At 48.2% G+C, this 60,948-nt stretch overlaps 2 protein-coding genes and 1 long non-coding RNA gene across 4 annotated transcripts; 2 read left to right on the top strand and 1 right to left on the bottom strand.

The window, feature by feature from the left end:
- Window positions 1–5,855: 5,855 nt before the first annotated feature.
- On the top strand, window positions 5,856–19,173 carry TUBAL3 (tubulin alpha like 3). The gene is made up of 4 exons (XM_083573004.1): window positions 5,856–6,080; window positions 11,882–12,125; window positions 15,584–15,732; window positions 17,779–19,173. Exons 1-4 carry the CDS (start codon window positions 6,078–6,080, stop codon window positions 18,757–18,759), a joined length of 1,377 nt encoding a protein of 458 aa, XP_083429130.1. The 5' UTR covers window positions 5,856–6,077; the 3' UTR covers window positions 18,760–19,173.
- A 5,854-nt stretch (window positions 19,174–25,027) lies between these two features.
- COPG2 (COPI coat complex subunit gamma 2) lies at window positions 25,028–58,133 on the top strand. Of its 2 annotated transcripts, none has more exons than XM_083572641.1 (24): window positions 25,028–25,286; window positions 28,494–28,546; window positions 29,702–29,782; window positions 30,648–30,719; window positions 31,530–31,609; window positions 32,263–32,338; window positions 33,214–33,306; window positions 36,117–36,203; window positions 36,792–36,949; window positions 37,223–37,356; window positions 37,904–37,971; window positions 38,945–39,133; window positions 39,766–39,861; window positions 41,398–41,641; window positions 45,044–45,119; window positions 46,719–46,822; window positions 47,093–47,218; window positions 49,758–49,820; window positions 49,971–50,110; window positions 52,509–52,680; window positions 52,862–52,959; window positions 54,752–54,890; window positions 56,313–56,411; window positions 57,575–58,133. In XM_083572641.1, exons 1-24 carry the CDS (start codon window positions 25,250–25,252, stop codon window positions 57,703–57,705), a joined length of 2,616 nt encoding a protein of 871 aa, XP_083428767.1. In that variant the 5' UTR covers window positions 25,028–25,249; the 3' UTR covers window positions 57,706–58,133. The 2 variants fall into 2 exon arrangements, with proteins under 2 accessions (XP_083428767.1, XP_083428766.1); XM_083572640.1 differs by lacking the exon at window positions 25,028–25,286 and adding an exon at window positions 25,453–25,656.
- Window positions 58,011–60,678, bottom strand: LOC310743138. Its single transcript, XR_014538800.1, has 2 exons — window positions 59,210–60,678; window positions 58,011–58,736 (listed from the first exon to the last, which is right to left on the bottom strand). It is a non-coding gene; the product is annotated as an uncharacterized lncRNA (long non-coding RNA).
- Between the last annotated feature and the right edge of the window lie 270 nt (window positions 60,679–60,948).

Genomic DNA, 60,948 nt, shown 5'->3' on the forward strand with positions numbered 1-60,948 from the left:
AAGGCTTGACATATCTCGCTTTGCATGTCATGAGTCTATCTCATATATTAGTTTCACCTTTTAAGTTGAATTACTGAAATAAATGAACTTTTCCACAATGTTCTAATTTTCCGAGTTTCACCTGTATCTATCTATCTAGCCATTGAGGCTAGTACCCCATTACTCTTCAGCATTCCTTGGATGAAAATAGGGACATTTCTCACTCCCTGCAACTGACCCTCCTCAATCCCCCATTTTTTGTGCCCCCCCCCAGAGCATTTCCTATCAGAAGAAGGTCAAGTGCCACCGCCGTGACACCAATGGGACACAGCAGCCACTACAAGCTGCCCAAGGGAGGAGGCTTGCAGCGAAGTCCATGGAGAGGCAATGGGATGGCTCCATTGCAGATGCCACAACCACCGTCACTCGGGACAAGTGCCAGCTCCTCCTTCTCCTTCTGGGATCAAATTAGAATCTGGGATGGCTTTTGTAATTCCAGGGCTGTCCCTGGGGAAAAGGGACACTTGGAGGGTACGGTATGCATTCATAGCCTTTGGAGCCTCCATAAATTTCTCTAGCCCTATGCGGCCTAGGACCCTCGTACCTACGGGACCGCCTCTCCTGGTATGCCATGCAGAGGACCTTAAGGTCCACAAAGGACAACACTTTGGAGGTCCCAAGTCGCAAGGTGGTTAGATTGGTCTCAACTAGGGCCAGGGCCTTTTCAGTACTGGCCCCGACTTGGTGGAACGCTCTGTCCCAAGAGACTAGGGCCCTGCGGGACTTGACATCTTTCCGCAGGGCCTGCAAGACGGAGCTGTTCCACCAGACCTTTGGTTTGGACTCAGTCTGACCCTTATGTTTCCCTCCCCTTATGGTTTTGATCTATGGGCTATTATTAAAATGAGGCTGTATTTTAAATTGTATTTTTAACCTGTATTTTAAATTTTTCCCCCTTCACCTATTATGTTTTTATTGTAATTTTACTGGTGTTAGCCACCCTGAGCCCGGCTCTGGCCGGGGAGAATGGGGTATAAATAAATATTATTATTATTCCTTTTAGAGCTCTCCAAGTTGGTGGCCACTGCTAGCTCTTCAAACTGTTTGAGATGCTTACATCGGATGGGAGTCAGCCCCGAATCTTGCAGGGTGGGGCTGCCCAACCTTTTTCAATAAGCAGCTTTCTTACTTCTCAGCTGCCTACATTTGAAGCACACTGAAAGCTCATATACCCAACGGCGGAAGCAATGTGCTTTTAAATGTATTCGGTATATGCAGCCCTTATTGTATTCAAGAGTCAGCTGTTCCTTGCCATACGGTTCGTGGTAATCACCTGGGAATGTTCTTCTAGAATCTCCTTTCTTGTCATTTGAACCTGTTGGTTTGGCTCCCACCCTCTAGAGCAGTAGAAAAACAAGCTTGCTCCATCTTCCATGTGACAACCCTTCAGATATTAGAAGATGGCTATCGCTTTTGAATTCTGGTGCTGGAGGAGACTCTTGAGAGTCCCGTGGACTGCAAGAAGATCAAACCTCTCCATTCTGAAGGAAATCAGCCCTGAGTGCTCACTGGAAGGACAGATCCTGAAGCTGAGGCTCCAATACTTTGGCCACCTCGTGAGAAGAGAAGACTCCCTGGAAAAGACCCTGATGCTGGGAAAGATGGAGGGCACAAGGAGAAGGGGACGACAGAGGATAAGATGGTTGGACAGTGTTCTCGAAGAGACCAACATGAGTTTGACCAAACTGCGGGAGGCAGTGGAAGACGGGAGTGCCTGGCGTGCTCTGGTCCATGGGGTCACAAAGAGTCGGACACGACTAAACAACTAAACAACAACAATCATATCATCTGTCTCCTGTTCTCTGGGTTAAATACCCAACTCCCTCAACTGTTCCTCATGCAGCTTGGTCTCCAGACTCTTGATCTGCAAGGATCAATATCCTTCTTAAACTGTGGTGCACAGGACTCTAGGTGGGATCAGACAAGAGCAATACATGTTTTTATACTGCTGTTCTTTTTTTATGTGTAAAATAATTTAATTTTATTTTTAATTCCCCCCCTTTCCTTTATTTTATTATTAAATTCATATTACACGTTAGTTACTGTACAATTTCAGCACTGTACATAACATAGGTAAAGGTAAAGGGACCCCTGACCGTTAGGTCCAGTCGCGGACGACTCTGGGGTTGCAGCGCTCATCTCGCTCTATAGGCCGAGGGAGCTGGCGTACAGCTTCCGGGTCATGTGGCCAGCATGACTAAGCCGCTTCTGGAGAACCAGAGCAGCGCACGGAAACGCCGTTCACCTTCCCGCCGGAGTGGTACCTATTTATCTACTTGCACTTTGACGTGCTTTCAAACTGCTATGTTGGCAGGAGCAGGGACCGAGCAACGGGAGCTCACCCCATCACGGGGATTCGAGCCAACAACCTTCTGATCGGCAAGCCCTAGGCTCAGGGGTTTAACGCACAGCACCACCCGCGTCCCTTGTACATATCACATGAAATATACGGATTCCCCACATCTAACCCTATACCCTATTCACCATTTACCCAAATACACGTGACTTCCCTCTCCCACGTCCATGATGTCCTTCTTGCTACATTAAAACTCTATCATATCACTGTGCTTGTTTTTATTCATCACATTAATCAATCCTCTATTCCAGAATCATTGCATCTTAGCTTAATGAACTCAATCAGTACTTACCCAAAGATTTCCATTGAACTAATATTGTACCATATATTCTTGAACACACTTCCATTCCTTTCTTAATTCTTGTTTAGATTGCATTCTAATTAGAATTTATACTACTGTTCTATTGGTTCTGGTCTATATTTATATTTTAAGGATATATTTTGTCTTTTATATGGCACACCACTTAGACTATAAGAGCAGCTTGACAGTGGAATGGTAGTGGATTCTCCCTCAATGGAGCTTTTTAAGCAGAGGTTGGATGGTGTCCTAGACTGGCTGGATGCAGTTAATATTTAAATCTTAGAATAGCTTTGGAAGTGGATATAGCCTGTAGGGTTAGAAGCAGAAGATAGTGTATTTTAAAACAGTATTATTTGTAAGTGATAAAATGTGAAGTTTTCTATGGTTAAAGTGTGATTTTAAAAAATGGTTAGAAATTATGATATATGTAAACTGCTAAAGATGAAGTACAGTGGTACCTCGGGTTAAGTACTTAATTTGTTCTGGAGGTCCGTTCTTAACCTGAAACTGTTATTAACCTGAAGCATCACTTTAGCTAATGGGGCCTCCTGCTGCTGCCGCGCCGCCGGAGCACGATTTCTGTTCTCATCCTGAAGCAAAGTTCTTAACCTGAAGCACTATTTCTGGGTTAGCGGAGTCTGTAACCTGAAGCGTATGTAACCTGAAGCATATATAACCTGAGGTACCGCTGTAAAATGAAAATCAGATAGGTGGGACGTGGGGAAGCCCACCTAACAATGTTTAGAAAAATAAAGATAAGACAAGAATCTGTTGGTATTGTTTTTTCTTCTGTTTGTGTTCTTTATTTGTGTTATAAAATGAATAAAAAAAATTGGAAAAAAATTAATAGACCGGCTGGATGCAGAGGAATGGCGGGAGGCAGCGACTGAGGAAGAAGGTTCAGAGCCTGGGGATTGGTGGTGGGGCGACGATGAGTGGTCAGAGGGAGCAGACTGAGAGGAGGAGAAGGAGGTGTCAGAAGCTGAAGAGGTAACAGGGTTTAGTGCGCAGGAAGAGACTGTGGCAGAAAAGTCCAGAATCGGAGGCAGAGGTAGAGAATGGAGAGGACTGAGGGAATCCAGAGGCAGAGATGAGGCAGGTTGGTGAAGAAGCCAGGGTGTCTCCCCCTCCTGCTGCAACCAGCTCCCCTCTCTTCTGCTCTGCCGGAACCAGAAGAGAGATGAAGAGAGAGGAGCAAAGGCAGGCATGCTGGCGTAGTCTCAAATTGCTTGGGAACAACCCAGAGGAGGAGGAGACTTAGACAACTGTTGGAAGGTGGGGAACTTCAGTCCCTACAACTGCCTCATCATCATCATCATCATCATCATCATTTTATTTGTAGGCCGCCTTTCCATATGCTCAAAGCGGCTTACAGCACGACAAGATTTACAGTCACACCTTGGGTTACAGCTGCTTCAGGTTGCGTTTTTTCGGGTTGCGGACTGCCGAAACCCGGAAGTACCAGAACGGGTTACTTCCGGGTTTTGCACATGCGCAGATGCGCTAAATCACACTTTATACAGGACTGAGGCATGTGGAGCCTCTATTCGCAGCTCTAGCCGTGAGCAGAGGATCCCGGCGCTGGCGGCAAACCGCTATGTACAGTGTATGTGCACCGTCGCATGCATGCGCTGTATGTAGCGATGCGCACATGCGCTGTACATAGCGGTTTTCCGCCACGCCGCTCGAGCACCGTACAGATGGCAGTGGGATCCCTCTATCGCTGCTACAGCCGCATGTAGAGGATCCGCCGTTCGCGGCTGCAGCTGCAAGCAGAGGATCCCTGCACCGTTCGTACGGTACTGGAGCGCCGGCAAACAGTGCATGTGCGGCATTTCTACGTATGGTGCATGCGTCGTGTGTAGCGATGCCCCGTCCTGGGTGTCACGACGCCTTCGTTCACCCCTGGTGTTCCGTGTTCACGATCTGCTGCTATAGTCCAACAATTGGGGGAGGCAAGCGTCTTGTTTGTGGGAGGGTTCTTGCCCCCCAGCCCCCAATCTGGGGCAAACCATAGCTGCAGCTTCCAAACCAAGGGCACAGAGAGCATTGCAGTAACCCAGTCTCATGGTAGCCAACACCTGCATAGCATACTGCAGCTGAGCTAAGAGCAAGAAGGCAGGAAGTGCAATATGTTCCTAGCTGTAAAAGAAACAAAAAGTTTTCCCTGTCCTGACAAGACAGAAGTACTGTTTTGGGGGGACAGGGGGCGGGCAGGTGAGGAGGACTCCCTGGCGCTGAATGGGGTAGCTGTGCCCCTGAAGGACCAGGTGTGCAGCCTGGGAGTCATTTTGGACTCACAGCTGTCCATGGAGGCGCAGGTCAATTCTGTGTCCAGGGCAGCTGTCTACCAGCTCAATCTGGTATGCAGGATGAAACCCTCCCTGCCCATGGACTGTCTGGCCAGAGTGGTGCATGCTCTATTTATCTCCCGCTTGGACTACTGCAATGCGCTCTGCATGGGGCTACCTTTGAAGGTGACCCAGAAACTACAGCTAATCCAGAATGCGGCAGCTAGACTGGTGACTGGGAGTGGCCGCCAAGACCACATAACACCGGTCTTAAAAGACCTACATTGGCTCCCGGTACGTTTCCGAGCACAATTCAAAGTGTTGGTGCTGACCTTGAAAGCCCTAAATGGCCTCAGCCCCATCGTTCTGCCCGGACACTGGGGTCCAGCGCCGAGGGCCTTCTGGCGGTTCCCTCCCTGCAAGAAGTAAGGTTACAGGGAACCAGGCAGAGGGCCTTCTCAGCAGTGGCGCCCGCCCTCTGGAACAACCTCCCATCAGATGTCAAGGCAATAAACAACTATTTTACTTTTAAAAGACATCTGAAGGCAGTCCTGTTTAGGGAAGTTTTTAATGTCTGATGCTGTATTGTTTTTAATATTCAGTTGGAAGCCGCCCAGAGTTGCTGGGGAAACCCAGCCAAATGGATGGGGTATAAATATATTATTATTATTATTATTATTATTATTATTATTATTATTATTTCACCACATTGGCCATATTGGAAAACCGACACCTGTGGGTTCCCCACCACCACCAAAAGTGTGATCCTTCCTGGGGGGGGTCGGGACATAGTAGTCATTCCTTCCCCTGTTTTCTGAGGGATGCTCTCGGAAAGGATGTGAGGATTTCTCAGCAGCCGTCTAACTCCGAACCTGACAGCAAGCAGAGGCATAAGCCAGCAGCAAACTATTGCAGCCAATTCCAGCCTTTTCCTGGCATTTTTTGAAAAAGCGCCTCTGTTGCTTTAAATGAGGAGAGGACTTCATCTTCAGGTGGAGTCAGTTCTTGCTGGGTTATAAATTTGCTGGGAGCCGAGAAAGCAGCTGGTTGTTGTTTTTTGCTGGAATCTTAGCAAGCGTATAAAACCATTATGGTAAGCTGATGGGATTGTAGTTTCTCGTTTGGATTTGAAACTGTCGCTTGAGTCCTGCATGTATTGATTTTATCTGGGCTGTGGATCTTTTTTGATAACTTTCAGTTAACTTTTCTGGAAGGGTTATTGATGAATACTTTTAAGCTCATTTGGGCTGGTGTTTGCTCCTTATAAGGTAAAAGCTAGGCTGTAGCAAAAGGGAAGTTTAGAGGGAGGGGGGTCTTTTCCGCACACCCCTCCCCTTAGTTTTTCTCTGTTCAGGGGCTTAGCTGATCTTCTTGCAAAGTTGTGGGTCTCCTTTCTGACAGCTGAGATCTCTTTTCCCTCTGGATCTTTAGAGGCATAAAATGTGTTATTCTGCTGTATAAAGTCCCGCTCTCGTTTTTCCACCTCCCCTTTCCTCCTGCCCTTTCCCCTACATTATTTCACACTTCAGTTATGAGCATGGTTTAGGTAGGAGATTACTGTACTTTTGCAGATTTCTTCCCCTTATTCCCCTCCCCTGTATAAGAGGAAACTGCCATATTGCCTTTGTCTACTGTAATCCCAAGGGCTGATATGCTAAAAGAATAGAGCTGTTCCCCCTTTCCAGAAAAAGAAAAATTATATATATTATTTGTGAATGTTTCAAAACTATAGACTCTAAGACAACCTCAAAAAAAGTTTAACTAAACTTCTGGGAAGCTCTTCCAAAGGACTGCTGCTTGCATTTCATTTATTTATGCTAATCTTAATGGATTTTAATTAAGATAGCTACTTAGGGGGTGTGGGGGGGGAGTCCAAAAATCTAGAGTGCTTTATCCCAAAAAGGAGATCCATTGTTGGTCTTTACTCGTGAGTAGGCCCAGGTTCATTGACAGGGCAGTTCTGGAAGTCTATATTGCATGAGCTGAATTTCTGAGCTGTGACTTCACTCCTTATCCTAGCAAAATTTTGGATTCAAAGACCTATTGTTCTCTTGTTATCAAGTTGCCCAGTTGAGTATTTGCATGGAAGTTTAACTAGGAAAACCTGCCAGTCCAACAGTGTTCACTTGGAATTCCTGGAGGGGGAAGAAAAAAAAACCCTGTGCAATTTTGATCTTGTATGGTCCTGGAGCAGAAATGGATTAAGCTTTTTTTATTATTTTAATTTTTTTAAGTTGGGGGGTGGTATGCTTTAACAGTTGCACGTGGAAGCCAAGAGACGGCTGTCTCCGGCTGAGGATATCTCCTGCAATTCCAGACTGGCTTTCTTGCACTGTGGTTGCATCCGGAGCAGGTGCTACCACTTGGCAAACTGTTGAGAGAGAGGAAAAAAGGGAGTGGAGACTTCTCTTCTTTGCTGGCCGCAAGGAATGTCCCCTGAGTGACTCCAGCAAATTGGGACAGAAGAGCTACAATTAGAACTCCCATCATAGATAGATGGACGGGGACTGTGGCATGTTGCGGAGGGCGGCGTGAAAAGCAGCTGTCAGATCTGATGAGCAGAAGCTGGTGTGGTCACCTCGCGTTTTGATCGCCTGTAGGCTTCCCGGGGCTGACCGTTGTAGGATGCGGGAGGGAGGGAGCGAAGGACTGGGTGAACTCTCCTCTGATCCTTCGCGTTGTGTTCTTGACACATGACTCATAATCTCGCCGCAGTTGGAAGAACGCGGATCAGGCTGTGGCTGACCGTAGTCATCTCACTGGGATAAAGCTTTTTCTTTTTTTTAAAATAATTCTTCTTCTTCTGCTTTATTTCTCCGCCCCAAAAGCACGCATGTGTCATGGTCGTGGCATCTCAAATATGCTGAACAGATTTCGCCGGGTTTTACACCTGTTATTGAGGCGCTCTTGTCTCTCGGGCCATTTCTGGGCTCTGAACCAAAGTCTTGCCACAACTCTCTCTTTAAAAAAAAAAAACAAAAAGGGAAGGTGCTATGTGGAGTCATCGCAAGTAACTGCGGGAGTTCAGGACAGCTGAATGGAAGCGATACTGCATTTATGGTCAACCAGGATGATCGGCCTGCTTCCATCAGTTTGGGGAGCTTCCAGGATGTTCCTAGTCTGGGGTAGGATTCCATTGCATTGCGGCCAATCCAGGTGGCGCAATGATAGTCGATCGAGAGCTGCTTGGCCAAAAGCTTGGGCTTTTTTGCCAGAAGGAAAATGTCAGGAAGATGTGCTTGCTTTGATGCAACATCATCTCGCCTCTCCCTGCAAACAACCCAGGACAAATGCACACCCTACTAGCCAATGTTATCCAATCTCCTTGCAAACGAATCGGGATGAATGCTCAGTATAACAGAGACGTCTGTAAGTGAAGTGCCCTTGGTTTGAAAAACACAGAGCTCTTCAGCCAAATGTTTATTATCTGCCCTTCACCCTGAGATACCAAGGGTGGGTTGTTGTTGTTGTTTAGTCGTTTAGTTGTGTCTGACTCTTCATGACCCCCTGGACCAGAGCACACCAGGCACTCCTGTCTTCCACTGCATCCCGCAGTTTGGTCAAACTCATGTTGGTCTCTTCGAGAACACTGTCCAACCATCTCGTCCTCTGTCGTCCCCTTCTCCTTGTGCCCATTTCTTTCCCAACATCAGGGTCTTTTCCAGGGAGTCTTCTCTTCTCATGAGGTGGCCAAAGTCTTGGAGCCTCAGCTTCAGGATCTGTCCTTCCAGTGAGCACTCAGGCCTGATTTCCTTCAGAATGGATAGGTTTGATCTTCTTGCAATCCATGGGTCTCTCAAGAGTCTCCTCCAGCACCAGAATGCAAAAGCATCCATTCTTCGGCGATCAGCCTTCTTTATGGTCCAGCTCTTACTTCCATACATCTCTACTGGGAAAACCATAGCTTGAACTAGACGGACCTTTGTTGGCAAGGTGATGTCTCTGCTTTTTTAGATGCTGTCTAGGGTGGGTTACAACAATTTACAATTACAACCCGGGGTGGGTTACAACAATTTAAAACACATCTTTTAACAATGATTTAAAGCAATTGGTTAATGTTGCTGGCTATGAAGTGACCCAGACCCTGCAATCCCCTGAGGCCCTTCTTTGTGTGGCTCCTCTTTGAGGTGTCTGGAAGGTGGCAACACGAGAACGGGGCCTTTTCAATGGTGGCTCCCCGGTTGTGGAATGCTCTCCCCAGCCAGGCTTGTCTGGCGCCTTCCTTAAATATCTTTAGGCACCAGGCAAAAATGTTTCTCTATAACAGCTGTTTTCAACCTGTGGGTCCCCAGATGCTGTTGGACTACAACTCCCATCATCCTTGAGCTCTGGCCTTGCTAGCTAGGGGTGATGGGAGTTGTAGTTCAACAACATCTGGGGACCCACAGGTTGAGAAAGGCTGCTCTATAACCAAGCTTTTTGGCTGATTAACATTCTATGGCATCCATCTGTATCGGGAGACAATACAATGTACCTCTGCGGACTGAAGTCAAGATGTAGGAAGGTTGCAGCACCTGTTGTGGCTGCGGAGACGGATGTGGGAGAGATTACTGGTTTGTTTTATTACGTATTTTGTGTCCTCGTTTTGTATTTTTCTGTCATGAGCCACCCTATGATCTTTGGATGAAGGGCAGTATACAGATTTAATAAATACCATACTTTTCCATATATAAGACTGTTTTTTTCTGTAAAAAATCATGCTAAAAAGTGGGGGTCGTCTTATGCATAGGTAGTGCATAGGGTGGACGTTTGATTGGTTGCTGCCGAGGCTGTCAGTGGCTATTGTGCATGTTATTGGTTGCTGCGTCAATGGGTGGTGTTGATTGGCTGATGCTTCGGCAGTTGGGCGTGCGATTGGCAGCTTCTGCTGGCGATGGGACAGACGGGAGTCGGATTTAACGGCACATGTGGGTGAGCGGTTTTCAGCAGTCCCCCCTAAAAAAGCTCAACAACTCTGGGTAATTCCCCCTAAAAAGCTCAACAGTTCTGTGGCATCTTCCCCCATTTTCTTAAATTTGAGTTCCCAAAGATAGGGGGCGTCTTATAGACAGAAAAGTACGGTAATATTTGGTATGTAAACCTGAATTTTGCTCAGCTACGCCTGATTCCACATGTGTGTATGTGTGTTTCTGTCTGTGTCTCTCCCTCTGGCAATCGTCTCTCCTCCTCTGGATTATGTTGTCTTTTGGACGCATTAGTCCTCCTCACCATCACCACAAAATACAACTCATCTTTGGCCTTCTGCCCCAGACTCCTGCCTCCTCCTCTCTTAGACTCTCTGATTTGAGCAGCGCAGGCAACAGTAGTTAAGTTTCTCCCAGGGACGGGGGATAAATTTGATTCCGTTCACATTTAAAGGCAGGCTTACTGAATCTGGATTTGCTTTGCAAAAATGCGAACAGTAGGCAAAATTGCATCGGAAAATGTGTATAGTAGGAGAAAGACACACGAAACGCTGACAAATTTTCCCGAAGAATTAAAAAAAATATATTCACAAACTGGTGTAGAAATGAAGATTAGGAAAAATGAAAAGCCAAGGTAGCAAAACACACACATTTTCCAATCCCTGTCTCTCCTGGCTGCCCTGTCCCTCTGTGACATCACAGAAGCTCATCCAATCCAGGCCAGAGGCTCCTCCCACAAAGCGTCTCTGGCACAGCACATTGCAGCATGGATTTTTATTGCAGTTAAGGTCTATTATTGATCGCTGGCCACAAAAGATAAGGATGGAATCTCTTTAGGAATAAAGGGGTTGTTTTAAACACGTGGCTATCATAAGACCAAAGGTTTATCAGCCGAGCTGGGGGAGGGGAATCACATCTGGCAACCAATGTGCCCCTTTGGTTTCAGATAGTACAAAGGTAGACGAGTCTAAAAAGCCTGGGATACAAATTTTCATGGCCCTCTAGCGACTATGGTGGCTCATTTACCAGGACGAAGGTATTTAGCATTAACAATGGAAGTTTGCACACTATTCTGACCAAACGAAGCCTCCTGGTGTATCTTTTGCTCTAGGATACACCTGAATATAAGGACGCGGGTGGCGCTGTGGTCTAAACCACAGAGCCTAGGACTTGCCGATGAGAAGGTCGGCAGTTCGAATCCCTGTGACGGGGCGAGCTCCCGTTGCTCGGTCCCTGCTCCTGCCAACCTAGCAGTTCGAAAGCACGTCAAAGTGCAAGTAGATAAATAGGTACCGCTCCGGCGGGAAGGTAAACAGCGTTTGTATGTGCAGCTCTGGTTCACCAGAAGCGGCTTAGTCATGCTGGCCACATGACCCAGAAGCTGTACGCTGGCTCCCTCGGCCAGTAAAGCAAGATGAGCACCGCAATTTCTGTTCTCATCCTGAAGCAAAGTGCTTAACCTGAAGCACTATTTCTGGGTTAGTGGAGTCTGTAACCTGAAGCATATGTAACCTGAAGCATATGTAACCCGAGGTACCACTGTATTAAATAAGAGAGAATCTGTGTTCTGCCAAGAATTCACCCCAAGGTTATGCTCAGTCCAGCCTCGGTCCAGTATACCTGAAGGAGCGTCTCCACCCCCATCGTTCTGCCCGGACACTGAGGTCCAGCGCCGAGGGCCTTCTGGCGGTTCCCTCACTGTGAGAAGCCAAGTTACAGGGAACCAGGCAGAGGGCCTTCTTGGTGGTGGCGTCCACCAGATGTCAAAGAAAAAAATAACTACCAGACTTTTAGAAGACATCTGAAGGCAGCCCTGTTCAGGGAAGCTTTTAACATTTGATGCATTACTGTATTTTAATATTTTGTTGAAAGCCGCCTAGAGTGGCTGGGGAAATCCAGCCAGATGGGCGGGGTATAAATAATAAATTATTATTATTATTGCTGGTGAAGCGTGTTAAAGCATCTTTCTCTCTGTCCCCTTCCATTCCAGAGGGAGTGCCTGTCGATCCACATTGGCCAAGCTGGAGTTCAAATGGGCAATGCCTGCTGGGAGCTCTACTGCCTGGAACATGGGATTCAGACAGACGGCACCATCGCCGGGAACCAGGCAGCTCCCAAAATCCTGCCAGAGACGGAGCAGGTGGACGCTTCTTTCGAGACGTTCTTCTGCGAGACTGCGTCCGGGAAGCACGTGCCCAGGGCAGTCTTCATTGACTTGGAACCGACTGTCATAGGTAATATCATCTGCAGAGATCCATTGGGATGAAAACGACTCCTGGGACGTTTTGTCAATGTCCAGTAGTGAGTGCTGCCAACTCACCCAGGCGCAAGATACAAGAGAGCTGCCTTGGGGCTCACCCAAACTTTTGTTTCCAAGAACAGGTCTGCGCTTTAAAGCACTGCGTCCAAGCACTCCCTGGGGAAACACACTCTCTACCATAGCAAATGGAGCGAACAGCAATCCACAGAAAACCCAAATGGCTGTTTCTTCCACTTCAGAGTTAAAGAGCGGGTTTTCAGGCAGGAGTATTTTCCAGTTCTACCAATACATGCAGAGGCTAGATCCAGGAACCTTTTGCATGGGAAGTACCGTATTTTTCGCTCTATACGATGCACCGGACCATAGGAGGGGGAGAACAGGGGAAAAAAATTCTCCCTCTCTCTGCTCAGTGGAGCCCCTTCCATTTCTCCTCCCACTTCGCTGAAGGGGTGCTGCGCAGAGAGGGAAAACTGTGCAGTGCCTCTCCAGCAAAGCGAAGCCTGGAGAGCAGGAGTGATCAGTGTGCACCGACCCCTCTCGCTCTCCAGGCTTCAGGCGGCTATCTGCAAGCCTTCGGAGCGCGGCGGGAACTCCTGCTGCGCTCCGAAGGCTTGCGGATAGCTGCCTGAAGCCCCCGGAGCGCAGCGGGAGTTCCCTGCGCTCCAGGGGCTTCAGCGAAAGCAACGCGAAGCCTCCGGAGCGCGGGGGGAGCTCTCCCTCTGCGCTTCGGAGGCTTTGCGTTGCTATCGCTGAAGCCAAGGAGCCTGCATTCGCTCCATAGGACGCACACACATTTCCCCTTCATTTTTGGACGGGGGAAACTGCGTCCTATAGAGCGAAAAATACGTTATGTACAGGGCCACTAGGCTACTACAGTCATACTTCATGTTACATTTGCTTCAGGTTGCGCATTTTCAGGTTGCGTCCCACGGTGACCCGGCAGTACCGGAAAGGGTTACTTCCGGGTTTCGCCGCTCGCACATGCACAGACGCGCAAAATGACATCACGCGCATGCGAAGACACAGAGAATCGCGACTCATGCACATGCAGACGCGGGTTGCGTTCTTTTCAGGTTGCGACTGGGCCTACGGAATGGATCCCGTTCGCAACCAGAGGTGCCACTGTACCGTCCTTGCCACTTTTGCTGGCAAGGCTGCTGTGCCTTTAAAATCTGTATTATTGGTGGGAATGTCAGTTGTCCAGCTATTTTTATGTTTGGAGACTTCAAGTACAGTTGTGCCTTGGATCCTGAACACCTTGGTACTAGGATGTTTTGGCTCCCGAACGCTGCAAACCCAGTTTGTTCCAGTTTGCGAATGTTCTTTCGAACCTGAATGTCCGATGGGGACAATCCACGGCTTCCAATTGGCTGCAGGAGCTTCTTGCAGCCAATCAGAAGCCTCACTTTGGTTTCTGAATGCTTAGGAAGTTGAATGAACTTCTGAAACAGATTCCATTCGACTTCCAAGGTACGACTGTAAACTACTTTCCTTGCATTGTGTTCTCTTGCTATGATTTGACAACGTCACAGCATATGATTAAATAAAGCAGTGCCATAGCTACAGGGAGGCTGTTTGAATTTTTTGCCCCGGGGGGGCGGGGTGGGAAGCTTCCAGAGGTGTGCTATTGAGGCTCCCAGCTTTTATGTGTGTACCCAAATGCGCGTGGGGGGTGGTGAGTGCCAAACTGGGTCTTTGACCCGGCTGAAGTAAAGTCTAGGTTTGCCCCTGAAAAAATGGGTTGCAATTCCGGGGGTGAGTCTAATGTACAGTGGTACCTCTGGATACGAACGGAATCCATTCCGGAGCCCTGTTCGCATCCTGAAGTAAACATAGGACATGACAGCGCGTTTGCGTGTGCGCGTGTCGCCGCTTCCGCGCATGCGCGTGACATCATTTTCAGCGTCTGCGCCTGCGTGAGTAGCGAGACCCAGAAGTAACGTGCTCCGTTATTTCCGGGTCGCCGCAGAGCACAACCCGAAAATACATAACTTGAAGCTACTTCAACCCGAGGTATGACTGTAGAAGCAAACTACATCACTTCTTTTGGATTTTTGTGAAAGCAGGCAAACTGTTAGGAGCAGGACAAACATGGTGCCCGAGGACTCAAACACCCAGCAACCCCACCCAACAGGGCCAATGGCAGGGGATGTTGGAGGGTACTCCATATTAGAGTAACAAAGGGCATTTTCCTATTTATTGTGCCTGTGGACTCCCTCTTATCCATGGGTCGGCAAACTAAGGCCCAGGGGCCGGATCTGGCCCAATTGCCTTCTGGATCCGGTCCGTGGACGGTCCGGGAATTGCCGCATGGATGGGCGTGGGGATTCTGATCATTCGGGCTGCAACATTCGCCCAACACACACCGCAGTGACGCCTCCTCCCTCCCTCCCTCCCTCCCTCCTTCTGGCTTCTTCCTGCCCTGCCTAGAGGAGGAAGGGGGCTGGGCTTTGTTGAGCCATGATTGGCTGAGCACCAAGCAGCCCCTCTCCAGAGCCAGCCCTTTCGCACTGCTCATCGTCCCTCCGCCACCCCCCCCCAGCCACTGCTACTTGCAAGGTACAGGAGCTGCGGTTGGCTGAGCGCTATTTAAAGCAGAGCAGCGCCTCTCTGCAGCCAACCCTTTCATGCCGCAATGCACTCTATGTGGGGCTACCTTTGAAGGCGACCCGGAAACTGCAATTAATCCGGAATGCGGCAGCCAGACTGGTGACTGGGAGTGGCCGCCGAGACCACATAACACCGGTTCTGAGAGGATCTGCATTGGCTCCCAGGACGTTTCCGAGCACAATTCAAAGTGTTGGTGCTGACCTTTAAAGCCCTAAACAGCCTCGGTCCAGTATACCTGAAGGAGCGTCTCCACCCCCATCGTTCAGCCCGGACACTGAGGTCCAGCGCGGAGGGCCTTCTGGCGGTTCCCTCATTGCGAGAAGAGAGGTTGCAGGGAACCAGACAGAGGGCCTTCTCGGTGGTGGCCCCCGCCCTGTGGAATGCCCTCCCATCAGATGTGAAGGAAATAAGCAGTTATCTTTAAAAGACATCTGAAGGCAGCCTTGTTTAGGGAAGTTTTTAATATTTAATGCTATATTGTTTTTAACACTCGGTTGGGAATCGCCCAGAGTGGCTAGGGAAACTCAGCCAGACGGGCAGGGAATAAATAATAAATTATTATTATTATTATTATTATTATTATTATTATTATTATTATTATTATTAATTATCCCGTCGCCACCAACACCAGCCCCTGTTGCTCGCAAGGCACACGTAAGCAGCCACCGGGGCTCGTCTAGTGCTGTGGAGAAGGGAGGGGAGAGTCAGTGGGGAAATTTCCCCCCCCCATATAGTCCGGCCCCCCACAAGGTCTGAGGGACAGTGGACCGGCCCCCTGTGGAAAAACTTTGCTGACCCCTGCTCTTATCTCTCTCCCCACAGATGAAATCCGCACAGGGCCTTATCACTCCCTCTTCCATCCCGAACAGCTGATCAGCGGCAAGGAAGATGCGGCCAACAACTACGCCCGAGGCCACTACACCATCGGGAAGGAGATCATTGACACAGTCCTGGGCAGGATTCGCAAAATGGTTAAGTTTCCTTTGCACACACACACACACGCTAACGCCACAGGATGGCGTAAAAGCTTAATTCACAAATGTTCATAGCCAGGCTGGAGCCAAACTGGAGACACACGGGATGGGTTTTTGTGCACAGTGTTGTGAACTGGTCTGATGGGGAAAGTGGCAAGGCTGGTCCAAACATGCTGGAGCACAGGCAGCTCCAACTGAGCAGATAGGGGCTGTTTCCGAGCACAATTCAAAGTGTTGGTGCTGACCTTTAAAGCCCTAAACGGCCTCGGCCCAGTATATATGAAGGAGCATCTCCACCTACATCGTTCTGCCCAGACACTGAGGTCCAGCTCCGAGGGCCTTCTGGCAGTTCCCTCCCTGCGAGAAGCCAAGTTACAGGGAACCAGGCAGAGGGCCTTCTCGGTGGTGGCACCCGCCCTGTGGAACACCCTTCCACCAGATGACAAAGAGAACAACAACTACCAGACTTTTAGAAGACACCTGAAGGCAGCCCTGTTTAGGGAAGATTTTAATGTTTGATGCATTACGGTATTTTAATATTTTGTTGGAAGCCGCCCAGAGTGGCTGGGGAAGCGCAGCCAGATGGGCGGGGTCTTATTTACTTACTTACTTACTTACTTACTTACTTACTTACTTACTTACTTACTTATGCCTGCCTGCCTGCCTCTGTATCCAGGCTCCTCCCCCTTGAGAGAGCTTCAGAGCCTTAAAGAGTCAACCTCTGGCCTGAAGGTGGTGGCCACTCGTTCAGCATGCCACAACCTCCCTCCTAATGAGCTGCTGGACTGGTGATGAGCGCTGCAAGACATCCAGGCTCTGGCTCAAGAGGCCTTGGTGGTCTGGGAAGTTCCAGTGGAAGTTCTTTTTTCAAAAACTATATATAATTTCCAAAAACCATATAACACACTTTCTTATCTTATACAATGTTTTGGACTTCCATCAACTGCATCTGAAGATTTTCCCGTCTTTATCACTTAATCTGCATTTCATTATTTTCAGTATTACATTTAATACTCCTTCACTAATAATTCCTATCATAGTTTTCTTTGCAATGTTTCACATAGTCCTCCTTACAAACATATTGCAATCCTACTGGCATAATCTGTTGATTACAATTGCTTTTCAAGTAGTTCATATATTTACTCCAGTCCTCTCAGAGATTCTCAATCTCTGATCCCGCAGGTTTTGAATCCTTCCTGTCACCTTATCCAATTCTGCACAGTCCATTAATTTCGTCTGCTATTCTTTTGTCGGTAGTTCTTCTTGTTTCCATTTCTGTACCAACAATACTCTTGCTGCTGTTGTTGCATATAAAAACAGTTTATTGTCCTGTCTATTAATGTCCTCACTTACAATGCCAAGTAAAAATGCTTCTGGTTTTTTTTTAATATATATAAATGTATATTTCTACATCTTTTTCATCTCATTATATATCATTTCCACTGGAAGTTCTTGTCCAGCTGCCTCACGTGCAATGGCCTCCCTATCTTCAGCAGTCAGCTCTGGGTCCTGACCCCAAACCCTGCTCCACATCTTGTGCCCTGCGGCCTCCGACTCTGTGTCCAGGTCTGCTTTGCATTGCACCTCTCTGGGCTCCTTCCAACGTCCAGAAGATCAGTGCTTATGTACCTAGAGGATTCCGGTGTTTCTAACATCTCAAATGGTTTGCTTTTAGGAGTAATGGTTAAATGGAGCTCTGACTTAGAAGAGGTACTCCTTGACTCTTGGGATCACTGAGTGTTTTCTCTCAAATCCCCTACTGCTTTAAGGTGGGCTACGTTCAGGTACCACAAACCCAGTCCTTCAAACCACAGTTTGGCAACTTGGGAATATGCCGTGGGTTCCCTCCTCCTCCACTTCCTGGTTTTTTCCCATCAGTTTGCTGTGATACCCCAATCGGGCAAACCATGGTTAGCACCTAAACCTGGTCCCACTTTGTGCATATGTACATGATCACATAGCTGTTGAGCAACGTTCTTACTAATCGAGCTGTTATATTGCCAACAGCCATCTCTAATAACCAAATTTCTCTTCCTGATGCAGGCTGACCAATGCAGCGGCCTCCAAGGTTTCTTGGTCTTCCACAGCTTCGGCGGAGGAACAGGGTCAGGCTTCACTTCGCTTCTGATGGAGCGCCTCTCGGTGGAGTACAGCAAGAAGTCAAAACTGGAGTTCTCTGTGTATCCTGCCCCACAGGTCTCCACGGCCGTCGTGGAGCCCTACAACTCCATCCTGACCACCCACACCACCCTGGAGCATTCCGACTGCTCGTTCATGGTGGACAACGAAGCCATCTATGACATCTGCAACCGCAACCTTGACATCGAACGCCCCACCTACACCAACCTCAACAGGTTGATCGGGCAGATCGTCTCGTCTGTGACGGCTTCCTTGAGGTTCAACGGCGCCTTGAACGTCGACCTGATAGAATTCCAGACCAACCTGGTGCCTTACCCTAGGATCCACTTCCCCTTGACCACCTACGCCCCCATCATCTCAGCCGAGAAGGCCTACCACGAGCAGCTCTCCGTGCCGGAGATCACCAACGCCTGCTTCGAGTTCTCCAACCAGATGGTGAAGTGTGACCCACGCCGGGGCAAGTACATGGCTTGCTGCCTCCTGTACCGGGGGGACGTGGTGCCCAAGGATGTCAACGCGGCCATCGCGGCCATCAAGACCAGGAGGTCCATCCAGTTTGTGGACTGGTGTCCCACCGGCTTCAAGGTGGGCATCAACTACCAGCCGCCCACGGTGGTGCCCGGGGGAGACCTGGCAAAGGTGCAGCGGGCTGTCTGTATGCTGAGCAACACCACCGCCATCGCGGAGGCCTGGGCCCGGCTGGACCACAAGTTCGACCTGATGTACGCCAAGAGGGCCTTTGTCCACTGGTACGTTGGGGAGGGCATGGAAGAGGGGGAGTTCTCCGAAGCCCGGGAGGACCTGGCTGCCCTGGAGAAGGATTACGAGGAAGTCGGGAGGGATTCTGCGGACGGGGAGGAAGAGGATGCTGAGGAAGAATATTAAACCCAAGGCCATGTGTCTGTATGGGCCAATCCTGCATGCAACTGGGCTAAGATGGGGAGGTGAACCAAACCTGTTGCCTCTTTCTTTAAAAATAAAAAAACCAACACCCCATAATAAGCATTACTGTATCTCTTACAAGACTTGTGTAGCGTAAGGACTCTTTAACACATTGTACTTTGTTTAGAAGGCACTTCCTTGTAGCTTTTTGAATCTTTACTTCCTATCTTAGAATTATGTGAAATTAACTCTTTCGAGTGCAGATTTTTGGAGGGGGCGGGTGCAGGAGAGGCTTGGCTGTCCTGTATCACTTCTGCGCACTCGAGAATGGGTATGGGGGGGGAGTACCCTTTATTATTAGAAGACGCTGTGATCTGCTTCTTTGTACTTTAATAATAAAAAAGTGGAACGACTCTAGTATGGGAGCTTCCTTTCCGATGCAAATAATAATAATAATAATAATAATAATAATAATAATTTTTATTTATACCCCGCCCTCCCCAGCCAAGGCCTGGCTCAGGGCCACTAACAAGCAATAATAAAAGCAAGTTGAATGAATACAACTTAAGAACAAGATTAAAATACAACAATTAAAATATTGAAACATTAAAATATTAAAATGCAGCCTCATCACAGGAGGAGAAAGGAAAAAGAAAGAGGGGGAGGGAATCAAATTGGCTCCAAGCCAAAGGCCAGGGGGAACAACTCTGTCTTACAGGCCGTGCAGAAAGAAATCAGATCCTGCAGGGCCCGGGTCTCATGAGACAGAGCGTTCCACCAGGCCGGGGCCAGTGTTGAAAAGGCCCTGGCTCTGGTTGAGGCTAATCTGACTTCCTTAGGGCCCGGGACCTCTAGGGTGTTGCTATTTATGGACCTTGAGGCTCTCTGTGGGGCATACCAGGAGATAAGCAGGCATGAGGACCTAATCTGGTTTGGGATCACACCAGCAGTGTGGGGAGGGGGAGTGTTTAAACCCCTTAACCCACCCCCTCCGCAACGCCTGGGTCCAAATTGAGGCTGCTGTGCTTGATTTTTTTAAAAACTAAGTTGTGCTGTTGTGTCTAGTTTGGCCCTGATATTCAGTGTTTCCCAAACATACAGTAATTGCACATTCTTTTTGAGAGTTTAGTCTTACTAGCATACTGGTGATTTGGGAGTAGTTCTAATAATACTATTTTGAAATTGAAATACTTTATTGTCACTTGTGCAACTTGCATACAGTGAGATTACACGAGCACCCCCCACGCAGCTCTCTTAGTCTTAATTCCCCTTGTTTACTGACGCACACCCACCAAACCCGAAAGTCAGTTGCCCTGTTGTTATCTTTTCATTCAGCAGCCTAACAGCCCATGGATAGAAGCTGTTCTTTACCCTGTTGGTGCGACTAATCCTGCTTCTATATCTTCTGCCCGAGGGCAGGAGACCAAGAAAGTGCCGGCCAGGGTGTGAATCATCCCTGAGAATTTTCCTCACTCTCCTGAGGCAACGTTCTTCCGCTGTTTCATCCAGCGGATTCACGGGACAGCCCATAATATCTTGTGCTGTATTCACCACCCTCTGTGGGTGCTTCCTATAAGTTGATGTCAAACCAGCGTACCACACTGTGATGCAGTATGAAAGGACACTTTCATGGTGGACTGGTAGAAAGAGATCATCAGATGTTGATTGACATCGTTCTTCCGCAATGCTTTGTCTCGACTAGTTCAAATACAATCTCTCTCTCTCTCTCTCTCTCTCTCTCTCACACACACACACACACACACACTATAAGTTACGTTATGATAAAGAAATTCTGCCATGTACCCTTTGAAATTCTTTCGCATCCCTGCTGGGATGTGTGCAGCGCACTCTGGAAAACACTGCATTAGTGTACTGCACTTCCCTGCATTTCTGTGCAATCATGAGGACTACAAACTTGTAATGAAGCCAAATTCTGTGCTGGAATGGCACACTTGGCGCATGCCAGTCATCACCCCAGGTGGTGACAAATTGTAAAAGTATCACTCCTGCTTTTCAGACCTACCTTGTGTCTTTTCACGTCTTGTAAGGAATTCAAGTTGACCTCTCACTCTTGCGCCCAGTGCCCTAAGGAGCCATATGTGGAAGAAAAGCTCTCTTACTCTGCACCCCCTCTGAAATATACTCGGAGTCGAGAGTGGATTTCATGCTCTTTATTCAGCTCATAGCGGTGAGGAGGAATGAAAGTTCCCCCAGAATGTCTGCTTTATATACATTATTTACACAATGGGCCCCACGTGATTGGCTAATTCCAGGATTCTCCTATAGGCCAATCAGGTTGCGGATTCACTTCCACCTGGAGCTGGATTGGGTGGCTCCTGTGGACCAATCAGACTTCTGCATTCTGGGTCCTATTGTTCTAGGACCAATCAGACTGCTGCCTTTTGGATCCTATTCAACTCGGTACATAACACCCTCCTTACCTGGGGGTTGCCACTCACTGTGAGTTTAGAATGTCTGAGAACCTTTAGGCTGCCACTGACGCTGAAACTCAACTGTCAGTACCCTACTCAAAAGTCATTTCTCTTTTTAAAAACCACACAAATGCACTTGGTGCAGACCGTGCAAGAGGTTTACCAAGCAGGTTAACCTGTAAATCCCATTGTGTTCAATGGGACTTACTGCTTAGTAAGGGTGCCTAGAATTTATTTGTTTCATTTTAATGGAAACCTTCTAAAAACATTACCTTTGGGGCTTGGCTTTTTCTAGCCGTTTGTAGCACTGTTTTCGTTTAGATGGCTTGATGGCAGGAACCCTCCATTGTGACAAAACGAGACAGACAGTTGGTCAATTTTCCATGGCGATTACTTGGAAAGAGTATTGGATCTCTGCCTGGCCCTGCAAGACATATCAACACGCTTTAAGAAAAGCACTTGCCCTGTATCACTTAACCTATAATAATTATGCCTTTCAAGCAATGTATTCAGTGTCTCTAGATGGGAGGTGTGCCAAAAATCCTTGTTACCTGCAATTTATCTGGAGAGTGGTTTTGAGGGAAGAGGGAGTACAGTGCATACAAAGCACTATAACTTTTTTATATTATTAAAGGTGTAATTATTAGGGGAAGGTTTCTGGAGGACATTCTTTTGTTCCTAAATCTTGATGTAGGCAGGGAAATAATGAATTTAGGTGATGCTCAGTAGGGGGAGAATGCGGGTAGCACTGTGGTCTAAACCACTGAGCCTAGGGCTTGCCGATCGGAAGGTTGCGGTTCGAATCCCTGCGACGGGGTGAGCTTCCGTTGTTCAGTCCTAGCTCCTGCCAACCTAGCAGTTTAAAAGCACACAGTGCAAGCAGATAAATAGGTACCACTCTAGTGGGAATGTAAATGGCGTTTCCATGCGCTGCTCTGGTTTGCCAGAAGTGGCTTTGTCATGCTGGCCACATGACCCGGAAGCTGTACGCCGGCTCCCTCGGCCTGTAAAGCGAGATGAGCACCGCAACCCTAGAGTTGGTCTTGACTTTACCTTTTACAGTAGGGGAAAGGAGTTGGTTACCACCCATCTTATGCTTTTTCCCTGGCCGATTCAGGAATAAAAATTGGTGCAGTGCTTACTGTAACGTATTAGGCGGATGAAACATTTTACGTGGGATAATCATGTCCCCCTGTCAGGCTTTTTGTGGGGGTCAAATAGGGTGCCCCCCCATCTGTGCACTCCTGAGCTCACTGGGATTTTCCCCACTATTAAATAAGAGAGAATCAGTGTTTTGCCAAGAATTCGCCCCAAGGCGAATTCTTGCAGTACAAGAAAAGAAAATATAATAATAATAATAATAATAATAATAATAATAATAATAATAATAATTTATTATTTATACCCCGCCCATCTGGCTGGGCCTCCCCAGCCACTCTGGGGGGCTTCCATAAAAACTAAAAATACAATAAAATATCACACGTTAAAAACTTCCCTGAACAGGGCTGCCTTAAGATCTCTTCTGAATGTCAGGTAGTTGTTTATCGCTTTGACATCTGCTGGAAGGGCGTTCCACAGGGCGGGCGCCACTATCGAGAAGGCCCTCTGCCTGGTTCCCTGTAGCTTTGCTTCTCGCAATGAGGGAACCGCCAGAAGGCCCCCCGGCGCTGGACCTCAGCGTCCGGGCAGAATGATGGGGGTGGAGATGCTCCTTCAGGTATACTGGACCGAGGCCGTTTAGGGCTTTAAAGGTCAGCACCAACACTTTGAATTGTGCTCGGAAACGTACTGGGAGCCAATGTAGGTCTTTCAAGACCGGTGTTATATGGTCTCGGCGGCCGCCCCCAGTCACCAGTCTAGCTGCCGCATTCTGGATTAGTTGTAGTTTCCGAGTCACCTTCAAAGGTAGCCCCACGTAGAGTGCATTGCAGTAGTCCAAGCGGGAGATAACCAGAGCATGCACCACTCTGGCGAGACAGTCCGCAGGCAGATAGGGTCTCAGCCTACGTACCAGATGGAGCTGGTAAACAGCTGCCCTGGACACAGATTTGACCTGTGCCTCCATGGACAGCTGTGAGTCCAAAATGACTCCCAGGCTGCGCACCTGGTCCTTCAGGGGCACAGTTACCCCATTCAGGACCAGGGAATCCTCCACACCTGCCCGCCTCCTGTCCCCCAAAAACAGTACTTCTGTCTTGTCAGGATTCAACCTCAATCTGTTGGCCGCCATCCATCCTCCAACCGCTTCCAGACACTCACACAGGACCTTCACCGCCCTCACTGGTTCTGATTTAAAAGAGAGGTAGAGCTCCAAAGTATCAGGTAAGTGGCCCCCATGCTTGAGAAATCTAAATGCTTATTTTGAGTCGAATTTCAGAAAGAGGTAGGGATCCCCGGGGGCTGCTGAAGATCTTTTGTGGATCTCTCACTCCCATACATCACTGCTGGGAAAATTAACTATACGGCAAAAGTATGTTGGCAAAAGTAAAGAGCTACTGGAAGCCAAAGGGTTTAATATTACGTAGTGGTTGGAGGGTGATGATGACAGCAGTGATTGGAGGATGGTGACAGCAGTCACGAAATTAAAAGACGCCTGCTCCTTGGGAGAAAGGCGATGGCTAACCTAGACAGCATCTTAAAAAGCTGAGACATCACCTTACCAACAAAGGTCCGCATAGTTAAAGCCATGGTTTTCCCAGTAGTGATGTATGGAAGTGAAAGCTGGACCATAAAGAAGGCTGATCGCCAAAGAATTGATGCTTTTGAATTCTGGTGCTGGAGGAGACTCTTGATAGTCCCGTGGACTGCAAGAAGATCCAACCGATCCATTCTGAAGGAAATCAGCCCTGAGTGCTCACTGGAAGGACAGATCCTGAAGCTGAGGCTCCAAGACTTTGGCCACCTCATGAGAAGAGAAGACTCCCTGGAAAAGACCCTGATGTTGGGAAAGATGGAGGGCCCAAGGAGAAGGGGACGACAGAGGACGAGATGGTTGGATAGTGTACGCAAAGTATACATTTGTTAAGAAACCAGAGGCTTTTCTCTTAGGAATTGTTGGTAATGAAATAAACAGAAAGGACTACAAAATTTTCCAATATGCAGTGACAGTGGCAAGAATACTACTGGCCCAGAAATGGAAACAACAACAAATACCAATGTTGGAGGAATGGAGAACGAAGCTGATGGACTATGCAGAACTTGATAAACTGACTGGGAAGATTAGATATCAACGAGATCAAAAATTCATTGAGGACTGGAGAAAATTGGCAGAATACTGGGAATGTATAAGTGATAACGGAATAACGTTAGTGGCATTTAAAGAAGCTCTGTAACAGAATAAGAAATATTGTAAAAAAGCAAAATATAAGAGGGGGGTAGGTATAAAGGCAATACTAAAATTTGGAAATGTGTATTTAAAAAAATTAGAATTTGAATGATTGGCAGAGAAGCCGAAGGAAGTCAAAAAACCGAAAAGTTTAATGCAAATTGTTAAAGTGGTATAAATGTATGGAAAACTAATAAAATATAATAATAAAAAAAGGGATAGTGTACGCGAAGTTACCAGCATGAGTTTGACCAAACTGCGGGAGGCAGTGGAAGACAGGAGTGCCTGGCGTGCTCAGGTCCAGGGGGTCACGAAGAGTCAGACATGACTAAACAACAAAGTGGTTGGAGGGTATGACGTCACCCCACAATTAAAATCCCACCTGCAGCTGCAAAACGCCCCTTCCCTCCTATTAGGGCCGCTGTCTCTTTAAGCAGCGCGCTGCTCGCTCGCTCGCTCCCCCTCCCATCAGCTGTAGAAGGGGGCGTGGCTACAGCTGGGTGTGCCCTATGCAAATGAGGACCCGCACTTCCTCCTCTCGACGGTCGGCGTCGCCCGTCAGCTGTCTGAGGGAGAAGAGTGGGCGTGGTCCCGCCCGCCCTTGACCGGCAGCCCCGCCAGCCAATGGCGGCCCAGAGAAGTAGGCCTGGCGGGCGGGACTTCCTCCCCAGGGCCGCGAGCGTGTAGGCTGAGGTAAAGCGGGAGGAGAGCAGCTTACCCGGCCGCCGCTGCCGCCATGATCAAGAAGTTCGACAAGAAGGACGAGGAGTCGGGTAAGAAAGCCCCGGTGAAGGGTGGCCGGGCGCCGAGCCTCCAGCTAGGCCCCGTTGCTAGGCAGAGTGGGCTGCCCCTTCCGCAGGTGGGCCGGAAGCCCCGTAGCGGCGCCGGAGGGCGCTTGCCCCGCCCACTGGCTCGGGACGGTTTAAAACGGTTTAAAGGGGGGGGGCGGGCGCTACCACTTCAGGACGAGGGAAAGGGGGGTGGAGATGGTAGTGCGAAGAGGCCCTTCTGGATCGTACCAAAGGCCTTTTTCAGGGGTGGGCAGCCTGCGGCCTTTGCAGGTTTTCCCCCTGGCACCCCCCTCCGAGGTGGCGCCTATGGTTCCCCCCGTGCCCCATTTTCTCCTCACAACAACCCCGCGAGGTAGGTGAGGGGCCTGAGGGGAATCTTTGCCATTGGATGAAGGGCGCCCTGCCCTGTGGAAAGTTATTGAAAACAAAAGAAATAATGGTCTCCCCGGCTATTTCTCCCAACAATAACAACAACAAAATAACAATGGTTTTATTGATTTTATGTGTTTGTTTCCTGTTCAGGGAAGTTTTGAATGTGTGACATTTTGGGGAATTTGGGCCTTCTTTTTTTCAAAAATAATTTTTTTATCTGATTTTCCACAGTGATAACACAAACCACAAAGCAAAATGATACACAAAAACAGAAAAAGGGGGGGACAATAAACAGATAAACAACAACAACAAACTTAATTCTTCACAAATCCAACCTTTTACTGGCTTGGATGGAGGGCACCCTGTGGAAAGTTATTTAAAACAGAACAAATAATGGTCTCCCGGCCCCGGGTCCAATACACAAGCGGCTATTTCTTCCAATAATAATAATAACAACAACAAAATAACAATAGTTGACAGCCGCATTGGATGTTCGGTTTCCGAAAAATGTTCGAAAACCAGAACACTTCCAGGGTTTTGGAGTTTGAGAACCAAGGCATTTGAGAACCAAGGTACCACTGTATAATATATCACAGCGGTTTGCAGACAGCCTTGCCCAACGGTCAACCCAGTGGGGGCTGCATGAGAAGTTTGCCATTACATTGTGAATTTTAGTGGTTTTTGTACTGTGAACCCCACACAATGTGCACTATGTAAATATTTATTTAAATAAAACAAGTAACAGTCTCCCAGTGCTCCAAGCCTAACACATAAGCAGCTATTTTTAAAATAATAGTAATAAATTGTTGTTTGCTTGCTTAATTTAGCCACCTCTGTGTCCGTAAAGATGTATCACTGCAGTTAACAAACAATATTGGAAATGTTAAAACCAAACAGTGACATAATGATTCCTGCATTGTAGGTTCCCTTGTGGTTCCTTCCAGCTCTAAAATTCTGTGATTCTGTAAATCTGAGGCAGACACCAGCAGACCGTTGTGGGGTGTGTGGGTGTGCTGTTAATGGCCTTCATATTTATTTTTATTAAATAGGTATACAAGCAAACATATGGAACTTAAGAAAAAAGGAACACAGAAACAGGAAGGGGGAAATAGAGTTTCCCGTTTACATATTAGCTGACAATTTGCATTCAGGAATTTGAAGAGAAGGGGGAAGGATGGAAAGAATTACAGCACAGATCACCTCTTTGCAAAAAAAAAAAAAAAAACACACAAGTCCTGTAAATCTGTTAAAGAAATAAGGTGCATCCATAAATTTGTAACTTCCAGGGAGGCGGGCAAGCAGCAGTTTCTTATAAGTTTGGTGTGGCAGTTGCCCACACTTTTGCAATCCCTGCATCTTGCACTCAGGCAGGTGCCTTCACTGTACTCTTATCAGCGCCTGCTAAAAACATTCCTGTTTAGACAAGCCTACTCAGATGCTTAGAAAATTCATGTATTTTTAATCTGTTTTAGTAGGATTGTGAACCTTTCTTGGTTTTACTGTTTTACCTTTTGTAAATTGCTTTGAGGTTTTTCTATTACCTTCAAGCGATGTGTAAATAAATAAATAAGCCATGGCAGGTCAGGAGACAGTCATTCTCTACTTTCCCTTTAGGGCTCAGCATGCTTCTGAATGAAACCTGTTGTTGGAAATCACAGGTGGGAAAATGCTGCGCCACTCAGGCCCTGCTTGTGTGGGCTTCTCGAAAGTGGCATCTTGGCTGGCCAGGGTGAGGACAGGATGCTGGTCTTGAGTAGAGCCTTGGGCCTCATCCAGCTGCAGGGCTCCTCTCAGGTTCCTTGCACACCATACTTGCTTTTTCATTGCTGGACTGCAACTCCCACCATCCCTTGCCACTGGCCATGCACTAAGTTACTTTGAACTGTTTTTAACATTGTGGTTGAATTGTTGTAACCCACCCTGGGAATGTAGGGTGAAGGACAGGTAATGAATTGTGGAAGTAATACCGAATATAAGCTGCACCCGAATATAAGCCGCACCTTTAAAATTGATGGGGGGGAGAGAAAAAATACCTAAATATGTTATTGTTGTTGTTTAGTTGTGTCCGACTTTTCATGACCCCCTGGACCAGAGCACGCCAGGCCCTCCTGTCTTCCACTGCCTCCCGCAGTTTGGTCAAACTCATGCTGGTAGCTTCGAGAACACTGTCCCACCATCTCGTCCTCTGTCGTCCCCTTCTCCTTGTGCCCTCCATCTTCTCCAGCATCAGGGTCTTTTCCAGGGAGTCTTATCTTCTCATGAGGTGGACAAAGTATTGGAACCTCGCTGCTCCTGGCTGCATACTGGGGGGGGGGGCAGAGGCCTTTCCCCTTCCTCGCGCTTTCCTTTTACGGCCATAGGGAAGAGGACAGGGTACTACGTGTTCCTGGCATTGTTTGCCCCACGCTCCTAGCTGCATACCGTAAGGTCGCAAATATAAGCCGCACTTTAACTTTTCACGGTCGGAATTTGGGGGGGGGGAGTGAGGCTTATATTCAGGCCAATACGGTAATAGTAATGTTGGCTGGGGCTGATGGGAGTTGGAATCCGACAATATCAGGGCAACAGGTTCTGCACCATTGGCTTCTTCCCTCAACACTCCTGTGGAGTTGTACAGTTCAGAGAAAGATCACTTGTGATGAGGCAAAGTATCTTTTGGGGATACTCGTCCATTATTACTCACCTTCTCAGGAAGGTAAGTTTCTAGGGAAGCCCTGAGTTCCTCCAAACACAGTTTAAAAACGACGTATAGAATTGTCATCAAGGTATTTTGTGGCTAGCATCTGTCCCCTGCCAACATTGTGTTTTGTTTTTCAGGTAGCGGCTCCAACCCCTTCCAGCATTTGGAAAAGAGTTCTGTCCTCCAGGAGGTACGACTACACCTTTCTATACACCCCCCATTCCAGGATTTCCCAAACTTGGGTCTCCAGCTGTTTTTGAACTACAGTTCCTATCATCCCTGAACACTGGTCCTGCTAGCTAGGGATGATGGGAAACAGGTCCAAAAACAGCTGGAGATCCAAGTTTGGGAAACCCTGCCCTATAAGATCTCTCTTTTTTGAAATCAAGTTTGGGATTTGCAGGCTAGAGTCTGTGGCTGTCTAGGACTCTGATTCTTTGGGGGGGGGGCCACTGTAGGTCCACTGAGTCTCTGCAACTTCCCTTTTTGTGGCTACCAAAGATGTGGCTGCACCTTTGGTGTGTCTGGAAGCAGCTGGCATCTCAACCCCAACCACCATGTTTCCTTAAAGAAAGATGGCAGCCTGAGCTGGAGAAATGGGTACATGGGATGGATAAGAGGGCAGATCTGTTCAGCGTGAACTAATTTACATGAATCTTGGGCTTGGACATGTGAACCACAACATCGGGTATGCCATGGGATCATCAGCCATAGGGGTGCTATATGGGTGTCAAGAGAGCCTAGCCTTGTCTTATTGCACCTTGGGCATCTCTATACAATTGGGGTGTTGCCTGTCTGCATAGTTTCTAAAATATCTTGGAACAGGGATAAGTGATGTGTGGTGCAAGAAACCTCCCCTTTCTTGGAGACTCTAGAAACTGCACCCTTAATATAAAAAGATACCCTTGTGTGTGGAGACGTTGGGTCTTGGGTTATAACCTTGCATTGGCCGCTGAACAGAGATGCTCTGAGGGCTCTTCAAAAAAGTAGAAGCAAGACCTTGCCAAGTGAGGCTTTCTGGGTTTATCTGTGATTAGAGCCAGAAGGAAATAGTGGGTTGTAGCCAACAAAATAATACCATTAGTACAAGGGTTTATCTTTGTGCAATTTCCCTTCCCTCTCCTCTTGCACCAAATCTGCTCCAGAAGATTGGGGGAACCCCCCCCCCAGAACAGATTCAGGTAAAGGAAAAGAGGGAGAAGTTATTTTGTGCAGCCAGAGGTCCTTGCTGCATATTGGTCCCCCCCCCCCCCATTTTGTTGAAAAGGAATTTTAGGAAACTTCAGAATGAAAATTCCTAATATCCGTCTTTGTTGACTGCACAATTCCTGTTCCTTTTGCATAGGCGCGTATCTTTAACGAGACGCCCATAAATCCAAGAAGATGCCTGCATATACTTACCAAGATCCTTTACTTGCTGAACCAGGTAAGTGCAGCTGCTTTTGTGCAATTGAGTTGCAGCCTTTGGCTAATGAGGAAACTGTTAGAATTCCTGCTCCATGATTGCAGTCATGGGATTTTTGTCTGTCACATGACGTCGTATGTTTTGACTCCACAGAGTGGGAAGTGACGGAGACAGGATGTTTGTGTTACTGTGTTCCTTGAAGTGGGGCTATTGTCCTTTCTTCTTTTTCTCTTTGCTGTCTGATGCTAGAGAGAGAGGGAGCCATGTTGCAGTGCTCCATGTGTGTTTATATGTAAATAAAGTAGATTTGGCAAAATGCTGAGTTGCTGAGGTCTGTTACCCAAGCTGCGCAAACTCTGTGGATCTCTAAGTGTGCCGATGTCTCTTGGCATCGGTCGCTGTGATGTTCAGGCAGAAGAAAGCTTTTGAAGCTCCCGAGTGAAAGACCTAATGGTCAGGGGTCCCTTTACCTCCAACGCTTGATCTAGTAATGCTCTCTTAAGCAGTTCACATGAGAACAAGAACAAATACAAACCAGAACATTAATCATTCCCTAAAAACTAGGTAAAGAGAAAACAGCACTGTATATCACACATAAAACTGCACAGTTTATAAAACAAATTTGCTAATTAAGAAGAGTTCGGAAAGGCTAATGGGTGGTGGATGGGGAGGTCAAGGCTGGGGCGTCCCTGCATTGGCAGATGAGAATCGGTCACGTGGCAGAGAATCCCACTCAAGAGGCAGGCATTAGGTCGTCCTGGGATCACCTGTGATGAGCATGGCTGAAAGTGATCTCTGGAGCTCAAAGCAGGTCTTAGTGGAACATGGTCAGCTTTTCATATACGCTGGCTTAATTTTTGTCACATATTAATTCGCTTCTCTCTAGGGTGAACATTTTGGAACAACAGAAGCCACAGAGGCCTTCTTTGCAATGACAAGATTGTTTCAGTCAAATGATGTAAGTTCCCAATGCTCCAGGAAAGGGGTTTCCCCTCTGCCTGTGTCTCTGGTTGCGTGATGGGCTATGGAGGATTAAAAAAAATAAAATTCTTTTGTGGGATGCAAAGCAGCTTCATGACAGAACATTTCTGAATTTTGCAGAAAAATGTAAAAGGCAGCAGTACAGATTAGGTGGTGGCGGGAATTTGCTTCTTTTTTCTTGTGCTGGGAGCCAATGTAGATCCTTTGGGACCAGTGTTATGTGGTCTCGGTGGCCGCTCCCAGTCACCAGTCTAGCTGCCGCATTCTGGATTAGCTGTAGTTTCTGAGTCACCTTCAAAGGTAGCCCCACGTAGAGCACATTGCAGTAGTCCAAGCAGGAGATAACCAGGACATAAACCACTCTGGTGAGACAGTGCACAAGCAGGCCAGGATCACAGCCTGCATACCAGATGGAGCTGGTAGACAGCTGCCCTTGACACAGAATTAACCTGCACCTCCATGAACAGGTGTGAGTCGAAAATGCCCGCCAAACTGGTCCTTCAGGGACAGTTACCCCATTCAGGACCAGAGAGTCCCTCCCACCCACCTGCCCTCTGTCCCCCAGAAACAGTACTTCTGTCTTGTCAGGATTCAACCTCAATCTGTTAGAGCTGCCATCCATCCTCCAGCCGCCTCCAGGCACTCACACAGGACATTCACCGCCTTCACTGGTTCTGATTTAAACGAGAGGTAGAGCTGAGTATCCTCATACCTTTGGTGCAAGTTGGTGTTCCCATGGCTAACTTCCTGGGGGGTGACACTTACTGTTATCTTGCCCTTTCCACAGCAAACATTAAGGAGAATGTGTTACCTTACCATCAAAGAGATGGCCAACATTTCGGAGGATGTCATCATTGTCACTAGCAGGTACTGATGTTCTTGTTTCAATGAATGGTGACTCTGGAGTCTTTCCCCAGGCATTTGGTTGAGTGTGGAGGATCTGGCTCCAGTCAGTAAGACTTAAGTCCCTCCTATCATGTTATGGTGTGAACTCTGTTTTGCCACCTCTAACCACTGTTTCACACACCATGCGAAAGCAGACTTGCCTTTGCCACTGAGCGCCCCTTGTGTTTGCTTCCTGATGAGTTGACTGACTGGTACAATATACGCCAGATGCAGTCCCTCCAGACATTGAGGGACTCCAAATCCCATCAGCCCCACCTAGCATGGCCAGAGATAATGGGAGTTGCACTACAAGAACATCTGGAATGGTGCAGGTTTCACTTCCTTGATATTTGCAGTTGCATCTTGGTCAAATGTAGACTTTACATTTTTACATGTGCGTTTACAGCCTCAGGGGGGGTGTTTCTAAAAATATAGGTGAACATAAGCTGCTGTAGGGTTAGGAAGTGTCTCACATTTAAACTGACCTGCTAGTGCCAGACAAAAGTGTGGTCGCCCCATTTTGTACCAATTGAAGCCTCCAGGCTGTCTTCAAGGGCTGCCCCAGAATTGAAGCCAAGTCCACCTGTTTTCTGCAAAAGGTCTGTGTTAACAGAAGCTTGCCTTAACTCCTCTAGCCTGACCAAAGACATGACTGGGAAAGAGGATGTGTACCGAGGCCCTGCCATCAGAGCCCTCTGTAGAATCACGGATGTAAGTATCAAATTCTTCAGCCATGAATGGAGTCTTGCTGTACCCATTTTTAATGCTAGGTGTTCTCTCTCTAACATGCCTGGAATGATTTCCCCTGAGCCCTGTCCTCCAAGCCATTTTTCCCCCAGTGACCACATGTGGTCACTGTAACCATTTGTTTAAGTTTAGTGCTGTCTGTTTTCCAGCAAATGGGTTGGAGTTGAATAATAATGTGATGATTACCATTATCCTGATGGTAACCTGCTCATCTGAGCTTTCATTGGCTGTTCCGCTCCCCCTACAGTTGTGTACAGACAGTAACAAGAGAGAGCAGTTGCTCATGTAGAGCTCAGTCAGTTTTATGAATGGGATACTAATGGGTTTTCTCACCCACACAAATATCTGTACATACTAAGCTTGGCACATTAGCCTGTGTTGCCTACTCAACGTAGTACTACGATTTTGCTTTTTAAGGAATGTTTTTCCTAAACGTTAAAACTTATTAAAACCAGCCAGGGTATAAATAATAAGTTGTTGCTGTTGCTGTTACCACTGCCTGGTGTTATTTTTAAACAATAAATGGTACGAAAGGTTTAGGGGGTGTTTCAGGAAGAATAGTGGGAGGCTGTGAAAAGAGTGATGGAAGAAAATGCAGAGCCCAGAATCTTGACCTATTGAACGCTGGAGCTTTTTGCAGACACTGTTTCCATGCATGAGGTCTAGAAGCTTTTATTTTAAAATGGAAAGTGAGCTAGTTAGGAATCGATACCAGGTATCAGGTTCTGCCTGAACTTGGAGAACAGAAGCAATCCCAAGAAGATAACATTCTCCGTGTTGGTATCTCTGGCGTCTCTGTGAGTTGGTACCTCTTGTTCTCTCTCTCTCTGGATTCCCAGGGCACCATGCTGCAGGCCATTGAGAGGTACATGAAGCAAGCCATTGTGGACAAAGTCCCCAGTGTCTCCAGTTCAGCGCTGGTGTCCTCCTTAGTAAGTGAAGGAATCTCTTTGCTGTCATCTGATTACATTCAGGGACTGGGCAGACCTGAGCAGCTCCGACTTGTATATATCTTGGTGGCCAGGCCACCACCTGCATCTTTCTTTATTGGCTTGGCCATGTTGCACACTGTCTTTTGCTTTTTGGGTCCTTCTTGCCCTGTCCAATTTTGCAGCAAAGTGCTTTGCTGGGAACCACTGACATTCTCATTGCCTGGCTGGGGTTCCTGCCACCGCCCTCCTCCCTTGCTCCGGCAGTAATTCCAATTCTCCCTTGCTGCCCCAGCTTTGCAGGATTTTAAAATACGAGAAATAATAATAATAATTATTATTATTATTATTATTATTATTATTATTATTATTATTATTATTTATTATTTATACCCCGCCCATCTGGCTGAGTTTCCCCAGCCACTCTGGGTGGCTTCCAATCAAGTGTTAAAAACAATACAGTATTAAATATTAAAAACTTCCCTAAACAGGGCTGCCTTCAGATGTCTTTTAAAAAGAAGATAGCTGCTTATTTCCTTCACATCTGAAGGGAGGGCGTTCCACAGGGCGGGCGCCACTACCACGAAGGCCCTGTGTCTGGTTCCCTGTAACCTCACTTCTCGCAATGAGGGAACCGCCAGAAGGCCCTCGGTGCTGGATCTCAGTGTCCGGGCTGAACGATGGGGGTGGAGACGCTCCTTCAGGTAAACAGGACCAAGGCCGTTTACGGCTTTCAAGGTCAGCACCAACACTTTGAATTGTGCTCGGAAACGTACTGAGAGCCAATGTAGGTCTTTCAGGACCGGTGTTATGTGGTCTCGGCGGCCGCTCCCAGTCACCAGTCCAGCTGCCACATTCTGGATTAGTTGCAGTTTCCGAGATCTTCAAAGGTAGCCCCACGTAGAGCGCATTGCAGTAGTCCAAGCGGGAGATAACTAGAGCATGCACCACTCTGGCAAGACAGTCCGCAGGCAAGTAGGGTCTGAGCCTGCGTACCAGATGGAGCTGACAGACAGCCGCCCTGGACACAGAATTAAGCAAACCCCAAAAGAAAACGTTGCCGACTAGTTGCTAAACCTCCTTCTCCACAGTTTACGTATGAAGCTGCCTTATGCTGAGTTAGGCCCTTGGTCCATCTAGCTCAGTTCTTCCTACACTGAGTGGCAGCACCTCTCCAGGGTTTCAGGTGGAGGACCTTCCCAGGCCTACCTGGAGATGCCAGGAATTAAAGCTGGCACCTTCTGCATCCAAAGCAGATGCTCTATTGCTGAGCTACAGCTGTGGCATTCCCTAATACTGGGTTTGCTAGAGTGATGCCTAGAATTGCCCTGGTGTCTGTGAAGCCTCTGAACGGGCCCCATATTATTAGTCATACCTCATGTTATGTTTGCTTCATGTTACATTCTTTAAGGTTACGTCCCGCGGCGACCCGGAAGTACTGAAAAGGGTTACTTCCGGGTTTTGCCGCTCGCGCATGCGCAGACGTGCAAAATGACGTCATGCGCAGAAGCGGCGATTTGCAACCCGCACATGCTCAGATGCACAGCTGCGGGTTGTGATCATGTTGCGAACGGGCCTCCGGAACGGATCCCATTCGCAACCAGAGGTAAAAGGTAAAGTAAAGGTACCCCTGCCCGTACGGGCCAGTCTTGACAGACTCTAGGGTTGTGCGCTCATCTCACTCTATAGGCCGGGAGCCAGCGCTGTCCGAAGACACTTCCGGGTCACATGGCCAGCGTGACAAGCTGCATCTGGCGAGCCAGCACCAGCGCAGCACACGGAACACTGTTTACCTTCCCGCTAGAAAGCGGTACCTATTTATCTACTTGCACTTAATTGTGCTTTCGAACTGCTAGGTTGGCAGGCGCTGGGACCAAACGACGGGAGCGCACCCCGCCGCGGGGATTCGAACCGCCGACCATGCGATCGGCAAGTCCTAGGTGCTGAGGTTTTACCCACAGCGCCACCCGCGTAAATAATAATTTTATTATTTATGCCCTGCCCATATGGCTGGGTTGCACGAGCCACTCTGGGCGGCTTCCAACATATATAAAAACATAATTTAAAAACTTTCCAGTACAGGGCTGCCTTCAGCTGTCTTCTAAAAGTTGTGTAGTTCTTTATCTCCTTGACATCTGATGGGAAGGTGCCACTGCTGAGAAGGCCCTCTGCCTCTCCACCCTCCCCATAAAGTTGAAAAGGGAACTTGGAAGAGGGACGCTTTCCCCCACTTCCTCTTTCAGCTCTATGTGCTTTTTGAAGGCTGGGCGCACCCCCTGCTTTTGGGACGGCAGCAGGCAAGTGACCTGCTCCAGAAAAGCCTTCCTATAGTGTAATCGTTGTCCTTCTGATCTCTTCAGCCACAGTAATATGCTACTGGGTTTAAACTACCTGCAGGTGGCACTGTGGGTTAAACCACAGAGCCTAGGGCTTGCTGATCAGAAAGTCAGCGGTTCGAATCCCTGCGACGGGGTGAGCTCCCGTTGCTCGGTCCCAGCTCCTACCAACCTAGCAGTTCGAAAGCACGCCAGTGCAGGTAGATAAATAGGTACCGCTCCGGTGGGAAGGTAAACGGCGTTTCCGTGCGCTGCTCTGGTTCGCCAGAAGCAGCTTAGTCATGCTGGCTACATGACCCGGAAGCTGTACGCCGGCTCCCTCAGCCAGTAAAGCGAGATGAGCGCTGCAACCCCAGAGTCAGCCGCGACTGGACCTAATGGTCAGGGGTCCCTTTACCTTTACCTTTAAACTTGGTTGGTAGACGTGCCAAGACAGGAGCAGGGCTAGTGTTATTGATTCTCGGCCATTATTTCCAGCACATGATGAAGATCAACTATGATGTGGTCAAACGTTGGATCAATGAAGCCCAGGAAGCTGCTTCCAGTGACAACATCATGGTGCAGGTACGATGCTCCCACCTTCCTTGAATACATGCTTTTAGCACTGCAGGTGGTTTGAATTGGCTTTGTGCAGTTGTAATACATGATGTGGTTAAATAACTCCCCCCCCACACACACACACACTTCCAGAGGAGTCTGTGCATTAGTCTGCTGCAGCAAGTACAGTCGTATCTTGGTTTTCGAACGCCTTGGGACTCTGACGTATTGGCTTCTGAACGCCACAAACCCAGAAGTGACTGTTGTGGTTTGCGAACAATTTTTGGAAGCCGATCATCCAACAGGGCTTCCGATTGGCTTCCAACATATATAAAAGCTTCCTGCAGCCAATCAGAAGCCACGTTTTGGTTTCCAAACATTTTGGAAGTTAAACAGACTTCCGCAACAGATTCCAAGGTATGACTGTATTCCTGTAGCACCTTAAAGATTATAACACATTTTATTATAGCATAAGCTTTTGTGGATTGAGCCTATTTTTATAAGTACTTAAGAGTAGCTTCGTTTGAAAAAGCAATCATATTTAGTTATATTTAGCACAACAGTAACCATGGATTTATTTGCCCCCCCACAATTATTTCCCCCCTGACCTGCCAGTACCATGCCTTAGGGCTGCTCTACCACCTTCGGAAGAACGACCGCCTTGGTGTTTCCAAGATGCTGAATAAATTCACTAAATCTGGGTTGAAATCCCAGTTTGCATACTGCATGCTGATTCGGATTGCCAGCCGGCTGCTGAAAGAGTCTGAGGAGGGGTAAGCCTGTTTGTTTGCCAGGGCTTTTAGCAGAACAGCCGTACTCAATTCCTGCAGCACCATAAAGGTGCAAATAGAGTCCATTTCAGACTTTCTCTATGGCTTCAAGGTCCTCAGGAGTTATTGAAGCTGCTGGGTAGTGTTGGGGTTAGGGCTGCATGTGAGATTGTAGCTGCAGTTTGACGGCAACCTGGGATTGTAACTGCAATTTCAGAGATCAGCAGCTCTCAATTCTGACAAATCCATAAAGGCAGTTTCCTTTCTCTCTGGCAGGCATGACAACCCGCTGTTTGATTTCATTGAAAGCTGCCTGCGGAACAAACACGAGATGGTCATTTACGAGGCTGCCTCTGCCATCATCCATCTCCCAAACTGTACAGCCAGGGAACTGGCACCGGCAGTCTCAGGTGAGCTTCAGGAAGGCATGACCTTCGCCGAGAGCAGTTTCCCCCATCCTGGTGCCCTCCAGATGTTTTGGACTACAACTCCCATCAGCCTAGCAGGGGCTGATGGGAGTTGTAGTCCAAAACATTGGAAGATCGGGGGAGGCTGATATGGCAAGTATTTCCAAAGGGCAAAAATGGCTGCTGGCTACCGTGGGAGAACGAATCTCAAGTGTCTTTCAGCTTGTTCTCATCTGCCTAAAGTTGGAAGGGGCCGAGATTGTTGTTCCCTCTGTCCTAGCGCTGGCTGCTCTGGCTTGCGCTCCTGCTCAGCAGTTGCTAGGGACTGGCCCTAGACAGCGGTTCTCAACCTGTGGGTCCCCAGATGTTGTTGAACTACAACTCCCATCACCCCTGAGCTCTGGCCTTGCTAGCTAGGGGTGATGGGAGTTGTAGTTCAACAACATCTGGGGACCCACAGGTTGAGAAAGGCTGCCCTAGGACCTGGGCGCACTGAGCGGTAAAAGTTCCTGGGATTGTGCCCTCACATGTGAATTCCTTTTCGTTTCAGTGCTCCAGCTGTTCTGTAGTTCTCCCAAGCCTGTCCTGAGATACGCCGCAGTCAGGACCCTCAATAAGGTAAGCATTTCCAAGGCACCTTGCACATCCTAGAGGTCCTTGTCCGATACAGGTGGCTTGTCAGACTTCTCCAGTGGGATTTTACTGTTTTCCTCCCCCTCCCCACAAGGTGAGAAGGGGGCTCCTGTTGAGGCAGTGGGCCTGTTGCTGGTCTTTGTGGGATGGGCAGCAAATTCTAGACCCAGTAACCTCTAGGACAGGTCCTGGGTAACTACCGTATTTTTCGCTCTATAGGATGCACTTTTTCCCCTCCAAAAATTAAGGGGAAATGTGTGTGCGTCCTATGGAGCGAATGCAGGCTCCTTGGCTTCAGTGATAGCAACGCGAAGCCTCCGAAGCGCAGAGGGAGCGCTCCCTCCGCGCTCCGGAGGCTTTGCGTTGCTTTCGCTGAAGCCTGGAGAGCGAGAGGGGTCGGTGCGCACCAACCCCTCTTGCTCTCCAGGCTTCAGGGATAGCCGCCTGAAGCCTTCGGAGCGCAGCGTGAGTTCCCGCTGCGTTCTGGAAGCTTCAGGTTCCTTTTGCTGAAGCCAGGAGAGTCTTGCTCTCCCGGCTTCAGCAAAAGGAACCCGAAGCCTGAAGAGTGCAGCGGGAACTTGCGCTGTGCTCAGAAGGCTTCAGGGATAGCCGCGCGCAGCCCCTCCGGCAGGGAGAGGCTGCACGCAGCCTGTACGCTGCTCTTTGGGGCTGGGGGGGGGTTCTTGATTTCCCCCTCTAAAAACTAGGTGTGCCCTATGGTCCGGTGCGCCTTATGGAGCAAAAAATACGGTATGCTGCTTGTGCAAGCCAAAATACTATGTAAAATCCAGCAGTTTCAAAACAGAACACAGAGGGGTGCAATTCTTAAGAATCAAGAGAAGCTGGTCTCAGCAGCGGGCGTCTCACCTTCCTATTCACTGGACCCCTGAACCGCTGCTGTACGATTCTTCCATTCTGTAAGTTGTTCTGGGTTGCCAACGTCCGACTGCCCTTCCAGGTGGCGATGAAACACCCGTCGGCAGTAACTGCCTGCAATTTGGACCTGGAAAACCTGATCACGGATTCAAACCGCAGCATTGCCACCCTGGCCATCACCACCCTCCTGAAGACAGGGAGCGAGAGCAGCGTGGACAGGCTCATGAAGCAGATCTCGTCCTTTGTGTCCGAGATATCGGACGAGTTTAAGGTGAGGCGATTTCCCGTCTGCCTTCCGGCCTGCAGAGTTCTTAGGCGGAAGGAGTTCCTGGCTGGCAGGGCGACCTTCGTCTCCCTGGAGTTGGGCAGCAGTCCTGGGCTAGGTGAGGACAGGAATCAAAGCTTTTCAGAATCTACAATAAGAGAACACTTGTAGTTTGTGAGCCTAGCCAACATTCAGCATTAAACAAAACCAAGGATCGTTTGGGAACCAGAATACAGTGGAACCTCGGAAGCCAAATGCCTGTAAACTCAAACATTTTGGCTCCCAAGCAATCGAAAACTGGAAGTGATTGTTCTGGTTTTTGAATGATTTTTGGAAGCTGTACGTCTTCCGCAGCTTCTGCGGCTTCCGATTGGCTGCAGGACGCTCCTGCAGCCAATCGGAAGCCGCGCCTTGGAAGTTGAACATTTTGGAAGTCGAATGGACTTCCGGAACGGATTCCGTTCGACTTCCAAGGTACCACTGTATTGTTTTTGTTGTATGAAATCATTTATTTCCTGCCATTCAGCCCTCGCAAGGCCAAAGTGGAATCAAGGCTGTCCAGGGCCTGTAGAGATCTTTGCTGGAATGCAGGTACTGATGCCCTTCCCTCAAACCTTGTGCTGCTCTTGCCTTAACAGGTGGTGGTGGTCCAAGCCATCAGTGCCCTGTGCCAGAAGTACCCGCGGAAACACAGCGTCATGATGACCTTCCTCTCCAACATGCTCCGGGATGATGTAGGTTGTGTTGCCTGCCTTGTGTCGGGCAACCGGCAAACCATATCGGCATCACGCGCATATTTTGGTGAAATACAGTTAATGTATCCAGTATATATTTTCATGCAAGCTAAAAGTTTGCTCTTGATGTGAAGTTGCCACAGTGTGACGTTGATCCAGCATTTCTTTATCATGTATCTTTTCCCAAAGAGGTCAGGTTGGAGGAACCTCACATCCTTGAGACCTCCTGCTTTTGGTATAAGCCTAGGACGGGAAGGTCGTGGTGGAGTTTAATAAGTAGGGCTTGTGGCCAGAGCAAACATACTAGCCTTTGAACAATCTGAAAATCAAGGATGTTCGTTTTAGTCCTTTAGTTTCCTAAAGTTTCGTTTTAGTTTTAGTCCTAAAGTTTCGTTTTTCCTGGTTATCTGTTACACTAGATTATCTGCTGCACAAGAACAAAGGAATTTAGATACTGTTTCACCACGGACAGCTAAAAGTCCAAGAAGCCTCTCTCTGTGTGTGTCAATCATTGTTAGCACAGCGGAAACTCAGTATTCAGAGCCTTCAAGTTGCTGGCAAAGAAAATATTCTGTACTAGGATATAGTAAACCTCAGATCTTTCCCTTTGGGAGCATGTTCAATGCAGAAATGATGGGTAAATGTTGCATTGTAGCATTTTTATCTGTGAAAAATATGATGGTGGGAACTGGGTTTTCAAAGGCCATTCCAGACCATCCCTCTTCCTAGTCACTTCCTGTGGCACTTGTGGCTGGTCACAGTTGGCTCACATACCAGTTTTCCCTGTTCCTGCTTTGGGACTCGTTTCTACGACTTAGAATCGGCCAAACAACACTTGCCAAATTTTGGTCACCTCGTTGGTTTGGCACATGGACAAAAAATGAAGTTTTTTTTTAAAAAAAACAATTTAGTTTTGCCTCCTAACTTCTCATTTGTTTTTGTCATTCTTTTTTCTATCTGTTAGGGCAAGAATTTCTCTGCTCTTTTTGTTCGATTCTGCCCGAGGACCCTCTTGCCCCCTTGTTTCCATTAAAAAAAAAAAAACCCATTGGGAACAGCAAGTTGCTCTTGCCCTTGCAGATGTGGGAAATCCCTAAGAGGGTGTCCATAAAGTGTGTTCCTCAGTTGATTAAGTGCATTTGGGAATAGGATCTAAGCAGGATGGATGGATGTCTGGGCTAGGCTGGTCTTCCAAGCCCCCTTTGACTCTTGCATTTGGGAATAGGATCTAAGCAGGATGGATGGATGTCTGAGCTAGGCTGGTCTTCCAAGCCCCCTTTGACTCTTGCATTTGGGAATAGGATCTAAGCAGGATGGATGGATGTCTGAGCTAGGCTGGTCTTCCAAGCCCCCTTTGACTCTTGCATTTGGGAATAGGATCTAAGCAGGATGGATGGATGTCTGAGCTAGGCTGGTCTTCCAAGCCCCCTTTGACTCTTGCATTTGGGAATAGGATCTAAGCAGGATGGATGGATGTCTGAGCTAGGCTGGTTTTCCAAGCCCCCTTTGACTCGTGCTTTTCCGCCCCCTCTGCAGGGTGGCTTTGAGTACAAGCGAGCCATCGTCGACTGCATCATCAGCATCATCGAGGAGAACCCGGAGAGCAAGGAATCCGGCTTGGCCCACCTCTGCGAGTTCATTGAAGACTGCGAGCACACGGTGCTGGCCACCAAGATCCTCCACCTGCTGGGCAAGGAAGGGCCCAGGACCCCCTCCCCTTCCAAGTACATCCGATTCATTTTCAACAGGGTGGTGCTGGAGAACGAAGCTGTGAGGGCCGGTGAGTTGGCAGGCTCCAGACCTGTCTTTGCTACGTAGCCAAGAAGGGGAAGGGAGCAGGTCTTCCCGGGGGAGGCTGTCGGAATCAAGCCTTAGTCAGAGGAATTGGCCACTCTCCAGGTGCCCGGCTTGGATTCCTTGTTGATCTCCCCCGTCAGCGACTCCCGGCAAGACAAGGCGAGATCCCAGCGATCCTCCTCAAACGTGAGAAGAACACACCATTCCCTCCCCCCCCTCATTCCCAGGGAGGGGAGAGAGACAGACAGAAATGTATTTACATGCCTTTATTTCTGTCTTTCCAGCAGTACAGAGAAAACGTGTCTGCACTCTCTTAACATCAACAGCAGAGAGGGAATAACTCCTCCCATGTACTTCCAGTACAGGGTCATGTGACACTCTGAGCTAACATCCGGTGCTCAGTGCACAGAATAGACTGTTCCTTGTTCCCACGGTACAGTCCCAAAACATCAACATCCTGTTTGGCTTTCCAGCCATCTGGAGCACTCAGCAGCATTGCTCCGTTTTCGTAACAGAGGCTGCCGTGAATGGGGCCTTTGGGTCCACCTGGCTTCATCCCAGAGTTGAATACGTGCCCCAGATCCTTTAGCTTAGCAAGATTGTGTGTAGGAGGCCCAGGCGCTGCCATATAAAGTTAAGCTTGGCTTTTTTTGTTGGGAAGGCTAAGGGAGCAAGATGCCAAGCTTCAGTCGTGAATTTTAAAGGTGAGGGGTTGTTGCTGTTTTTTATTAGATTTATATACAGTGGTACCTCGGGATGCGAACTGTATCCGTTCCAGAGCCCCGTTCGCATCCTGAATACAAGGTAAGACGCGTCTGCACAGGTTGCGTTTCGCCACTTCTGCGCATGCGTGTGACGTCATTTTGACTGTCTGCGCATGCGCGAGCAGCGAAACCTGGAAGTAATTCGCTCAACCTCAAGCATATTTATCCCGAGGTATGACGCGGGTGGCACTGTGGGTTAAACCACAGAGCCTAGGACTTGCCGATCAGAACGTCGGCGGTTCGAATCCCTGTGACAGTGATCTCCCATTGCTCGGTCCCTGCTCCTGCCAACCTAGCAGTTTGAAAGCACATCAAAGTGCAAGTAGATAAATAGGTACTGCTCCGGCGGGAAGGTAAACGGCGTTTCCGTGCGCTGCTCTGGTTTGCCAGAAGCGGCTTAGTCATGCTGGCCACATGACCCGGAAGCTGTACGCCGGCCCCCTCGGCCAGTAAAGCGAGATGAGCGCCGCAACCCCAGAGTCGGCCACAACTGGACCTAATGGTCAGGGGTCCCTTTACCATTACGACTGTACCATCCTTCATCAAAAGACCTCAGGGCGGTTCACAAGATAAAAACACAATAAATAGTTAAAACCAAAGCAACAGAACAAAACCTGGCGCCTAAAGATATGTAATGAAAGTGGCAGGCGAGCAGTCCTGGGGAGAGCATCCCACAAATGGGGAGCCACTGCAGAAAAGGCCCTGTTCTCGTGTTGCCACCCTCTGGACCTCTCCAGAAGGAGGGACATGAAGAAGGGCCTTGGATGATGAACACAGAGTCCGGATTGGTTTATTTGAGGAAAGGCTGTCCTCAAGGTATTAAGTGTGCAAGCCTATGTGGAGAGACCTAAAGCAACCACAGGATAATAACTTATCCAGGTAAGCATCAGCAAGAATTTGAGGAAGACAAAATCAGCAATCTTTCTAAATACCGGTTGCTGGAAACCACAGGAGAAGAGAATGCTCTTGTCCTCAAATCCTGCTTGCGGTTTACAAAGTTAATGAAAGTTAGAATGATGTTGGACTGGAAAGTAAATGGTTACTATTAGTAATGGTTAAGACAAGGAGAATAAGGAAGAATAATCTAAATTTAAATTAAAATAAGGGAAGATTTGCTGAACAATCAATAAGAATTTGGAATACAGAAAGGGGAAGCATGAGGAAGTCGGGGAAGATGGGATATGAAATTAGGATATGAAATGATACATGTTTTTTGTTTTGTTTTCTGTTTTTTTGTATGTTTATGTTCGTTGTATTGTGTTTAAATGGAAAATAAAAATATTATATAAAAAAAAACAAAAAACAAATCCTGCTTGCGGTGCTGGACTAGACAGGCCGTTGGCCTCATCCAGCAACCAGGCTGCTCTTACGTTCCTATGCAAACTCCCAGTGAATAGGCAATCTTATTTGGATTACTAGGTTCTTAGGGGTATTCGGCCAAGAGGATGCGGGACTCGATGGGCCATTGGCCTGATCCAGCATGCTCTTCTTATGTTCTTATACAAATGAGAGAAGTCTTGGAGGCAACCTAGCCCAAACTTGCTTTAAATAAACAGGAATAGTGTGTGCTGCCTTATACCAAGTCCATCTAGCTCCATATTGTCAGCAGTGACTGGCAGTTGCTGTCCAGCATTTTAGATGAGAGTCTCTCCCAGCCCTACCTGCATGTGCCAAGTATTGAGCCTGGGGCCTTCTGCAGGAAAAGCAGGTGCCCTCCTTCAGAGCTACGACCCTTCCCTGCTTAATAATAATAATAATAATAATAATAATAATAATAATAATAATGTATTATTTATACCCTGCCCATCTGGCTGGGTTTCCCCAGCCACTCTGGGCGGCTTCCAACAAAGTATTAAAATACAGTGGTCTGTTAAACATTAAAAGCTTCAGATGTCTTCTAAAAGTCTGGTAGTTGTTGTTCTCTTTGGCATCTGGTGGGAGGGCGTTCCACAGGGCGGGTGCCACTACAGAGAAGGCCCTCTGCCTGGTTCCCTGTAACCTGGCTTCTTGCAGGGAGGGAACCGCCAGAAGGCCCTCGGCGCTGGACCTCAGTGTCCGGGCAGAATGATGGGGGTGGAGACGCTCCTTCAGGTATACAGTGGTACCTCGGGTTAAATACGCTTCAGATTACATACGCTTCAGGTTACAGACACTGCTAACCCAGAAATAGTACCTCGGGTTAAGAACTTTGCTTCAGGATGAGAACAGAAATCGTGCTCCGGCGGCACAGTGGCAGCAGGAGTCCCCATTAGCTAAAGTGGTGCCTCAGGTTAAGAACAGTTTCAGGTTAAGAACGGACCTCCAGAACGAATTAAGTACTTAACCCGAGGTACCACTGTACTGTACCAAGGCCGTTTAGGGCTTTCAAGGTCAGCACCAACACTTTGAATTGTGCTCGTAAACGTACTGAGAGCCAATGTAGATTTTTCAAGACCGGTGTTATATGGTCTCGGCGGCCACTCCCAGTCACCAGTCTAGCTGCCGCATTCTGGATTAGTTGCAGTTTCCGGGTCACCTTCAAAGGTAGCCCCACATAGAGAGCATTGCAGTAGTCCAAGCAAGCGATAACTTCCCTTTATCTACAGACTCCCTTTATCTACAGACTCTGTTTTCTTCTGCAGCTGCCGTCAGTGCATTGGCAAAGTTTGGGGCCCAGAATGAGAACCTCCTTCCCAGTGTCTTGGTGCTCTTGCAGAGGTGAGTTCAAAGCCAGGGAAGAGACTTTCAAAGCAGGTTCTTTCCTGCCCCTTGAGCGTTGGGTTCTGTTGTGGCATCTTGGAAACACCCATATAAGGGGCTGCTTGCCCTCTTGGGCATCCGTCAGGGCTGAGTTGAACTGCAGTAGAAAGCAGGCATCTTAATTCACCTTTAATTCACTTGTGATTTATTTTATTTTTAAAAAAACAAATCAGCTGCCATAAAGATTATAGCTTTGCCGTAATATTGCAAAACTATATCCAGCTCTAGGTGGAAATTCGAAAGCTGGTAAGAAAAGGGAGGAGAAAACACTTCCATGTATAGGTGTAGAAAAAGGGGGTGGGATTCTTGCTGGAAGTTTAGTAGGCTTAGCTGTGGAGCCCCATCCCATCAGTGTGTTAGCCACACCCACTTAGCAAGCCACTCCCCCAGCCTTCACCACGCCCCTTCTTCAAAACTACAAAGTTTGCCTTCCCACTCTCTTAGAACCTGTGATGCAGCTGTGATTCCTGAATTGTAAGGGGCTGGACTAGATGGGCTTTGGGGGTCCCTTCCAACTCTACAGTCCTATTACTCTTAACTAAGGATCAGGGTTCTCAGGGCTCTGCATGTGGACCTGGGCCCCGGCCCCTCTCTCTTTTGGAAACAAGGACTACCTCAGCACCTGGAAACACACACTTAAAACAAAATAAAAAAATTCCTTCCAGTAGCACCTTAGAGACCAACTAACTTTGTTATTGGTATGAGCTTTCGTGTGCACTTCTTCAGATACACTGAAACAGAAGTCACCAGACCCTTATATATAGTGAGAGGGTGGGGAGGGGTATTACTCAGAAGGGTGGTGGGAATGGATGATTGGCTGATAGGTGTGGTAAACCTGTTGATGACTTTTAACGACTGCAGTTGGTCTTACAGGAAAAAGCAAGGGGTGAGATGGCTAAAAATAGCTTTATCATGTATAATGAGATAAGAATCCAATATCTCTATTCAGACCAGGCCTCTCCATGGTTTTAAGTTTGGTAAAAGTAAAGGAAAAGAGAGCCCTGACCATTAGGTCCAGTCGTGACCGACTCTGGGGTTGCGGCGCTCATCTCGCTTTATTGGCCAAGGGAGCCGGCATACAGCTTCCAGGTCATGTGGCCAGCATGACTAAGTCGCTTCTGGCGAACCAGAGCAGCGCACGGAAACACTGTTTACCTTCCCGCTGGAGCGGTACCTATTTATCTACTTGCACTTTGACGTGCTTTTGAACTGCTAGGTTGGCAGGAGCAGGGACCGAGCAACGGGAGCTCACCCCATCGCAGGGATTCGAACCGCCGACGTTCTGATCGGCAAGTCCTAGGCTCTGTGGTTTAACCCACAGCGCCGCCCGCGTCCCTTTAAGTTTGGTAATAAGTTGCAATTCAGCAACTTCTCTTCCCACTCTATTTCTGAAATTCTTTTGTAATAAGACAGCTACTTTGAGATCTTGTATAGAATGTCCTGGGAGACTGAAGTGTTCTCCTACTGGTTTCTCTGTCTTGTGATTCCTGATGTCTGGCACTGGCCATCCCCCCTTCACCAGCCTTCAAGAGCTTTCTCTCCTCCTTTGCCATGCAGGTGCATGATGGACAGCGACGACGAGGTCCGCGACCGAGCAACCTTCTACCTGAACGTGCTGCAGCAGAGGCAGCTGGCTCTGAACGCTGCATACATCTTTAACGGTTGGTGCCACCTGGGAAGGGCGGATCTGCACCTGCAAGTCCTGAAAGAATGGGGAGGGGGGAAGAAGTGCCATTGGTTAAGAACTGGAGACCTTTGCAGGTTATCCAGGGAATTGCCACAACTAGGGGCTGCTCTGGACAATGGCTAAAGCTCTGGTGTTGGGTATGTCTATTGGCCCTTCCCCACCCTTGATGCTCCTGCCAGTAAATTGGGCCTCTGAACACCACGTGATCCTTCCTTGAACAGCTTTCACCCCTCCCTCTTTGCAGGCTTGACCGTCTCCATTCCCGGCATGGAAAAGGCCCTGCACCAGTACACCCTGGAGCCCACGGAGAAGCCTTTTGACATGAGGTCTGTGCCTCTGGCCACTGCCCCCACCTTTGAGCAGAAAGCAGGTAATGGGGCAAAAACAGGCTTAAGGGGGGAGGTCTTCTGCTCCAGATGTGGAACCCCACTGCCTTTTGTTGTTGTTGTTTAATTGTTTAGTTGTGTCCGACTCTTTGTGACCCCATGGACCAGAGCACGCCAGGCACTCCTGTCTTCCACTGCTTCCCGCAGTTTGGTCAAACTCATGCTGGTAGCTTTGAGAACACTGTCCAACCATCTCGTCCTCTGTCATCCCCTTCTGCTTGTGCCCTCCATCTTTCCCAACATCAGGGTCTTTTCCAGGGAGTCTTCTCTTCTCATGAGGTGGCCAAAGTCTTGGAGCCTCAGCTTCAGGATCTGTCCTTCCAGTGAGCACTCAGGGCTGATTTCCTTCAGAATGGAGAGGTTTGATCTTCTTGCAGTCCATGGGACTCTCAAGAGTCTCCTCCAGCACCAGAATTCAAAAGCATCGATTCTTTGGCGATCAGCCTTCTTTATGGTCCAGCTCTCACTTCCATACATCACTACTGGGAAAACCATAGCTTGAACTATACAATGGTACACCCCGAGTTACAGACGTTTCGGGTTACAAACTCCGCTAACCACTGCCTTAACTGCGTGCAGTGCCCACCTGGGTTCCAAGTGGCATGATGGGGACATCCAAGAACAGCATCCTTGAGAGATGCTGTGAGCTTTCCACATCTTGAGCGTTTATCGGGTACACAGCCAGATGTTTGGTATATCTAGATACATAATCTGACCACGGTTAATCTTGCGGAATACAGTGGTACCTCGGTTCTCGAACTCAATCCATTATGGAAGTCTGTTCAGCTTCCAAAACGTTCGCAAACCAAGGCGCTGCTTCTGATTGGCTGATTGGCCCCAGAAACAATGCCTACAGTTGAAACGGATGTTCGGCTTCCGAAAAATACTTACTTCCAAGTTTGTGATGTTCAGGAGCTGATTTGTTCATCAACTAAGCCGTTCAGGAACCAAGGTACCACTGTAACGGTCTGTACAGGTTCTGATGATAATATTCTGTTCTGTTCTGTTCTGTTCTGTTAAGTACTTATGTACTGCCTTTCAAGGCCAAGCCATCCCAAAGCAGCTTATAAAAGGTAGTTTTTTGTACAAATGGAGCTTCATGCACACAGCAAAGACTCTCTGTTGCAGCTCATCTCCAGGCAGAATGGAGGGTTGCCTAAGTAGTAGTAATAATAATAAATAATAATAATAATAATAATAATAATAATAATAATAATACCTTTATTGTCATTGTACAACCTGTGTACAATGAAATAAATAAGCCTCCCTCCCCCCCAAACACTCAATCTCTTATCAAACAACACACCACCGCACAAGTCAATTTCGCTGTTATTTTTCGTTCAACAGCTCACGGATAGAAGCTATTTTTTAGCCTGTTGGCACGGCTGCTTCCTCCCCTCTTTATGGCCTCTGAAGTGGCAGACAGAAGCAGGAATGAGTCTGGAGGGCTCTCCACCAGAGCTGTATCCAGTCACAATGGATACATACAATATATTTTCCATGTTCTTTTGGAGAAAGCTATCCCGTGTTAAAACACCGTGTGTTTTAAGCAATTTTAACCCAATTCCTGCCTGGAGCCTGTGGCAGGCACAGTTTGGAACTTTGTACATGCCATGGGTCTCGGGTAGATTTTTTGCATGTTGTGCCTGGAGTCGCCAGAGTGGCTCCCGGACGCCCACATGAGCCTGCAAAAGGCCTTCCCTGGTGCGTAGTAAAATAAGCTGCAGTGTGTGTGATAGGTAAAGGTAAAGGGACCCCTGACCATTAGGTCCAGTCGCGGACGACTCTGGGGTTGCGGCGCTCATCTCGCTTTACTGGCTGAGGGATCCGGCGTACGGCTTCCAGGTCATGTGACCAGCATGACTAAGCTGCTTCTGTTGAACCAGAGCAGCTCACGGAAATGCCGTTTACCTTCCCACCGGACTTGCACTTTGATGTGCTTTTGAACTGCTAGGTGCGTAGGAGCAGGGACCGAGCAACGGGAGCTCACCCCATTGTGGGGATTCGAACCGCCAACCTTCTGATCAGCAAGTCCTAGGCTCAGTGGTTTAACCCACAGCGCTACTCGCATCAGGACAATTTTTCTGGTCTGCAGTCATGCCAATGTGTTCACCTCTTGTGTTATGGATTTGTCTTGGACACCTTGGCTGGAAATTTTATTTTTTATTTTTTTTATAAATATTTATTGAATTTTCCAATTTTATACAAACACAAAAAGAAAAAGAAAAATATTAAAAACAAATCAATTTCAATAACAGTTTTTCAATAACTTGTTTCTTTGACTTCCTCATACCTCCCCTTCTTGTTTTCTAGTTCAAATTGTTAATCCAGCAAATCCTAATCTCTTAACATTCCTTTTAACTAACACCTTATATTCCAATCAACTTTTTAAATTTTATGACTTAAACAATTTTAATCCCAGTTATTTTTATCATAACAGCTAGAGACCACATAAGTTCAATCCAGCATCTTTCAGAGTTCATTACCTTGGCTGGAAATTTTAATGGCTGTTTCTCATTTCAGAGATTGCCCTGGTGGCCAACAAGCCCGAAAAAATGGCTCCTTCACGGCAGGACATATTCCAAGGTAATAAAAGACCCCAGAGCCGCCCTCTTAAAACTTGGAGAGCTGCAGAAGGCTGTGTTTTAACTGCATTTGCCATGGCAGTTTGCAAGGTGGCTGGAGGGAGAGAACATGTTGTCTCCCTGTAAGCTGAGTCTGTTTCTTCCCCTTTAGAACAACTGGCTGCCATTCCGGAGTTCAAGAATTTGGGCCCTCTCTTCAAGTCATCCGATCCAGTGCAGCTGACCGAGGCCGAGACGGAGTATTTTGTCCGCTGCATCAAGCACGTCTTCTCAAATCACATTGTCTTCCAGGTACAAGAAGCCATAGCGTTGTTGGCAGAGGCCACAGAGGATGTTAGGTGAAAGTTAAACCCTGTCCATGCCACATGCCCTGGAAAGGAATTGTTGGTGCTTCTTTGTAGTCAACCTTCAGTAAGCCACTGTAGTAAAAGTGCTGAACTCTGATTCAGAAGACCTTCACTCACTTCCTTGCTCAGCTTGAAGCTCTTTCTGGCAGGCTTTGGGCAGTCATGCGCTCGCACTGTAATGTACCTCACGGGGTTTTTAGGTAAAGGTAAAGGGGCCCCTGACCGTTAGGTCCAGTCGTGGCTGACTCTGGGGTTGCGGCGCTCATCTCACTTTATTGGCTGAGGGAGCCGGCGTACAGCTTCCGGGTCATGTGGCCAGCATGACTAAGCCGCTTCTGGCGAACCAGAGCAGTGCACGGAAACGCCATTTACCTTCCCACCGGAGCAGTACCTATTTATCTACTTGCACTTGGACGTGCTTTCGAACTGCTAGGTTGGCAGGAGCAGGGACCGAGCAACGGGAGCTCACCCCGTCGCGGGGATTCGAACCGCCGACCTTTTGATCGGCAAGCCCTAGGCTCTGTGGTTTAACCCACAACACCACCCGCGTCCCCCACGGGGTTTTTAGGGGGATTTAAAAAATGATGTTAAGAGACGCAGGTTCGAAACCCCGCGACGGGGTGAGCGCCCGTTGCTTGGTCCCAGCTCCTGCCCGCCTAGCAGTTCGAAAGCACGTCAAAGTGCAAGTAGATAAATAGGTAGCACTCCGGCGGGAAGGTAAACGGCGTTTCCGTGCGCTGCTCTGGTTCACCAGAAGCGGCTTAGTCATGCTGGCCACATGACCCGGAAGCTGTCTGCCGGCTCCCTCGGCCAGTAAAGCGAGATGAGCGCCTCAACCCCAAAGTCGGCCACGACTGGACCTAATGGTTAGGGGTCCCTTTACGTTTAAAAAATGATGTTACTTTTACGGAGGAAAACACGATTGGGCTTATGACAACAATGAGGATGCACTTCAGTCTGAGGTGACAAAAGATCCCTGACTCTGTAGTAGTTATTACAGAGGTCAGCAACCTTATCTGAGGATGGGCCAGTCAACGCTCTGTCGGTCAGGGGATGGGTCGGAGTGTGTGTGCTCGCGCACTCTTCCTGGGTCGGAGGAGCGCCCATGCACACACACTATTTCCGGCGCTCCTCCATCCCGGAAGTGCGCCAGAAATAGCTTGTGCGCATGGGCGCTTCTTCATCCCGTACGTGTGCACACACGCTATTTCCGGCGCACATCTGGGTCGGAGGAGCGCCCGTGCACATGCGCACAGGTGGCATCAACCCAGAAGTCGGTCCCTGCGCCGCACCAGTAAGAGCGGGTGGCAGGGGGTGCCATAGGCCGGTTAGACAAGCGTCATGGGCCACTACCAACTGCCAACCCCTGAAGTTATCACTTCATGCCTTTGGAGCACTGTGTCCGCTGTGGAGAAGGGCCAGAGCTCTTCTGAATGCATTTTCCCAGCAGGGCTGAGAAAGAACCCCTGCCCCAAATCCTCAAAAGCAGCTGTCAGCCAGTGTATTTATTGATTTATAAATATATATATATATACCGCTGTATCATAAAATGCCACATTTTTTGCTCCATAAGATGCACTTTTTTCCTCCTAAAAAGTAAGGGGAAATGTGTGGGCGTCTTATCAAGCGAATGCAAGCTGCACAGCTATCGCTGAAGCCAGAACAGCAAGAGTGAGAGCTGCGCAGCGCCTCTTGGTCTGCTGGCTTCAGCGATAGCTTCGCAGCTTGCTCTGGCTTTTCAGGGAGGTGGGAGAAAGGACGGAGGGCAGCCCATCAGTCCCTTCTACCACCTCCCAGAAAAGCCAGCAAGCGAGGGTGTCTGCGGCTCTTGCTGGCTTTTCTTGTTTTCCTCCTCTAAAAACTAGGCGCGTCTTATGGAGCGAAAAATACGGTACATCTCACAGCAGTTTATAACAATATAAAAACGCAGACAATAAAATCACAAAAAATTAAACACAAAATGAAATTAAAAGCAAACCTCAGTAGACCATTGTCGGTGGGTGGGATGTACTTTTATAGAACCCTAGAATTGTAGAGTTGGAAGGGATCGCAAGGACCATCTAGTTCAACCCTCTTCCATGCAGGAATCTTAGTTGCCCTCACAGGCCTGGCAGAACATAAACGTTTTCAGCAAGTGTTTAAAACATCTGCCTCCCCCAGATGTTTTGATCCACACTTCTGACAAGCCCTGTGGCCATGCTTGCTCGGGCTGAAACATCTGGCGGGCACCAGATTGGAGAAGGTTGGCGGAGTGTGCTTTGCGTGAGCCCTGGAGAAAGGGCAGCAGAAGAGAGATCCAGGCCACAAGCAACCCTCAGTTTGCTTCTCCCCTCTCTCTCTAGTTCGACTGCACAAACACCCTCAACGACCAGTTACTGGAGAAGGTGACGGTGCAGATGGAGCCTTCCGACGCCTACGATGTGCTCCGCTGCATCCCTGCTCCCATCCTCTCCTACAACCAGCCAGGCATGTGCTACACCCTTGTCCGGCTGCCCCTAGACGACCCCACGGCAGGTATGTTGCTTTTTCAGGTATGTTGCTTTTTTTCCCCCCGGGATGTGCCTGGGTTTTAATTCCTCGGCTGTCTGTCCTCGGCATTTGCCACTCGGAGGCTGGGCTGTTTTCCTTCCCGGCTTCGGGTTTTGCTTGGAGCAGCTCTCCCTCTTAACATGGACTCCTTTCTCCCTCGCCCCAGTCGCCTGCACTTTTAGCTGCACTATGAAGTTCACTGTGCGAGACTGCGACCCTCACACTGGGGTGCCGGACGAGGACGGCTACGACGATGAATATGTGGTAAGCGAGCCCAGGGCAAATGTTCTGTAGGAAGAGCTGAACAGGAGGAGGAACAGGCTCATTTCCACCCTGGAGATTTGCATAAAAATCTGTCTTTGATGCCCCCAACTGTTTTTAAAATAAGAAAACACACACACAATAGTAGTCTGATTTTTAAGTGTATAATTGCACGCTGCTTTCACTCAGCAATGCAGAAAAGTGTATAAATATCATCATTATTAGTGCTTTTTTTCTTAAAAAATGTTTAGGGGTACTCTCATTTTACCTCAAGAAAATCACCATTTTATAGTTCAAATCGGGAACAATACAGTAAATGGACAAAAATACAAAGATTCACAAAATGTTTAGGGGTATGTGTACCCCTGTGTCCCCCCCCAGAAAAAAGCACTGATGATGATGATGCCCTTCATCATACGATCTTAGGTGGTTCGCAAAATAAGATTCAAGATAAAAACACAATTAAAACAGCAGAACAATAACCCCCATTTCCCACATGCTGTAGAATATTAATCAGCACCGTAGTTTGAGAGCACATTGGGATTTTATCTTTTCTGTCAAAATCCTGTCATTCTGGATAACCTGCATCTGTGGCCATTGAACACATATGGAGGCCAGTATCAAAGAGCTGTTTTTGGGCTCATCCTTGCCAGTCTTGCTCCCACCTTGGCCAGCCATCGCGTGGCTTCCTCATTTCCAGAGGAAGCAGATTTCATGCCAGTGGTAGGAGAGGGGAGGAGGAATGTGTGGGGCAGGTATGTAAGGAGCCCCTTCTTTGGCGACTTGGGGTTGCTGACACCACTAACCTTTCCCGCCCCGACCTGGCCACAGTGATCCATGCGACAGTCACCTCCAGGCTTGACTACTGTGATTCGCTCTACGCGAGGCTGCCCTTGAAACTGTCCCATAAACTCCAGCGGGTGCAGAATGCTGCAGCGAGGCTCCTCACAGGGTCCCTGCCATGGGAGTATATTCACCCAGTGCTTTACCAGTTGCACTGGCTCCCGGTGGAGTATAGGGTCAGGTTTAAGGTGCTGGTTTTGACCTTTAAAGCCCTTTGTGGCTTAGGGCCCTCGTATCTACGGGACTGCCTCTCCTGGTCTGCCCCACAGAGGACCTTAAGGTCCATGAACAACCATAGTTTAGAGGTCCCGGGCCCTAAGGAAGCCAGACTAGCCTCCACCAGGGCCAGGGCCTTTTCAGTGATGGCTCCGATCTGGTGGAATGCTCTGTCCCATGAGACTAGGGCCCTTCAGGAATTAACCTCCTTTTGCCGGGCCTGTAAGACAGAGCTATTCCGCCTGGCCTTAATTTGAATTCAGCCTGATCTTTTATTTCCCTTCCCTTCTCTTCCCTTCCCCTCCCCTTTTTTGAAGATCACCCGCTCTGAGACCCCACAGCTAATTCTCCCCTGGCCTCCTCGCTGGCCCAAGTAGGATCAATTCAGCCAGCTAGCCCTGGGGATTATCTAATTGATTTTTGAATTTTATTGTTATTCATGTTTTTATGCTGTATTTTATGCTGTTTTTATAATTGTTTTAAATTTGTTGTTAGCCACCCTGAGCCCGGGTTTTGAACTGGGAAGGGCGGGGTATAAATAAAATTATTATTATTATTATTATTATTATTATTATTATTATTATTATTATTATTCGGCCTGAAGGCTGCCAGCGGATCACACTGAGGCCAAGTGCTGTATCCATCTTTGCAACAGGCCGACAGGTGTGAGCTTGCCCTCCTTTGCATCTTGAGGGCGTTTCTCCACCCTGAGGACTAACCTCCTTTTCTCTGCCAGCTGGAAGACCTGGAGCTGACTCTCTCCGACCACCTCCAGAAGGTCTTGAAGCCTAACTTTGCAGCTGCCTGGGAGGAAGTTGGAGATGACTATGAGAAAGAAGAGACCTTTGCTCTCAGCACTATCAAAACCCTGGACGGTGAGATACGGCAGCTTTTTCCCAGAGAAGACGTGAGGCCTAAGATTGCATGTTAAAACCAATTTTAGAAAAAACATTCCCAGGCTCCTGAGTGTCTTCTAAACAAGACAACTTTTTAGCTTCTGCTCCAAGAACAGGGTATATGGTCCCAGTATGGAAGATTCAAGAAAATGCAAGGCTGTTCTTTTAGCTTAGAGAACAAGAAAGGTTATTCTTGATCAGGCTTCCTCAACCTCAGCCTTCCAGATGTTTTGAGACTACAGTGGTACCTCGGGTTACAGACGCTTCAGGTTACAGACTCCGCTAACCTGGAAGTAATACCTTGGGTTAAGAACTTCAGGATGAGAACAGAAATTGCGCAGTGGCAGCAGCGGGAGGCCCCATTAGCTAAAGTGGTACCTCAGGGTAAGAACAGTTTCAGGTTAAGAACGGACCTCCGGGACGAATTAAGTTCTTAACCCAAGGTAAAGGGACCCCTGACCATTAGGTCTAGCTGTGACTGACTCTGGGGTTGCAGCGCTCATCTCGCTTTATTGGCCGAGGGAGCCGGCGTACAGCTTCCGGGTCATGTGGCCAGCATGACTAAGCCGCTTCTGGCGAACCAGAGCAGCGCACAGAAACGCCGTTTACCTTCCCGCCAGAACGGTACCTATTTATCTACTTGGACATGCTTTCGAACTGCTAGGTTGGCAGGCGCAGGGACCGAGCAACGGGAGCTCACCCCTTCGCAGGGATTCGAACCGCCAACCTTCTGATTGGCAAGCCCTAGGCTCTGTGGTTTAACCCACAGCGCCACCTGCATCCCATTAACCCGAGGTACCACTGTACAATTCCCATCATCCCTGACCACTGGTCGTGCTAGCTAGGGATCATGGGAGGTGTAGGCCAAGAACATTTGGAGGGTCGAGGTTGAGGAAGCCTGTTCTAGATCTCCAGTTGTCAGAAGCAACTCTGACTTCCCCACTTAACAAAATAGCTAGAGGCAAGAGGTCTAACTCAGTGGCTGAGCACCTGCCTTGTATGAAAAAGACCCTGGTTCAATCTCGTCTCTCCAGCTAGGGCTGGGTGATACCCTTGTCTGAAGTCCTGGAGAGCTGCTGCCAGTCAGTATACAGCAGGGTTTCCCAAACTTGGGTTTCCAGAAGTTTTTGGACTACAACTCCCATCATCCCTAGCGAGCAGGACCAGTGGCCAGGGATGATGGGAATTGTAGTCCAAAACAGCTGGAAACCCAAGTTTGGGAAATCCTGGTGTAGACAGTGTTGAGCTAGATGGACAGTTGCCTGACCCTTGTCTAAGACGGCTTCCTAGGATCCTGGGGTGACTAGCTGCTACTTTGAAAGATCCCCTTTGGATCTGACCACACAGCCAAGACAACGCAGGACTAACCCCAGGTCTTCTCAAAACCTCCTCTGAATGCAGAAGCTGTCAGCAACATTGTGAAGTTCCTGGGCATGCAGCCGTGCGAGAGATCCGACAAAGTGCCCGAGAACAAGAATTCGCACACGCTGTATCTAGCCGGTAAGAATCAACCATGGGGCGGGGGGGAGGTTCAGTGGTGTCTGGGCAACCTGTGGCTGAAATGGTGCCACCCCGAGAGAGTTAATGGCACTGGAGTTGTCCGTGGAGGACCTTAAGCAAGAGACTAGGGCCCTGCGGGACTTGACATCTTTCCACAGGGCCTGCAAGACAGATGTTCTGCCTGGCCTTTGGTTTGGGCTCGGTCTGACCCTTATGTTTCCCTCCCCTTATGGTTTTGATGAGGCTGCATTTTAGATTGTATTTTAACCAGTATTTTAAATTGGTTCCCCCCCCATTATGTTTTTACTGTAATTTTACTGTTGTTAGCCGTCCTGAGCCCGGCTCTGGCTGGGGAGGATGGGGTATAAATAATAATAATAATAATAATAATAATAATAATTATTATTATTATTATTATTATTATTATTATTATTATTATTATTATTATTCTCCTCTCAGGAACAGCATTCATTCTCATCCAGCGATAGGCATCACTCAGCGTAGAGTTAGATGTGGCTTTAAAAGCTGCTGAGATCACTTCTGCCCAAATGCTTGTCTAGGCTGCTCTTTAAAGGCCTTCAGAACCAACAGCCCAAGGGTTATATAACTAGTTAACAAAGTGCTTCTCTAATAGTTAGGCTAAGTGTTTTTGGCTGTGGGTTGTGAGTCAATTGCCTTGGTTTTTGTAGGTGCAGAACAGATTTTTACCCTAAATACAGAACCAGATCTCAGAATCTGGCTGTAGTTAGACAGCGCAGCATAGGAAACTGCTGTTATCTCAGCAGCTGTCTAGAAGAACTGTGCAACTTTTAAGAGTTGGCATCAGAATTTGCTTCTTTCCCCACACTTCCTTACTCCTTCTTTTAAAACAAATAGTCTGAGCTTACGGGCAGGGATTGTAAAGGAGATAAGGCATCTTTGACCATCGCGATGTAACTAGATTCCCAACTCCCACTGGCCCTGCTGGCCGGGGGCGGATGCAAGACCAGGCATTTCTGGAAGCAAGAAGTTCCCCATCCCTGCTCTGAATCACTCCACAACATCCCCTTCCTTCCTTGCCTGGACGACTGCAACTTGTTAGCATTTCTGCAAGAAAGGATGTGAGCAGGCCTGAGCCGTTGCGGCCGCGTGCCACCTCAGTGACTCTCCTTGTCTGCCTCCAGGTGTGTACAGAGGCGGCTCGGATGTGCTGGTGAGGTCCAGGCTCGCTCTGGGAGATGGCGTGACTATGCAGGTGACTGTCCGGAGCACAGAGGAAACTCCCGTGGACGTCATCTTGGCTTCCGTCGGTTAAGAGTCTTGGCAGCTCATTCCGTGAGTCAACTCACCCTCTCGCCACCTCCTGCCTCCAAGGCACTCCCGGGACCTCCAGTCCTGCATGCCTCTTTCGTTTTCCCTCCTCTCGGTCAGCTGTCTTCTGTGGCAGCTGGGGGCCCGGCAGCCCACCCTGCCTTTTCTTCCACACAACCGGAGCTGGGCGTTCAGCCCCCTCGCCCACAAACGCCCCCAGCTCCACCTCTGCATTCCTGTAATAAATTATTCTCTTTCTGTGCTGCCCGTAGAGGCAGAAAAGCTGTTAGAAGATCCTTTTTTTAAAAAAAGAAGAAAATCAACTTTTCTTGAATGGACTTTTATTAACAGAAAATAAACATGGGCTATCCCAACACTGTTGCATCTTTTCCCCCCAACTTGTGCTGTTTAATAAAATACATTCTGTAGTAACTGTCTGCCAAATACTGTCGTGTTTCATGTGCCCCTTTCACAGAGCAGTTTGCAAGGGATGGTAAACCCCGGATTGCAAGGGCCTTTTGAGAGCTGCTTCAGATCTCAGCGCTACCAGAAAGAAGGGAGTGACAGGACAACCAGGCTTACTCTTGTCCTGGCACCTTTTGCCCAGTGTTCTCTGAGCAGTATATCACCTTCACACCAACCCTGTGATGTAGGACAGGCCAAGTGCAGATGGCCGTCTGCCATGCCTTTTATAGCTTGACAGAATTCTAGGTGGGCATGGAAAAATCTACCCTCCCTTCTCGGACACTGTAGATAACTAGTTTCCCATATGGTTGGTTCTGTGTGCCTTGATTATATGCCTTGATAATTTCCCATTGCTGTAGTGCAGGGGGAGCCAGCGTGGCACTCCTGGAGCAGTTGGTACCTTTGCCATCTTCCCCTGGCATCTATGAAGCCTCTGATCCCCACATCACTGCCCCCTTAGTCATGGGCTGCTGACTTACTTCACCTTTAAAGTACACAGAGCTCAAAGATGAAGTTGGAAAAGGCAACATTTCTTTCAGCGCTCTGTACTTTTCAAGGTGCAGAGCAATTCTGATTACAGTAGTACCTCGGGTTACATTCGCTTCAGGTTACATACGTTTCAGGTTACAGACTCTGCTAACCCAGAAATAGTACCTCGGGTTAAGAACTTTGCTTCAGGATGAAAACAGAAATTGTGCAGCAGCGGTGCGGCAGCAGTGGGAGGTCCCATTAGCTAAAGTGGTGCTTCAGGTTAAGAACGGACCTCCAGAACGAATCACCGTATTTTTCGCTCTATAAGACGCACCTAGTTTTTGGAGGAGGAAAACAAGAAAAAAAAAATATTCTGAATCCCAGAAGCCAGACCAGCAAGAGGGATCGCTGCGCAGCGAAAGCAGTGATCCCTCTTGCTGGTCTGGCTTCTGGGATAGCTGCGCAGCCTGCATTCGCTCCATAAGACGCGCACACATTTCCCCCTACTTTTTAGGAGGGAAAAAGTATGTCTTATAGAGCGAAAAATACGGTAAGTTCTTAACCCGATGTACCACTCTGTTCAGAATATCTTGTCCCTTTAGTCCATCACACATCTGTAAATTAGATCGTTTCTTTCTAAAAATACAGAAGAACCTCTGCTCATAATGGCTGCATTGGAGGGTTGCTGATAAGCAGATTGCTTTACACTCAGCGCTTCCTACCTTCCGTCCTTTGTATCGGGACGAGAGCCAGGTATCAGACGATCTGCGAGTGGAACTTGCCCCTGGGAGTGGGGATTGCAAGGACAATTACCCTCATTTGTCCTTATTTATGGTCCTCAATTGGTCTCCGCTAGCAGGGGATCTGCCTCCATTATGGCAGAAAGCACCGGAAGTCCTGACTTATACCCCCGGAGAACCAAAATGTGTGCAAGCATTGCCTCTCTTTCAGAGGGAGGTCAGGAAGTGACCACAGGCAGTGGTGCCCATGGTCACTTGCTTCGAAATTAAACCTACTCCAGGGCCTGAAAAGGTTGGCAACCCGGTGAGTTTCATAGGTAAACAATGGTTTGAAGCTACACTGGGCACGTCCAAGCTCTGCCTTAAAGGCCGTATGAATGAAATCTCCCTCTTGGCCCAGGTTCAAGTTGCTAGATTCGCTCTGCAAATGAGGTTCTAGAGCTGCCTCCAGCTGTCTGGATTTCCTTTCAACTGGACCTTTTAGAAAAGGAAAATACATCTGAAGTAGAAATACCAGTTTAAAGCCATCTGGGTTTGAAAAGCTGTTCCTTTCAGCTGCTGTGTTACTGCAACTACTTCACAAAGCTGTACCCTGGAAGAGGATGGGAGCCTAGAAGTTCAAATATCAGTGGAAGAGTTTGGGCTGCCCCATCAGCAACAGACCAGATCCTTTATGTGCCTCTCCCTACTTAATTTCTGCCCCCTTTTCTGTAAGAGATGACAGCACTATCGAACCATGGCTACTCAGAAATGAATCCTACTGTATTCAACAGGTAAGTGATGTTAGGATTGCAGCTTTAGTTCTTGTTTTTTGCAACTTCAGAGCAAGTATTCCTTTAACAATCCGTTTTCTGCCTGGCAACTCTGCATAGCAAATAAAGTTTAAGATGGATTAATTTGGGCATCTTCCTGTGCAATGTTTTTTTTTCCTTAATGAACTAAAAAGAGGATTCGCGGCCACCAAGTGGGCATGAGAGTCAGCCAGACAAGAGATTGCACATCAAGGATACCCAAGCCGGCGCTGCAAACGTTTTATAGAAATTGGCTGCCGCAGCCACACTTTGAGCAGGCAGGCCGAAGACAAAACCCAAGCACTTCACTGCACCCCTTCTTCTGTCAGCCCACAGGCATTTAATCAGTGACTTAACCAAAAAAAGGAAAGTCCTTCAGACAGCACATTTGTTAAACTATGGAGGTGGTGATGGTCGTCAACCTAGATGGCTTTAAGAGAACTGGACAAATTCATGGAGAACAGGGTTATCAATGGCTCCTAGCCAGAATGGCTCTCCTGTACCATCTCAGTTGGAACAAAAAAATTTTTTTTTCCTTCCAGTAGCACCTTAAAGACCAACTAAGTTAGTTCTTGGTATGAGCTTTCGTGTGCATGCACACTTCTTCAGATACACTGAAACAGAAGTTGCCAGATCCTTCTATATAGTGAGAAGGTGGGGAGGGGTATTACTCAGAAGGGTGGTGGGAATGGGTGGTTGGCAGATAGCTGTGATGAGCCTGTTGACGACTCTTAACGATTGCAATAGGTCTTACAGGAAAAAGCAAGGGGTGAGAAGGTG

Source organism: Podarcis filfolensis (assembly GCF_964270895.1).
Source record: "Podarcis filfolensis genome assembly, chromosome: 10".
Classification (NCBI taxonomy): Eukaryota; Metazoa; Chordata; class Lepidosauria; order Squamata; family Lacertidae; genus Podarcis; species Podarcis filfolensis.

Coding starts and splice junctions, on each gene's coding strand:
- TUBAL3 (XM_083573004.1), top strand. Junction 12,126..15,583: donor CTTGGAACCGACTGTCATAG/GTAATATCATCT, acceptor CTCTCCCCACAG/ATGAAATCCGCACAGGGCCT. Junction 15,733..17,778: donor TGGGCAGGATTCGCAAAATG/GTTAAGTTTCCT, acceptor TTCCTGATGCAG/GCTGACCAATGCAGCGGCCT.
- COPG2 (XM_083572640.1), top strand. CDS start 25,500: ATGGTAGTGCGAAGAGGCCCTTCTGGATCGTACCAAAGGCCTTTTTCA. Junction 49,821..49,970: donor ACGGCAGGACATATTCCAAG/GTAATAAAAGAC, acceptor CTTCCCCTTTAG/AACAACTGGCTGCCATTCCG. Junction 56,412..57,574: donor GCACACGCTGTATCTAGCCG/GTAAGAATCAAC, acceptor GTCTGCCTCCAG/GTGTGTACAGAGGCGGCTCG.